The sequence below is a fragment of the Dendrobium catenatum genome, unplaced genomic scaffold (genome assembly GCF_001605985.2).
Source record: "Dendrobium catenatum unplaced genomic scaffold, ASM160598v2 fragScaff_scaffold_54, whole genome shotgun sequence".
Lineage (NCBI taxonomy): Eukaryota > Viridiplantae > Streptophyta > Magnoliopsida > Asparagales > Orchidaceae > Dendrobium > Dendrobium catenatum.
Window position 1 is genome coordinate 395,721 of NW_021318516.1, and position 72,089 is coordinate 467,809.

Genomic DNA, 72,089 nt, shown 5'->3' on the forward strand with positions numbered 1-72,089 from the left:
ATTATTTACGTAAAAAAAAAAGTCTACATTGCAAAATATTTTTGCTCCCCACAGTGGGATAAAGGCTTGCTGTTGTTGTTGTTGTTGTTGTCAATTTTTTTTGGCTGTCTTCTGCTATCATGAAATTTCTGGTTCTTCACAACGTTTCCCTAGTGTTTATAATTTATTGGATGTAAATAATGAAACTTTTTGAATCATTCAAAAAAAGAACATATTTTGATTTGCTTCCTCTGCTTCTTGCAATGCAATAAACCTCCCTTGTTTTTAGTGTTTCAACAATATTGCTTTGAACCTGATGTGGAGACAAACAGATTGTCACGCTATCGTCTGAGTTTTTCTGATTTCTATCGCTTCTGACATTGATAAAAAATGCAACTATAAACCCTAAATATTATGATAGCTTGTTGATGATTCTACATGTTATGATGCAATTGAACGAAATGGTGAACTGTTTGTAAACTTCTCTGCCATGAATCTTATCCCGTCGTACTCATGTTAGCTGTTTTCTTATTGCAATAACAAGAACGTTATATGCGTGGCACAATTATCTAGATACAAGAAAAATCTTTCAAATGAAAGCAGATACCTATTTTTCTTAAATTGTTCTTACGTGCTATTAGACAACTTAAAGTTCTTTGGATGTTAAAATATCGATTGTTTGATTTATCTTTATCTGCAGGCTGACATGGTTATCATCAATCCTTTTTCATGGTCCATGCTTCCTCTGCACGATAGGTATGAACTGCAAATAGTAAACCCTTACGTTCCAACTAATTCTTTCATATTTTAAATCTAAATCCCATGTAATTGCCACGCATTCAAGTTCCAAATTCGTGTGCAGTTAAGTAAAAAGGTAATGAATTATGCAGCTTACAGTACTTCAAAACCTATGCCTTTTTTTTCCAGCTTTCATTATGGGTGGTGACGCGTGGATTATCTACCATGAACAGAAATTAGATTGTAGTATTGGGTAGTTGCAATATTTGTTTGGAATATATACCAAAAAAAGTGTTGGTCATTGACATAAAAAGGGGGCCATGATAAATGATCTGTGGCTGCCCCAATTCCGGGAGAGATTATTATGTGCGGACACTGGACGGGAGAACCGTCCGGTGCCGAGCGTGGTACCAAGCGGTACAGCTCGGTACCGAGCGCGGTACACTTTTGGAGTGACGTGACGTATTTTAATTGGTCTCTAGATGACGTCTGGACTCCGCACAGAATAATTTGTCCAATTCCAGTGGCACCATTGTTTTGCCTTTAGATGATTCATTTTGGACCAAAATGGTCCCTGATCTTCTTTCTTGCATATGTCGGTTAATCGAGCCGCACATAATTTTTTGGCTATTCCATTGTATCCACATTTCCCGATGTGAAAAGAATTTGATCGTAACTTTAATAGCAATATTTAATCAAATAACCTGTTTGTGATATTACCTTTCACTAAAAAATGTCCTACGCATATATAACTTCTTACAGGCTTTCCAAGCTTAGTAGATGATATGAAATACTTGATTTCGAGTATTTCCTAATCACTTTGGCGACAAATCTCAAAATCTGTAGTTCTCTACTTGTAACGGCACATAAAAGGGTGTTTCTAAAATATCTATTAATTCCATGCGTAAAGACAAGTTTCTATAAGCCTAACTATATTAAGAAGAAAAAAAAGACGTGGACATTGGAGGTTCTCCAGGTCATGTTCTGGACATTCGGCCACTCAGTCACTGTAAAAGGGCCATGTTGGAGAACCAACTTGTGTCAACCTACTTTTCTTTTCTTTCTAAATATTTCCTTAGCTTTTGGAAACGTTTTTAGAGAAGATCTTTGGTACTTTGTGAACACATATTAGACATAACTACAGGTAAACTCTGCCACTCTACTTATCAAAATTATAATTTGTTATATTTAATTTAGAAGTTCCATGACATTGTTAAAACTATGATTTTAATCCTAGTAGTTATTGTGTTTGAACTATAACTTTATTATGATTATGAAACCATTTTTTTATAAAAAGCATATATTTTAAATGTCACATCAACTGGTGTTACTTTTTATATATTTTTCAAGACTTATTGCATCCTATGTATGTGTTCCGACGTTCATATCAGACCATCATCATAGAGAGTTTATAAGCAGCTGCAAATAGTTGCATCAAAAGGACTGTATATATGTATGTTTTATGGTAATATATCATGCATGAAGCTTAGGCTTTGTTTGAGATGGCTTTGTTACTGCTTCTTAAAGCAGCTTTCTAGTACAATTTTTTTTTATTAGAAAGCTGCTTTAAGAAGCAATAAGAAAACCGTCCCAAACGAAGCCTTAATGTAGCTGAACTAGAAGGCTCGTCTCAACTATATGATTTGGCCTTGTCTTTGTTTTTTAGTTGTTATCTTCGGCGATATACCTTTCCTGAGGCACTTGTTTGTGATTATTGCCTCGAATTCACAGCATTTCCAACCTGGTGTATTGCATGCGAACCGAGAATATTGAATCAGTAATGTGCAATGGCCAATGGATTTTGAAGGATAAGAAGATCACAAATCTTGATGAGGTTTGTGTTCCTTTTTTATTTCCTCATAAAATTTCAAATTATGATTATTTTTTCCCTCTGTTAATACATTATTTTAGCGCTTCGTCCTCTTGAACAGGAAGAAGTCTTTTCATTAGCAATGAAAGCTTCAAGCGACATTCTTAAAAGGGCAGGCATCAGCCTTCCTGATAGGTTCAACTGTTTATGATGTCTCTGAATTGAAGTGCAGTCTTATCGATTCTAGGTTCGTGTGAAAGGCCTTTTTCCTTTACTAGCGTCATCTTGGTGTCCCCTTCTTCATCGCCATGAAATAAGCAGATTTTTCACTTATTCTGAATATTTTGAGTTTTTTTGTTTTTATTTGAGATTTATTTAACTTGGGTGAATTCTAAATTTATCAAAATAAATATTTTGGGTATTTACCAAATAAAAAAATTTAAAATTTATATATATATATATCTTTTTTATTTTATATTAGTAATACTTATAATCAAACAAACTAGTCACTGTATTTCTCCGAGAAGAGAGAGATCCTGTTCTTTCTCTTACAATTGTGACATTATCACATGTGTCAGATATCGATAGGAAGATATTAGCTTGAGACTTTTTTTTTTTATGATTACTTCAAACTTTGGAGCTGTGATATTTAAGTTGCCTTAAACGATGCTGTAGTTCCAGATGGGTTGAAGTCTTCCTCCGGTCTTAAATTAAAGATAAAGAAATGACTAAACATTCTGAAAGCAGGAATTCTTCCAAAGAGTTGGTAACGTCTGGTGCATAATTTTGCCTAAGTGTTGAAATGGACTTACTTAATACTGCCATTGTCAAGTCCCAAATTTTGGGTGAGAAAAATGAAAGGTTGCATTAGTTAGTTGACAGCCAGCATAAAACTTATCGAATAATCATGATATGAATCATTTGATACATTATGTTAATGTTAGGGCATTTCTTGTAAGTGACATGTTATATTGCATGAATACAGTGAGAAATGCGCAAGGACCGCTGCATCGGCGCCTTGGTGCAGTATTAAATAGACAAAGGTTTACACATTATAGACAGATGTGGGCAAAGAAGCTAGTTCATGAAATTAGAATTCAGATAGGATCTTGGAATGTAGGGTTCTCTTATAGGCAAATTAATGATGTTAATTGATATTATGATTCATAGTGAGATAAATATTTTATGCATTCAAGAAATTAAATGGGTTGGGAGAAGACTGGAGATTGATAGTTTATGATTGAAATTTTGGTATTCTGGTAGAAGTCATACTAGAAATGGTGTAAGTGTGATTATAGATAAGAGTTTAAAGGATAATGTTATAAAAATTGATGAAATTGAAGACAAAATTATAGTTTTGAAGATTATTATTGATGCTAAGATTAGTAATATTATAAGTGCTTATGCTCCTCATGTAGGTTTAGAAATGTAGGGTTCTCTTATAGGCAAATTAATGAAGTTAATTGATATTATGATTCATAGTGAGATAAATATTTTATGCATTCAAGAAATTAAATGGGTTGGAAGAAGACTATGGAGATTGATAGTTTATGATTGAAATTTTGGTATTCTGGTAGAAGTCGTACTAGAAATGGTGTAGGTGTGATTATAGATAAGAGTTTAAAGGATAATATTATAAAAATTGATAAAATTGAAGACAAAATTATAGTTTTGAAGATTATTATTGATGCTAAGATTAGTAATATTATAAGTGCTTATGCTCCTCATGTAGGTTTAGATATATATGTTTAAAATTAAAATTTTGAAATGACTTAGAAAAATTATTTCAAAAGTTATTTCTTGAAGAAAGAGTTTTTATTGAAGGAGATTTAAATGAACATGTTGGTAGAGAAATAAAGGATTTTAAAAGCATTCATGGTGGCTATGAGTTTGGAGCGAGTAATGATGGTGGTAAGACTATATTAGATTTTGCTTTAGCTTATGATTTTATAATTGTTAATCTTATTTAAGAAAAGAGATGAGCATCTCATCACTTTTAAGAATAGCTATAGAAAAATTTAGATTGATTATTTTCTAAAATAAATCGTTTAAATTGTAAAGATTATAAAGTTATTTTGAGTGAAAGTTTATGTACCCAATATCGCTTATTAGTTTTGAACTTTAAGATGAAAGGACAGAATATGAAAAATATAGTAAAACATTGTTCTAATATTAGATGGGGGTATTTAAATAACACTAACAAAAATATTTTTGAAAGTAAGATTTGAGATCTTAAGATTTTGTATGTGCATTAGGAAGCGAATGTTATGTGAGAAAAAATATAATTTTGCAAAGGATGTGTTGGAGTTTCAAAAAGAAAAGTTTCTAATAATAAAAATAGTTGGAGATGGAATCGAAATATGTAAGAAAATATCAAAAATAAAAAAGCTTTGTTATAATAATTAGTTTAGATATAAAAATTTTGAAAATTGGGAAAAATATAAAGAAACTTGTAAGGTGTTTAAGAAAATAATTTGTGATGCAAAGATTTTAGCTTTTAACGATTTATATATTAGATTAGATTCTAAAGAGGACGAATGATATATGTATAAGTTAGCCAAATAAAAAGATAGGAGTAAGGATTTAGTTCAAGTGAAGTGCATTAAGGATGAAGACCAAAAAGTATTTTTTAAGAGGTTATTCAATAAAGATGGATGAGATATTTTGTTAAGATTTTCAATGAAGATTGTGAGAATATGATTAACTTTAGAAACACTAGCACTCTAAATAAAAATAGAAATTTTATTATTATCGGTGTATTAGTAAAATTGAAGTTAGAGAGGCTTTAAAGAAAATGGAGTGTGAAAAACTATTGGACCTGATGATATTTCAATAGAGGTATAGAAATGCATAGGAGATGAATAACTTTCTTGGCTTACTAAATTTTTTAATATTATTTTGAAGACTAAATAGATGGCAGATGAATGGAGAAAGAGTGTGTTGATTCATATTTTTAAGAATAATGGTGATTCACAAGATTGTGTGAATTATAGAGGAATTAAGTTGATGTGTCATACTTTAGAACTTTGGGAGAGAGTTATGAAGCATAAATTACAACATGATACTAACGTTTCTCAAAATCAATTTGGATTCATGTCGGGTAGGTCTACTATGGAAGCTATTCATTTATTGAGAGAGTTGATGGAAAAGTTTAGAGAGAATAAAGAGGATCTACATATGATATTTATCGATTTAGAGAAAGCATATGATAAAATTCCAAAAGAAGTGCTATGAAGAGTTCTAGAAATGAAAGGGGTTAATAATGCTTATATTCAAGTCATTAGGGATATGTATGCAGGAGCTGTTACTTGTGTTCGAACACAAGGTGGTTTGACAAAATATTTTCCTATTTCAGTTGGATAACATCAAGGATCAACCTTAAGCCCATATCTTTTTGCTTTAGTTATGGATGTTCTTGCTAGACATTTACAAGAGGATGTACCCTGGTGTATGTTTTTTGCTGATGATATTCTTTTTATTGATAAAACTAGATATGGAGTTGAAGGTAAACTCGAATTATGGGCGTCAACCTTAGAGTCTAACAGTTTTTGTTTGAGTAGATCTGAAATCGAGTACATAGAGTGTAATTTTAGTAGTAATAGATCTAGTGGGGTGTTTGTGATTTTAAGTGATCAAACCATTAATAAGTGTACTCATTTTAGATATATTGGGTCTATTGTTCAGAGTGATGGTGAAATAGATGAGGATATTATTAGTAGAATTCAAGTTGGATGGTTGAAGTAGAGGAATGATTCGGGTTTGTTGTGTGATAGAAAAGCACCACTCAAACTTAAGGGAAAATGTTATAAGATGGTGGTAAGACTTGCAATGCTTTAAGATGTAGAATGTTGGCCATTAAAAGAGAATACGTGGGGTTGGCTACATTAATCCTTTTTCTTCATTGTGTCCTGCTAGAAGTAAAATTCTCATTTAAATCTAATAAAGAAAAGTAATTTCTAATATTTTCTAATAAAGTCTTTTTAAGTCTACCTCTACATTTCTTAATATAGGCCAAATCTAATACATTTATTCTCCTAACAGGGTCATCGAAAGGCCGCCATTGTACATGACCAAACCATCTAACACAGCTCTCTCTAATCTTATCTGTCACTAGAGCTACTCCAACCTTTTCACGGATATGTTTGTTTCGTATCTTATCTCTAAGAGTAAATTTACTCATCCACCTGAGCATCCTTATTTATTGTTGTTGAAATGGACTTCCTCGTCGTTATTACCATTTGATGCTATTTCAGAGTACTTTTTTACTTGGTTGTTGGAGATATGCAGTGATCTTATAAACATTCGCATCAAAGATATTTTGCTGATTTATTGAGGCCCTGTTAAGAAATTTATTTCTGATATTACATGCTTTTTATTCATGATGGAATGAAACACAAAGTGCACCAAGTTCTGATTTAGTGAAGCACTTACAAGTAACCCTTAGGGATTCTAACGCTCAGCCCCTTGAAATAAAATAATTACATTTAAGCCCACTTGGTCATCCTACCAATCAAGGGATCGCACATAATACCACATTCATCAATCAATCCTTAATGAGTAGAATGATCAGTTGGCAGGTCATCCAGGGAACCCATTAATTAACCCGATTAATTTGCCCCATGGAGTCTCACTGTTGGTCCACATGTAAACAAGGCCTATCCACTAACCATTCTATCAAATTTACCCTTCAAATCTATGCCTCATGTTGGATTCAAATTTTTCAATGGGCTACATTTGACATTATTAATAGGTTTGGCTAGTTAGAGTTAGAAAATAGAATAAGGGAATCAATGAGCATGAAAAATAAATAAGAAGTTAACTGATATATTATATATATATATAACAATAAAAATGGCATTAAGTTTAAATTATTCATTTTCACCTCTTATTTATAAGGTTTAAAGGCTTATAGGAATGGTTAAACTCAAAAAAATAGAAAAAAAGATAGTACATGATTTGAATGGTGCATGTGCATTCGAATTTGACATGTGTAATGCTTATCATTTAATCATTGGTATCAATTCATGCTCATCACACATTAGAGAATATTTGATCCAAGTTTGTATGTGGTTGACACGTGACTTTACCAACAAGTTTGGTTAATTAGAGTGAATTAAAGAGTATGGATAGAGCATATATGTTGCTAAGTAATTTTTGTGAACATGAAAAATAGCATGAAGTATTAATTATGTCTCTTGATCCCATTTATAGGGTTTACAGAGCTATATAAAATATTACACCTAAAAAAAAAAGAAAAATAATATATATTATTTGGCAAGTAAAGACTAACAAAGACACGTTGATTAGAATGAAAGGTGCACACATGATCCTTTGCCTCTAACGTTGCTTTGGGATGCCCCTTACAAGTATCTTAAGCGAGTCATTGAGAGCGAGTGTCTTGGGTGAGTCTCCAGATACAAGCATCTTTTGCAAGTTTGTGAATGCAAGTCCTTTGGGGTTAAGGGTGAGTCTCGTGGATATGTTTAGTTGTGAGTTGGGGATGAACATAGTTGACATAGTCATAATTATAGGCTTTGTATGTGTATGCCTTTTGTAGCTTAGACTAGGACATCCACGAAAAGGGGACAATCTTAGGTAAGGAAAATTGCTAAGAGAGTCGAATCCTCCTGAGGCAAGTACCCCTTATGATAAAGGCTTGTTGAGGTAAGTCCTCTAGACGAACTCGCCATGAATAGTGCATCCTTAATCTAAACCTCCAAAGGTGAGCTTAGATGTTGTGAACTTCACTAAGACGATCACCTGCTTTCTTATAGACTAGCTTGTGTGATTGTTCTTAAAGCAAGGTTTTCTTTAGGTGAGTGTTCCCTCTGGTCATATCAATTGGGTTTGAACTTATTTGAGTATTTGCGAGTCTATATGTGCATGTGTGGACATACCCTTCCCTTGATATTCAAGATTGAAGTCTTTCAGAAATTGGATTCTTCTTCTCCCATCCTTATCTTCATCGTCATCTCATTACTTGTTAGAAAGTTCTACTCTTCAAAAATGGATGATTTATAGTTTAAAACACTCCATCCATTCTTGATACGTTTGACTACACTCATAAGTTTAAAATTGGTCTCAATCGAAATGTCTGATAGCTATTTATAATATAATGTCAAGAATACGATCAAATAGAAGGCATATGTTTGAAAGTTTATGGATCGAGTTAAGTTCTATCATGTCCTTTCTTCGAGGAAAATTCAGCAACACGGACAAGTAAAGGTTCTTAATCAGTCAAAAAGTGTATGATTAAGTTGGAAGATATTTGAATATCACTTAATTCCATCATTGACTCCTCTATGCAAAAATAATTTTCTTACTAATGATTCTCATAAGTAAAATCCCCATGTTAAACCCTTGGCTTTGTCTACTGAAGATCGTCTTATTCACATCAAATCTCAATTGAAAGGGGTCATTAATTACTCTTTTTTTACTACATTTTATGCTAGAGGATGACCTCAAAATATATTACCACAAAGCTTCATATCCTCCCTTTGATAACCCTAAATTCAACAAACTTTGGGATAATCTATCTCCTCCACGGGTGCGTTGCTTGCTTGAAGAGGCTATTTAGGGGAAGAATGAAGAAGGGTTGCTAACAGTGTCCATTGTCCTCTCCCATCCTAGCATGTTCTTCTCGAGAAAAACTATTTGGTGTGGAGTTCAGACCTATCTCTACGTCTGGACTAGAATTAAATTTTGACAAGTATAGTGAACACGTGGAGATTTAATTGGTTTTCATTTTTTTAGGCCATTTTATTTTTCAATGATGCATTTCACTACTCACAAAGCAAAAGGACAGCAGAAGCGCAACAAAAGAACAATTAAAATGCAGTGAATTACACATTGTAAATTTCTAGAATTTTTCCTTACAAAAGAGAACGGTGAATATCCACGTGTTCAAATTTAATTAGAGTCCGGACGTAGAGCTATGCTGGACTAGCGCCAAATAATTTCTCCCTCTTCGCACTCAACTATGGAATCAAAGCTCGAACTCAACACCTCTTAATTGATAATCAAAGCTCTCAACCAATAGATTAAAGTGAACAGGTGACCCTTCATTTTATAAATTTAGGTTATTTAGAGCAATCAATTAGGCACCATTGAGTTTCGTGATTTGAGCTAATTTACTGTTTGATTAGATGAAATTTTAAAGTCCCCATATTAAAAAAATTCTTAATCCCTAAATTTTGTGTAATTTTTTTTTTTTTAATTCTCTCCGATATTATATGATGTTAAATTCTTGGCTCGCACTATTGGTCACAGCGAACTGTTTCAAAAAAAAAAATTTAATTCTATTTTTGAGTCTTGAATCGGCTCTGAGGTTTTTTATGAAGCTCGGTCTCTCCATCCTTTGAATGAATAAAAAAATTAAAAAAAATCGATGAGATTATTTTCACTAAAATTCATTGTGATAAAACTATTAAATTATTAAGATTAATATAGCACATAAATAATTAATTAAAATTCATACAGCATTAATTACAGGCATGATAAAATATTTGTGACATGAGAGAGATATTAATGTCTTAGGGCATCTCCAACCTAAAATCTCATTTTTCACTCCAAAATGCAGGGAAATCAAGAAATGCCGTGTTTCATCTCCAATCCAACTTCATTTTGCCGCTAAAACCGTTCGTTTTCTTTCGCGCCTTTCTTCCCAACCTATTCGGTAGAGAGGAAAAAAATGGCGCACATGAACAGTGCGACGCCAATATTGGCGTCACACTGTTCATCCGCGATCAAATGGCGTCAAAAATGGCGATCGGTTGGAGCAAAGCAAGAACGACAAACAAGTGTTTGCCGTTTGGTTGGAGATGCCCTTAGTTTTATAAAAGGTTTCAGCGCAAACATAAAAAAAAGTTGTAAGAGATACAAATGAAAAATTAAAATAAAAAGAAAAAAAATTCTAATACAATTGAAATAAATTTATTAGCATTTTTCACCGTTGCAAATGCTGCCTTGGTTTTTTATTACGTCCTCTGACCGGACGTAGCTCTACGTTCGGTCAGAGGATTGTTACTCGGTATTGCTATGTATTGTTTGATAATAACGAGGAATACTGCTCTGTGAAGATCAATATCGAGTAATATCGAGCAATACTGAGTAATCCCAAAAAAATACCGAGTTTTTTCTAGGTATTGCTTAATATTACCTAAAAAATACCGAGTTTTTTTTAGGTATTGCTCGGTATTTTGCCTTCACATAATGATATTTCTCGTTATTATTGATATTGCTCGGTATTTCTCATTTTATGCCTGCAATCTTAGTGCCGGCCGAAGATAGCTCTAGATACGTTCACGGGACCAAATAAAAATTCCTTGGCCATGATTGAAGAATGTGTACAGATAATATAGTAGATATAACTATTTTAAAATTTTGACCCAGCAACTACTCTCCAGCAAGCGGGAGAAACATCGCGAGATTTCCCGAAGAAACTCCCAGCATCCAAGGAAAAGATACCGGAAACATCTCGAACCATCTATGCTGACGGTATAAATATCATTGCTATGATCAAACTCGCAGCAATCGACGATCGAAATCAATTTTCTGAATCTTCAAACAATTTCCATTTACTTCGTAAGGAAGAAGTCGGTGGCGGATGGCGAACCCCTTCTACCGCAGCCATTGGAATCCAATCCGCAATGGTTACTACCCTCAAGCCCAAATCCAGCCGGAATCCACCAAGCCAAAGGTCATTAGCATACCCGTCCAATTCGTCGGCTCTGACAACGCCACTAGAAAGAAGACGCCGGCACCGGCGACTAAAACTGACACAGCTACGCCGACGGGGGAGGCGAGGGTAGCGGCCGCCGTAACGATCCAGAGATCTGTGCGAGGTTTCCTGGTGAGGAAGAATGTACGTTTAGTACGCCAGATTGCCGGGGAAGTGGAGGAGATCGAGCGGAAGGTGAGAGAGGAAGAACGTAAAATTCGGCTGGACGCTAGGGAGCGCATTTTGGTGAGCGAGACGCTCATGGCGTTACTCCTACGTCTTGATACAGTCCGTGGGGTGAGGGATTTTCGAAAGAGGGTCATCCGACGGGTCATCAGTCTCCAGGAGAAGATCGATTTCCTCTCTGCTGCTGCTGTTGATGGTCCGATCACATTATCTGAGGAATCATCAATAGATCTGGAAAAGACTACAGATCAAACCCTTCATCTGGACGAGATGGAGGAGGAGAAGACGGAGTTTGACATGGAAATGTACGAGACAGTTGAATCGCCTAAGATAAGCAGTGATACTATCGCGACAGTGGATGGCACAATTTCTAGGAGTTGCGCAGATCAAAACCTCGATGCTGAAGAGGAGACCCACGAGGCCGATACAGTGTTGGAGATGGAAATTCTGGCGGAGGCTGAGTCATCGGAAAGGCAGAGTGATCTAACTGAAGCAGCTGATGGCCCGATTTCCTCAAGAAGCTTAGAGGATGATCAGAAGAGTTTCGTCAAATTAGCGGAGGAATCATTGATAGATCATGAAAAGATAGCAGATCAGACCCTCGATCTGGAACTGCTGAGGAGGAATGAGAATGATGCGGATTTGGAGGTGAATATTCCCGCCACTCTTGAATCACCAAAGAGAAAAAGTGATCTGATTGATATTGACCTTGTCCAAGATGGATCAAGGTCATCGGAGTTAGAGGAGGAAATCCACAAGGCTGATGAAGAAGAAGCATCATTGGTGGTGGAGTCACTGGAAGCAAAGAGGGAAGATGAGATGAGGATGAGGGAGATGGTGGAAAGGATGGCATTGGAGAACGATAGACTGAAGGAGATGGTGGCGCAGTTGTGCTCAACGAGCTCTAAACAGTTCCAAGTAATGGAGGGTTTGGCAGACCGGCTGGAGCATCTCGAGCGTCTCGTCCATCATCGGATGGATCGCCGCAAGAAGAGGAGGAGCATCGCTCCCTGCTCTGCGCTTTCCTCTGCTAATTAGCTTCTGCTATCAGTTGAGATCTATTAAATATTGTAGTTTCTTTCAATTTTTTATAACAAGGTTCTTTCTTCCCCCATTGGAGCCATGAAAGGAGTTGTTCCAATGTTATTTTGATATATGTTGCATTTTACTAGATGTTGCATTTTATAGCTCTAGCTTTCAACTTTCTAAACGTGCTATGTGTGGTAGCAATTTGATACACCTCAAAAAATCATCTTGGTCATTCATGAATCTCAAAGCAGCAAATTTATAATAAAATTGAATGTCATAATAAAATGATATCAAAATCAGTCTGATTCGAGCATAAATGAGTTCAAAATTGGACAATTGAAGTATGTTTGGAAGGCTCAATTCGATATGAGATGTTTGATAGAGTAATTTGAATTTGGCCTTGATCATCTCCATATTTATAGAGCATACCACTCATAAAAATCTATATATATGCAAATGCATTTTTCATAAATATTGAGCATTTTGGTTTGAAGATTGAAGAGAGATTTAAGACTTAGATCCTATTGTTATAACCAAGCACGATCGTTGGCAAATTTCTATTGACCATCATCGGACCACAATTTCTATTGATCACCATCAGGCCAACACTGCCTCGTCGTCGACCACTGGTGGATTAACTCTCATTTGCCAACTGCCATTAGATCGCCTCCAGTCTGCTGATCACGATCGGACCTTCGTTCGTCCATCGTATAATAACTGCCTGTCTAACCACCAACTGCCATTGATCTCAGTCATAGTTTTGCCCGGCCATCGTCAGACCACTTTCTAGCACCCAATCGCCACTAGGTCGCCGCCCAGCTGCCATTGACACGACACTACAACCATCGTCGTCATACTACAATCCTTCCAGCCTCTATCGCCCACTGACCACCATTGTCTATTGACTACAGTCCCTACGATCATCGTCGTCCGCCAATTGCAGTCTATTCAACCTCCGTCACTCGCCGATTACGATTCTTTCAACCTCCATCACCCGTCGAATGTCGACTAGAATCCCTCTTACTTCTAACGCCCACGGACTACGGTCCCTTCGACTTTTGTCGTCAGCCTATTACGGTCCCTTCGACCACCATCACCCGACTACGATCCCTCCGATTGCATGAATTTGCTAACACTCTGTTGGGAGTAAATCTTATATTACTATATTCTTCCAACTCCAATCATGTAACATGCTCTATAAGATGTATATGTGTTATATCGAGCCAAGGCACTCCCCCAAAGAAAGGGCCTCATTTATAATAAAAAATAAATATTAATATAATTATTTTAACTAGGTTAGACTCCGTTTTTTTTTTTTTTTCCTTTTTAGAGTTTTCCCTATAAAAATTTATGTGTCTCTTATAACTTTTGCACCCCTCTCTTTTATCTGTCTTTGTATTGGATCTTCGCCCAAAATTAAGATATTAAGCTCATTATCTCTCTATCATTGTGAATATCCAGCCCGCAACACAATTTATTCTAAAAAAGAAAATTAAATTTGAGGGTTTGTTTCGTCTCTAGTTAATCTATCTTGATTAGAAAATTTTCTCTAACGATTAAGTTATTGGGTGCATCATTTCATTAATAATTTATTGAGTATTGTATCATATCACAATAATCTATATTATTTTTATTGTATATATAATCATATTTTCATTAATTACTTTTATTAGTTTATGAAATTTTATTTAAATTTTATACGGTCTCTCTAAGACTAAGTAGTTTATTATATGTATATTCAATTCCAATGAGGAAATTCAATTTTTTTTCTTTTTTGAGTATTCATATCATTAACCTTTTCGTATTCATTTTTTTTTAAAAAAAAGTTTAATTAAATCACACTAATATCTATATTATGAAAAAAGACAATTTATAAATTTGACTTATAATAACTCATAAAAAATTATTTTATTAGATTAGAATATGGCTATTACATTATCACCCCTAATATTTGCATTCTCTGTAATAATTCTTTTGAAATTAATGCACATCTCTTTTTTTCAAATGATTTTTCATTCATTAGTATCTCTTATTTACTGCCATGGTTTGATAATTACTTACTTAGGCCTAACATTCATCAACTATTGGATTATATTTTGGTGATGCCACAAGTCAGCAGCTCTATAAAAAATTTATACTAATCAAATGAAGATTGGGAACTATTTTCTTATGGGCTTTTTTTTTAGTTCAAATAGCTTGTTGCAGATTAGAATATACGCGGCGATGGAGTTAGAAAATTTCCATCTTATCGTTGTGTGGATATCTAGCACATAAACAAAGGAGAAATAATAACACCAGGATTTTTACGTGAAAAACCCTGGAAAGGGAAAAAAACGATGGGGCCACGCCTAATTGAAATAATTCCACTAGTATTTGTTTGAGGTACAAGAAGCTGACTCGTCCTTAAAATTTAGGACTATCAGATTACAATGCTTCACTTCTAGATTAAAGTCCAATTACAAACAAGTTGTGTATTCGAGCTGAATTCATAGTCACTTAGAATTCCGACATTACTTGGGCGTCGAGCAGTGGGCAGAGTTCCGGCGTCACTTGGGCGTTGGACAGAATTCTGACATCACTTGGGCGTCGGGTAGAATCCCGGCGTCACCTGGGCAGAATTCCGACGTCACTCGGGCATCAGACAGAATTCCGACGTCACTCGGGCGTCGGGCAAAATTCCAGCTATATGCTGCTATTTTGTGGATTGGTGCTATTTCACTCTGATATTTCTCTATCAGAAGAAAATTTTGAAGGATAAAGATGAATGCGGGTGGTCTACCAACTCTGCCCCTTGGATGGGAAAAATTATTCAATGCAGATGTCGAACGCTATCTAGATATCAATCATAATGCATTATGTCACTCCTTAGCTCAGTACAACAGCTCGGTACCGCGACTTGGTATTGTTGATGTGGCTGCACTTGATTTGTCTCCAGATTTAGAGCTACGTCCAGCCTCCGCACAAAATAATTTCTCCCTTAGATGGGTCATTATGGTAACCAGGGGTTAATTGTCTACATGAAAAGTCTGTTGGCTCATGATCTCGTTATGTATGACATTCTGTGTCCTTGTGCCTAACGACACTTTTTTACTTATATTTCTTCACTTTTAGTACAAGCAAGTTTAGTTTTGTTGCTCATTTTGTTGGGAGCAATAGCTTTTCTTTATTTTTTTATTTTTTATTTGGACATTTAGGTCATTTAAGGCAAATTCACACACACAATGCATACACACAAAGACTCGAACCCAAGACCTCTTAATTGGAAGCATAAACCTCAACCAACAAACCAAGGTGAGCTGTGTGCTTTTCTTTATCTTCTATTGCTTATCTTTTGTCAATCGCTTGTAATCTTCTTACAATTTGGTTGTAATTATCTTTTATGTTAATGAAATAGGTTTTTGTCCCTAATTCTTCAAAAAAAGAAAAACAAAACTCTTATATTAATTTAAGAAATATTTATATTTGTGATGAGCATCATTATAAAAATATATTTATGCGCTTAGGTCATCTCCAACCCAATAACTCATTTTCCACTAAAAACTACATTAACACTCCAAAATATAGTAATTCATCTCCAATTTAACTTCATTTTTTAATACTAAAAAAAAATTCTGTGTATATTATCTCTTATTTTTTATTATTTTTTAAATCATAAATAATACATTTACATTTATTAAATTTTCAAATTAGGCTTACTTAAAATTTGTTTTAACAAAAATAAATCTTAATAAGATAAGTATTTATTAAATAAAATTGTTGCAGGCTAGAATATAAGCGGCGACACTGGCGGAGGCACACTGGGGGCCATGGGGGCACCGGCCCCCACTGGATTTGGGAAATCAAATCAATTAATAGCATTAATAACGTATTAATTACATACTCTAAGTTTTCTTATATCTTTTTTATCCTTTTTTATGTTATTTCTGCCGCAGCCGTTAATTTTTATTCTCTTTTGTTTGGAGTCGGAACGCTGCCGCCGGAGTTGGAAGCTGAACGCTTGAAAGCTGAACGCCGTCGTTCGTCCGCTTGAAAGCTGCGGCCGGTCGTCCTCTTGAAAGCTGCCGCCGGTCGTCCTCTTGAAAGCTGCCGCCGGTAGTCCTCTTCAGTGCCCGACGGCCGACGCCCTGTAACTGTAAGATCGCGTAGATCTTGTAACTTTTTTGCATATTACTTTGAGTTTGAAATTTTTTTGGGGCATGATGTGTTCAGATGAATCATTTTAAAACTTATATTTGATTCTTTTTTTTTTTTACTTCAACCGATTAAAAAAAAATCAGTTGTTTGCTACCAGATCATGATTTCCATTTTTTTTTAACAGCCAGCCGCCCATTCATGATTACTTATGTGTGTGACATGTTTGAATCCATGTCAATCATTTTCAACATTTGATAAATAACGATTACTACGTCTTGCAAAATTTTATCCGGCAGATTTTCAGAGATGGATCTTATCATACTAGACAATCAAATTGAAAATTTTATTATTGATATGAGATCAAATGATGCATTTATGAATTTAAAAGGACTTTGAGAACTTGCTCAAAAAATGATGGAGACTAGAAAAAATGATATTTTTCCTTTGGTGTTCTTGCTTATGAAGCTTGCTTTGATATTGCCAATCGCAACAGCAACAGTTGAACGACCATTTTCTGCAATGAAGATTATAAATAATCGTTTACGTAATCGTATGGGAGACTCTTGGATGAATGACTGTTTACTTACTTATATTGAAAAGGATATTTTCAATAGTATTGACAATGACTTAATTGTATAACGATTTCAAAAAATGAAGGCACGACGGGGGAAATTATAGAAGACATATAACAAGAATATCAAGATTAGTGTTCTCAATTGTAAGTTTTTTCCTTTATTATATATTTTCTATTTTAATTATGATTTTAATGATTTAAAAAAAATTTAAAACCGCCAATGCCGGTCCCAAGCCCGGAAGAAAAAGGTTGAGGGTTTTTTTTTTTTGACTTTAATATTTTGTGCCCCCACATGAACAAAATCCTGCCTCCGCCCCTAAGCGGCGATAAAGTTAAAAATTTTCATCTCAGTGTTGCACAGATATCCAGCACACAAATATGAACTTCTTAAACACAAGATTTTTTGCATGGAAAACCACGGAAAAAAGGAAAAAGGAAAAACCACATGGTCGCGTCCAGTTGAAATTAATTCACTAATATTTGAATAAATTACAAATGATTTATCCGTTCTATTAAGGATGAATAGATTACAACAATCAATAGTTTGGTTGAAATATGGAGACCAGCGGAGAGCAGGAAGAAATTCGGTGACGTTCAGTTAGCATCCGAGCAGAAGTCTGAAGTCAGTCGGTGGCCAGGCGGAAGTTCGATGTAAATCGGTGGCCAGGCTGAAGCCCAACGTTAGTCGGTGACCAGACGAAAGTCCAGCGTCAATTGGTGGTTGGGTATGTGAAACCCTTGAAGAAAAAAAAAGTTGTGCTGTTTTTTGTCTATACGAGTCTGGTTAGTACGGGACGAACCGTCAGTACGAACTGAAGAAAATTGTGAAGAAATCTGTCATTTTCGTCTGTACGAACCTGGATGGGTCGGTACGAACCGTCGGTACGAACCGAGACAGAGAGTTTCGTCCAGGGATGAAAATTTTGAATTTAATTTTCGTCTTGACGATTTAATACAGAGAAGATTGTCCCGGGACGATTGGGACATCGTCCGGGACGAACCTGCTTAATAAATATCCAGATAATGTCGTTTTTTGAAGAGAGATAAAGCCCAAGAGAGAGAAAAACGAAGGGAAAAGAGGAAAAGTGGATTTTTGGGCGACTTCGACTCGTTTTTGTCCGTCGTCGTAATTGGGAAAGTTGACCAACTCGAGGTAAGGCACATTCCGCCTTTCTCAATTTTCAGAAATGAGATTTTTGACGCGTTTTCTATTCCGAATTTTGTTTCCGTTAGTGAATTTCTGGTATTATTTTCTTCTGACAAAGGTTTTACTGCGTAACTTTTGGTATGTTTCTGAGCTGATAATCCTGCACGTTTTGAGTAATTTATGGAAGATTTTTACCGGATATTTTGGATTCTACGGTGTTTTAATTGAACTGCAAATTATCAGAATGTTGAAAAATGTTTTGTCAGTACAATGAAAGTCTTACAATGTTGTTGTGAATATTCTGTGATAATTTGGTAAATTTCTAAATCTGTGAATTTTGTGTAAATTCCGTATACTGCCGTTATGCCGCTGATTTTTCGTACGAATTATGCTTTTGTCATGAATTGTACATTGAATGAATTGATTAATTTTATGCTATCAGAAGGGAGTTATAAGGGGTCGGAATCCTATGTGATTCCGTTGTCTGGGTCCGGGAAGGGAGACATAAGGGGAAGTTCTGAAATCTGAAATTATGTATATCTGTTCTGTTCTTGTGTTATAAGCACAAAAGGGAGCCATAAGGAGAAGTTCTGACATCTGGAAGGAAGTTATATTCTGAAATTATCTGTTCTATAAAGCTGTAATGTGATTATTTCTGCTATGACTTCTGTACGTTGTTGGTTATTCTGTACGATCATATCTGATCTGTGGTTTGAAGCTTGATGATCTCTGATTTAAACTTAGATTTTGATATGACTTCAGTTTTCCGTATCCGATGTTTGATTTCTGATTGAGCTGTTATCTATTCTATCTGTTATATGATTTCTGTGCGATTGTTCGAATTCTGTACGGATACTTTTCTGATATGTTTTCTGATGTGAGTTTCTAATTATTCTGATTGGTGATTGATGACTTGCTGAGCTGTTAGCTCATCCTTATTTTCTGCGTGGTTTTCAGGTTCTGGGAAAGGGAAGGAGGTCTTGGACTAGACGTTCTGAGTCTGATCTGAGATTAGGTATTTTGTACTTTTGATTTTTGTACAGTCATGACTTTTCTGTCTATTCTGTTCTTTCTGTCCGTAAGCCATGTACTGTATCTGTATATGATTGTTTTGATGAAAGAAAAGATAGATGAACTTTTCTATATTTGGATGTTTATAGTAGCTCTGTGTTTTTCTGTCCATACGATATTTGAAAGAAAGTTCTGAAGCAAATTCCAAAACTAGATCCTGGATTTCAAGTTTAAGTTCCGTCGCGGCCCGTTGCGAGCGGGATCCGTCCCGATCGGGTTGGGTCGTGACAGGGTAGAGGTTTGGTATTAGTTGGTGCACAGGGGGGAAGCTCAGCTTTAGTTGGCGACCGGGCATAAGTCCAGTGTCAGTCGGTGATCGGGCATAAGTCTGACGACAATCGATGGCCGAGCGGAAGTCCGATGATGGTCGATGAGGAGTCTAATGGCAAAAAAACTCTAGTTTCTCTCTCTTCCTTGCTTGAGTTCATCTTTTATGAGTAATGAGGGTTTATTTGTAGTATTGTGAGAGTGACGTGACCAATAAATAGGAGGGAGATAAGAGTAAGTTAAGAATTGTTTGAATGGAAGGCTGTTGTTGATCCCCTTGATCATGGACCGTTTAATAAGCATTTGAATGTCTTAATGATATCATAATTCGGCGATCTTGGACTCGTTGGATTCGTCTCGTCAAGCCGCCCGATTAGATTATAAGCATGTTACTTTTTGAATATGTTTGGTCATCCAATTTATGATTTGAACTTTCTAAATACCATCTGGGTTTTCGATTTGGACCCATTTGGGCTCGGATTGAGTCGAATTTAGTGTCGTTTGGTTCATATTTTAAAGACATTCAGTTCGACTATAAGTTTGTTGAAATCAGATTTCATGTGATATCAGATTTAATTTTAAAAGTTTCCAACTTAGTTTTGCCTTAAGATTCCTGCCCGATCAAGAATTTTTTATGATATATCAAAAATAAAAACTACATTATAATGCATAAAGAGGAACAAAAATAAAATACACATGGAACTCTTCATAATGTATGACTCATATATACATCTTGAACGATCTCTTCTTTCTCCTCATCTTATAAATTCCATAGCTAATCTCTGCAATCGACATAACGACGATCACAGCAATCTTACAAAATTCCAGTAAGTTTAATTTTGTTCCGAAGAGGAAGAAAAATACCCCCAGATGGCGAACTCGTTTAACCGTTACAATTGGAATCCAATCCGCCACGGCTACTATCATCAACCCCAGGTCCAACCCCAATCAATCAAACCAAAGGTCATCAATATACCCGTCCAGTTCATCGGCACTGACGAAAGAACAACCAAGATGTCACCGGCGACGCCAGCATTGGTGCCGTCTGAGGAGGCTAGGATATCTGCAGCTGTCACTATCCAAAGAGCCGTGCGAGGGTTCGTGGTGAGGAAGAATGCTCGAGTTGTCCGCCAGATCGCAGCGGAGGTGGATGAGATGGAGCGAATGTTGAAAGAGGAGGAAGCCAAGATTCGCATGGATGCAAGGGAGCGGCTTAGGGTGAACGAGGCACTTATGGCGTTGCTCCTCCGCCTCGACACTGTTCGTGGGGTGAGGGAATTTCGGAAGAAGGTCATCCGACGGGTCATAACTCTCCAGGAGACGATCGATTCCATCTCCGCGGCCGCCGATGGCACTACACCCGCGATCGGCGTAGCAGAGGACAGGGAGTATTCGAGCAGCGAAGCAGCTGATGAATCATTAATTGATAATGAAAAGGAAGCAGATCAAACCCTTGATCAGGACGAGGAGACGATGGAAATACCCCCGTCCGTTGAATCACCGAATGGAAAAAGTGATCTCATCGCAGCAGGCGATGATGGCACAATCTCCATGAGCGCCATAGCAGATAATCGGAAGGATTTGATGTTCGAAGCCGCTGAGGAGACAAACGAGGCCGCCGCAGAAATGGAGATGAAGATCCAAGAACTAGACGAATCGGCGAATACGCAAAATAATTTGATCGGTTTAGGGATCGGAAGTGGAGTCGATTCACTCGATACAGAAGAGATTCCGAAGGGTGATGACCTAGTATCGTCGCAGTGCTCTTCTTTGATGGTAGATTCGCCGACGGAGGAGAAAGGTCATGAAGGGATTGAGATGAGGGAGATAATGCAGAATATGGCTGCTGAGAACGAGAGACTAAAGCAGATGGTGGAGCAGCTATGCGCGACGAGCGCGGAGCAGTGCACCCTTATGGAGGGTCTCGCTGGCCGAATCGAGCGCCTTGAACGCTTCGTCGTCAATCGCATGGATCGCCGGAGGAAGAAGCGTGGACCTGTTTCCTCCGCCAAGTAGATGCTAAAATACGCAAAAGGAACAATCTCTTGTGGTATGTAAATCATTGAACGTTAAAGTGGCAAAGCCCACGAGAAGAAGAAATGTGCCGCAGGAAGTGTATTTTTGCAACAATTTCTGCAATATGGCTTTGTTTTTGCTAGAATTCATTGTTTTTTTTTTTTTTTTTCTTCTTTTTTGAATTCTGCTGAACAAGAACATGGTACAATCGGCTTCATTATGACATCTATGGACATTGCCGTCTTCAGATAATTGTAAGCTTGATGGGTATAAAGGATTCATGATGCTCTTCTTAGAAATACAGTGCAATTTTGATCTCTTTTTATAATAACGTGTATTTTCAACAATACTGTATTGAGTCGGTCCTACCAATAAGCCTAATATGATCTAATATGCTATTGCATCTCGGAACAATTATTACGTCCTCCGACCGGACGCAGAGGAACGTCCGGTCGGAGGCCAATTCCCGTCAAAAAACGAGTTGTACCGAGCAAATACTGAGCAATACCAAATAATAACGATGAATATCATCATTTGAAGACCCAATACCGAGTTATACCGAGCTAAATCGAGAAATACCGAGTTAAACAAAAGTTGTTCCTAGAAAAACTCGGTACAACTCGGTATAACTCGGTATTGGACTTCAAAGAGCGGTATTTCTCATTAATGTCAAATAATACCTAGTTGTACCAAGTAAATACCGAATTTTTTGGCAGGATTTTGCCTCCAACCGGACGTTCCTCTACGTCCTTACACCGGACGTAATAAAAGTTCTGCATCTCGGCCGTGCAATACTACTAAATTTTGAAGGCTAAGGACTGATCAAAGAGAGCGAGTAATGGATAGGAGTTTAGGAGAGCAATTTAATTGGAGAGCAAGGGGATATCAAAATGACCAGAGTAGGTTAAGTAAGGGAAATAATTATTGTGCGGAGTTCGGACGTCGTCCGGACTCCAATCACAGGTTATGTATAAGAGAAAAAAATTTCATGTGCATTCACACGATTAGAATCTATATGAAAAATTATGTTTGAATATCGCACATAATAAGAGAAACTTTTAAAGTTATCAATATTTAGGGCCTATTTGTATGTAGTAAGAATTAAATTTATGTCTTCTTAAATGTGAATTATAGTGGGAATTCTAAATATGAAAATTTTTTCCTCATTTTTAAAATTATTTGCGTCAAAATTGTTATTGCTGCCCTATTCTCTAATCTAAACTCTATACAGATAACAAAATAAATAATAACTTGCATTCATAGTTATATTATATTTTAACTAAACTTTAGGACTATCAAATCATGTATATTTATAAAACTTATATCTAAGCTGTATGTGTGGGAATTCATGATCACATGATTGATACAGTCCTTTCAACAAGTAATGTCTCAAACATTATCTATCTTGTTAGAATGATAATCCAATTTTTTTTTCTCAATTCGAGATCGACAGGAATATCCTCAAAATTTGCTTCTATACAACTTTGTTTTATTTATGTATTATTTTTTTCACATAAAATTTTCCCCTCATCTCCCTCAACTTTTTTATTGAAATATCTTTTCATACTAATTGAATAAAAACAAGATTAACAATTTGATTATAAGATATAAAACAAAAAAACATGTATGAAACAAAAGAGCTAAAGGAGATCTCTAATGTGGCTAGTACAATAATGCTTATTGGAACATAAATTTTAACTAAATGTGCAAACTAAGAGCATAAGAGCTTCAATGGGTTCAAGTATTAAGGGAATAAGAAAAATTTTGTATTTCAAAATCGAAGCATCATATACCTACAGAGCCGAGCACCGATTGCCGACTCGTTGCATGTTCGAACGAGATTAGAAGTGTGGGCGCATTGGGAGTGTTCGAATGAGATTAGAAGCAAGAAGGGCGTTTGGCGTTCCGACTTCCTGGCTTCCGGCCTTTGGCGTCAATCCGTGTGTTGTAAGAAGCCTTTCATGAAGAGTGTAAATATTAGAAAAAAAATAGAAAATTTTGTATTAAAAAATTACTTTAAAAAATAATAAAAGAACGATTCCAAACGAAATATTAAACAAGCATCTAATTGTTACCACCTACAATTGCCCCACCACATCATCGCTGTTGTTGTTACTTCATGGGCGTCATCTTTGTCAACATGTCTGTGTCCCATTGTAGACATTGCTATTCGTAGATACCATCATTATCACTGTTTAGTAAAATTAATAATGATTTATTCTTAAGACATTAAATATAATTCAATTTGTTTTAAATTATAAATAAGAATAATAAAAAATAAGAAATGTGCTCCAAAGTGGGCCAAAATATTTCCCCATCAAAATAATTTCCCCATCAAAATAATTTCCAGGCCAGAGAAAATCTCCGAGCTGAACCACCGACATCATCCGTAATTAGTCCGGAAAACAATAGCAAAATTGAAAATTACGAAGCTACCACGCTTGGGCTGCCCATGGCGGCGTCATCCGCTGCTTTGGTGTCTTATCTCTTCGCACCCAAACCCCTCTTTCCCTCTCCTGGGAGAAAGCTGCTTCTTCGTTCTTCCGGGCGAAGACGTGCTTCTACCATAGGCATGGAATTGGAGCCTGGAAAGCCAGTTTCCCAGTTCAAGGCTGTGGATTCCCATGTCCATGTCTGGGCTTCACGAGAAGAGGTGACGCAGTTTGCTTCTCAAAACCAAGGTTTAAAGCGAAAAGATGTAAAAGATCTCTAATTTATCTTAATGGCCCCTGCTCTATGCAGGCTTCGGAAAGATACCCATATTTTCCAGGGCATGAACCCTCGCTTCCTGGTGATTCCGAGATCTTGCTCAAGGTAATGTTGCAGCCCTTTTTCTGATTTCAGCGATCGTTATATTTTTCTTGCGTGTATTTTAATTATTATTTTAGCAAAAAGAAATGCTCCATCTCTACTACTGGTAATCTGATAAACATTATAAAATTAGGGACGATGCAGGCTAAAAATTGATTTTTTTGTTGTTTCTGAATATCTGCATGTCTTAATACATCAAGATTTTCTTGAAGTCTGTGTCTTTGCAAAGTGCAAACTGTTTATTGTAGGTTCTGAAAATTTTTTTTTCCTGGCTGATGATCTGTTTGCAAGGAAGGATAAAGAAAATTGAGAAATTGGCACGTAGTTACATTTTTTGATAATCTATGTTGTCCCCGTTGATATGTCTTGATGTATTTTGTGATGAACTACAAATAGGCTGTTTAAGTTATATGAATATGAGTTTTGGGCAGTATACTAGTCATTGATATACAAATTGATTTTGCCAAAAATTAGAATATTAAGATGAATGTGTGTAAAAAATAGAAATGGTGGATTGAAAAATGATTAGCTAAGATGGATGATGAGAGTTAAGGGTAATATGAAATATATTTTAAGTGATTTGGGTATGTATGATGATGGGTGAAAGAGATTCTCTAGAAAGAAAGTTAGGTAAAATCAGTATTCAAGGATTTTGAAGGAACATATGGAGATCTTAGGTGAAATATTGGTCCAAGTCATGCAAAAAAATTTTAGCATAATCTTGAGGATAATAAATTTAACACCTAATACAACACTCAATGGGGAAAATGGAGAATGTTGATTCATAAAGTTAAACTCAAAGTATTTGAGTTAATGCCATGATGATGATGATGATGAGGCTTGATGTAGAATGTTCTAGGATTTATGGATTCTAATTTGAATCTAGCATGCACTATAAGTTATATGCAATTAATTTGTACAAACATGTTAATTTTAATAGAAAGCATGCTATGGATTTCAAACAACTATTTACTAATAATGAGAGTATAAGTAAAATTAAATCCAATAACAATCTTAAGATCTTGGCCTTTTAATATAAATTAATTAATAAAAAAATTAAAGATCATGAAAGTCAGGAACAAATTGAGCTTTTGTGCATGGAAAAAATTAGATTGTAAAAGAGTTGGAAGATGCCAATGTTTGAATAGGGTGATCTCTTTTGGAAGAAGTCTCACATTTTAAGTCTTGGAAGAAGAGGAATGGTTTAAACGTCAAAATGATAGATTTAGAGAACCTATAGAAGTGATTTTCTACGTGGCTCATATCTCATTATTCCTCATGAAAATAAAATTTGATAAATTCGTTAGAATTGAACTGCAATATTAGAAGTTGGAGTAGGAATAATGAACAACTTCCAAGAACAACCAGAGCTGAATTGAAGGAATCAAATCTAGGAATAAAGCAAAAATTGTGTAGCTGCAAGAGATAATCCCATGAAGAATCGTAGAATCTGCAGGTCAGCGGAAATTGAATGCCATAATCCCCTTTGAATACGAATAGAGCTGCAAGAATAGGATAAGCAAGGCAGTACACATGAATTACAATCTCGTAAAAGGTTACTAAGGATAATGAACTTAGGAAGTTTTCCATGAATTTCTTTTATTTTGCAATATGTACTTGAAGTAATCTATGAAGTTTCATACCAATATTTTGATACTATTTTTCGAAGTTTCTGTTTTATTAGCATTGATCCATATGTAGCTTTTTTTGTTTGGAAAAATCTCCTCAATTTTATCCTATTTCGTCGTGGCAGTTTTACAGGTTCTTTTCGGCAATTTGACATGTTACAGTTATTTAGTATTAGTATTATAATCACGACTGCTCCTATTTTTAGAAACCCACTTTATCATTTGTTCTTTGCCATTCATGCTTTCTACATGTTATTTTGCCTCTGCTTAGGAAGCTTTTTTTTTTTTTTTCCATTCATTTCTTTGAAGAGCAGTGTTACCAGTAGTGGCGCACTATTAGGAAATTTATACCTTAATATTACTTCCTTGCAAGACAAACAAATTTAAAATGTTTTTCTTTTAGTCTTTATGATGTGAAATTTGCTGCTATTCATGCTAAAGAAATTGGGGCTAGAAGGCTCTATTTGGGAACTAGAACATCAATTTTGTCATATTCTAGTTATTCTGAACTTGTTTTTATGTGGCATCATTTTCATTCATTTCTCTTCCATCATTCCTACAGTGTATGGGAGAAGCGAATGTTGATGGAGCGCTTATTGTACAACCAATAAATCATATGTTTGACCATGACCTTGTCACAAGGTAATCTCTTTCACACAGTCACACTTAAATTTTCTTTCATCTTCTTATGGTATGCGTACCAACAATTGTCAAATTAGTGTTCATTTCATGTATTTTGACATGAGTTTCATCATAGATTGCAAAATTAACATCAATATTAACCATTGTCCTGTAGACCTGAAGTCAAAATAATGAGTTTCTAGGGGAATCCAACTTACGAGTCAGTAAGTCAATCTATGAAGTTATGAGAGGATGGTGGAATACAGACCCAGAGATATTATATTTAACTTGAAGAATCAATTTAATTTAAGCCACAAAGATATATTATGTAGATGATTTTGATAAAACAATTAGTTTATAAGTATAAAGAGCGATGAAATGATGTTCATTTGACTTTAATTGATTTTGACAAGGCATGCTATTATGTACCGTATTAATTTGATGACCATTAAGGAAAAAAATTATAGAAGGCATATTAAAGTTACTTAATATAATTATGATAGAGCAATTACTAGTAATAAACATTGTTATGAGGTGAGTTAAATGCTTACACTAGTAGCAATTTTTAAGCCACATATGAGAAGGTACCTTAGTGTATGTTAGTTAAATACAATTTAGATAGGTGAGACCTTGCATGGGGCCAATACAAACGTTTGAACATCATCATCTATTAGCATTGATACCTAAAAAATTCCCCCAATCAAGCACAAATCTCGATGCATTATTTGAATTTAAAAGTTTTGAGAGTAAATCTTGGACAATCCGATTGTCAATTTTAGCAAAGATTTTTTAGTACATGGTTCTAACCTTTAAATCGATCCCCTCATGGCCTTTAGATTGCAATCCATGTGCCTTCTATTTCCTAGCTGGGAACTTTTTTTTTAAATAGTTAAATTTATTTTCCTTAAAAGTTTTTTAGAGAACTCTGTATATACATTTATGCTTTGTACATAATCAAAAATAATAGTTAATGAAGCTTTTTTTTTTTTTTCCCTTTTTACAATGAATAAGTAATATTCTTCTTCTTTTAATCATTGTTTTCACTTATTCTCTTGTCTTTCTTATTAAAATTCTCAAATCCCATTTAACAAATCGAATATTATTTTTGACTTTTTACTATAATTATATAAAGTTATCTGCTACTTAATGGTGACATCCTAGCAAGTTTTTCTCTTTCTTTGCACAATTTGTTTAAGTGGCGACACATTAAGTTAGGGTGATGCCCATTCCCTAGTAATCCTTTACTTCTAAGCACAATGAGGTTAGATTATGACGTATCAGTTTTGTGGAACACCCTAACGAGAGGAAAAAAATCAATTTTGGATTCATTTTGTTAGTTTTGAATAAATTTTATGATTGATTGTTGGCGAAACAATTATGCTGAAGCTTTCTCACATGAGTTTCCTGATGGTAATGGTGGTTTTAGAAAAGTTTTTCAAATCACGGAAAATTATGGAAGATAATAGGTTTTAATAAATTTAGATGTTGTGAAATTAATAATGAAAAATTAATAAAGCTTTTCTTTTTTATTATAGGTTTAAAAGGGTTGATTTATTATGCTTGAATTGAGCATATAAATAGGGGCATAATTCTTAAGAGTTAGAGCTATGTGGTTAAAATAGCGAACTACATAAAGGATATTATGTGATAAGAGAATGTTGGAATATATTGGAAACTATAAAGTGCGAAACTTTAATTAGATTATCTTATATTATGTGCAAGGATGCTAATGAAAACGAAGTTGAGCATGCCAAAGATTAAACTCTTAAGATGAATGTGCAAATAAAGATCGCAAGATAGAAGGATAAATGATTTATTAGAGACAATAAATGTAGCACCTATTTAAAACAAGTTAGGTAGAAAATAAAGATACATAAAAGAATATGAATGTATCGATTTAATTGGAAATAATAGGAGGTAAAGTGAGGCGATCAAAGTGAATATTGCAGTGCAAAAAGATGATGATGCTATGCATAGAATCATGTAAATGTTTGATCGAGTCCCTCCTGGACCAGTCCCGCTTGTCCTTTGTGGACCGGCTTTTGGGGGCTGATTTGGAGGGGATTAATTAAGAAATGTTTCCTGATTGAAGAAGACATATTTGGTGGCTGATTTGGAAACTCGTTTGGAGGGGATTAATTAGGAAATGTTTCCTAATTGAATAGGGAAGATTTTGGGCTGGTTTGGGAGCTGATTTGGATGGGAGTAATTAGGAAATATTTTCTAATTGAAGAGGGTATGTTTTGGGGCTGATTTGGAAGGGATTAATTAGGAAATATTTTCTAATTAAAGAGGGCAGATTTGAGGGCTGATTTGGGAGGGAAATAATTTAGGAAATATGACAGATTTGGGAGGGAATTGGGGAGGGCTGTTTGGGTATTTGTCGTTTATTGTGTGCTTTAAGTAGGGAATTTTTCCTAGGGTTAGGGGTATCTATTATTTGTTGAAATTAGATTGTTCTTAGGGTGTTTGGGCTATAGCCGACAGCTAGAGATTTGGGAGAGCCAGATCTTCCTCTCCAATTGAAGATCCACTTGTATCATGTCTTTTCTTTCATAAACTTTCAATAAAAAAAATGTTCCTGTGTTCTATTCATGTTTTTATTGTAATTGGCTTTTTGAAATTACTGAAATCAGATTTCAGCCAAGACTTTTCCTAAATTTCTGCAAGCACTTCTTATCAGCAAAAATTAATATTCTAAAACATTTTTGATAGAAGTTACAATTTTTTACATAACCACTAAGCATTTTCTAGATAGAACTTGCAGAAAAATAAAGCTTGAATACCGCATGATTTGTCATGTTGCAAAACCATTATCATGAATAAAGCAGACAAGTCACTGTAATGAGATTACTCATCTGGATTATACTCAGATTCTTGAGTAAACTTTTCAGTTTGTTAATATTTTTTATCAAGATAAACCTTATATTTGATATATACATCAATTATTGTATGTTATAGATTGTGACATTTTATTCCTTGATTTAACATTTACCTACACTGCTTTTATGTCATAGAGCTTTGAAGAAGCATCCATCCAAATTCATTGGATGCTGTCTTGCAAATCCCGCAGAAGATGGAAGCGGTATTTTGCAATTTGAGCATCTTGTCTTGAAGGTTTTTTTTTTAACCTCAGAAAAAAAAGCTCCTTAACAAATATGAGAAAAGATTGCATTGGGGTAATGCAAGTGCCTCTTTCTTATATTAGGAAGGATACCGTGGAGTTCGGTTCAACCCAAACATATGGCCCTCTGGTCAAAAGGTATCCAAGGAGATTTTAAAGACTCTTTAATTTCTATTTGATTAGTTCTAGGTCTATAGAAAATATTCAATTTCATTCTGTAAATCAAGCAGATAACTAATGAAATTGGGAAAGCATTTTTTAGCAGAGCAGGAGAACTTGGAGTGCCAGTAGGCCTTATGTGTGCTAAGGTACTAAACTGTGACCCTGCAGTAAGATATCATAAATCTTTGTAATGTAATCATGATACAAATATCATTACATGTTCGGTACTTAGTGTAATATTGTACTTGCTAAGTTGCTTGTGAATTGTTGTGTTCTTCTAGTAAAACATGTTCTTTTTGTTCTGTCTCCATGAATTTTTACTCTCTAGCAGTTTATACTTTATAGACTCGTATATTTCTACCCCACTTTACCTTGCATCCTTCAGCATCATAATAGATATGATCTGATGTTCAAATTTAGTTGGCATACGATACATAGGTTACTGGTAAAAATACTAGATTAAAAATTTTCTGTATTGCAGATGCAATGTTATCTTAGGTTGCAGCTAATAGGGCTGTCTTGGACAAATTTATTTCAACTGCATGGTTGGCGTGATAGTGACCAATAAAAGTTCATTCATGGCTGATGCCAGAAGCTATAGCACGTTGTGCAGTATTTTTTTTTCCAGGGAAACTTAGGCTTCGTTTGGGGCGGCTTTTTTACTGCTTCTTAAAGCAGTTTTTTAGTATAAAAATTTAAATTTTTAAACTAGAATGTTGTTTTAAGAAACAATAAAAAAGTTGTCCCAAATGAAGCCTTAGTTTTTCTGAAAATTTCTTATAGTTTTATATCAGTTGCTATTTGAAGTGATAAATTTGTTGTTCATGCTTCAATTAATGCACAAAGAGACGGATAAGCTTAAAAAAAAAGTAGGATTTGTTAATCTTTGTTGATAATTTCTGTAGAAGATGTTAAAAACTAGTAACATTTTAGATTAGCTAATCCAAATTATGTCGGTATATGATGAACTTTCTTTTATAGGGTATTAGTTTCCATTTATCAGAAATTGAGGAGTTATGCTCAAAATTTCCGTCGACTTCTGTCATCCTTGATCACATGGGTTTCTGCAAGCCACCAATGTGAGTTAACTTGACTAATGCCAAATGCAAGGAATTCAGTCACTTGTTCAACAAAAAATGATCATCGTTATTTTATGTCTTGAGCATAGAAATGATGAGGAAAGAAAGACTTTTTCTGGGCTGCTTAGGCTTTCAAAATTCCCACAGGTTTGATTCTTGGCCTTATATACAAATATTTGTTAAAATTGACGAAAAAGGATTCATGTAGCCGACTCCACATAGCGGGACAAAGGCTTAATGTTGTTGTTGTTGTGATTACCTCAATCAATTTCCTTCAGTTGCACTTACACTCAGATTCCTTCATTCTTCTCCGAATGTTTTTTTATCCCACCACTTCTATTGTCTTCAAATGATGGTTACATCATTTATATAATCATGATGTGAGAACTGCTTAAAGATTTAGCTTCTTCATTTTTCATGATGATGTAATTTTCATTTGCGCATGTGTTAAAAATGATAATTTCTCATATAAAAGCTCGTCAAGTTACATATATCACTTTTATCACTTTAAATTTCATGATAGTTATTTAAGTTATTTTGAAGTGGAAGATTTTTCTTGATCTTGTATTTGAAGCTCACAAACTAGACAATGACAATTGTTTTTTGAGAGAGAAAAACTCATCTCATTCTTTTTCTATGTGTGAGTGTGTGAGGGATGGAGAGAAAGTTAGAGAGAGAGAAAAAGGAAACATGATGATTGTGCTCATGTTAGACATATTTGAGATGAAAAGTCTTCTTTTCAAATAAAAATATATCTCTGGAAGAACTATATAGGGGTGTCAATAATTGATCCGACCCGCCAACCCAACCTGGAAAATTCGGATTTGAGTTGACATGTTTAATAAATGAGTTGGATTCGGGGGTTTTTCAACCTTTTTTTTAAACAGGTCGGGTTCGGGTTGAATAGCGAACCTGTTTTTAATTAGTTTAATTTTTTTTACTTAATTTTTTTAACATATGGGTTTAATCTTATTATTTTTATCAAATATTCTAAATTTTATAGTTAATAGGTTATCATTTTTTTTTAATCAAAATAGGTTAACGGGTTGAGTTTGCCTCATTCAGGTTGCTAGTCGGTTGAGTTCTGGTTGGTGTTTTTGATCTGCAGATTCAATGGGTTGGGTTTAGGTTGATTGAATTCGGGTTGGGTCGATTTTAGGTCGGACCCGTTAGACTATTTTGACACCCCTAGAACCATATTACACATTTCCATGGCAGCCTATAGTACATCCATCTACCACTTTGTTTTACAAATAAAAGTATCTAGATAAACATGCATCTGACAAATACAAAGAGAAATAAAGAGAGGGAGGGCGGTCATCCTTAGTAACTCAAACACTATTTTTTTTCAATCAATTATTTCTTAAGTATAGAAGGGTCATCCTTATAGACTAAATAATTCTCATATCCATTTTATGTTCCATAACGATTGGCAGGGGTCATCCTTACCAACTAAAATATCATTATCATTCCTATCATATCTTTTGTCGTGGTTTACCTTGCAAAAACAGCCATCAGGATATGGGTGAACTCTTCTTTGACATATACTCATATGATGAAGGATTTATATGCAATATGTTATTTTTGGTCTGTTAATGGGGCTTCAGTAGTTATGAATTGGCGTGTTTTAAAAATAATGTGAAAGAAAAATGCTTAGAAATGTATAATATTGACTACTCTTGGGACAACACATCGAGCAGTGATACATGATTTTAATAATTTTGGAGCTTTGGTAAGTAGCGAGTAGGCATCAACTTCCAGTTGGAATACTTTGAGAAGGCTACTAAAGTGATGTCAATGTTAACCTCGATATGACTTTGAAAATCGAACCAACTAATCATGACGAAAGTGGTGAACGATGATCGTGACATTGTGCAAAATTGCTCAAACATTTGTTCGCTCGCAAAACCAACTGCGCATTTGCATTAAGAACATCGAAATTGCTATAGAAGGATCCCTCACAGAGTCACAGTTGACTCAAGTGAGTGCAAGTGAAAGCGACAAAGTTTGATTCAACATTATGCAAAATTGCTTGAATATTGTACATTCGCAAAATGAATTGCCTTGTTACATCCAGAATATTGAAATTACTATGTAATTGCACCCATATTGCCCATGTTATAGCACGGGAGAAAGGACAAAAAACTACCTACGCATTTGAAATGGGAACAGAGATTCAATGTGCACAAGTCATGAAATTTGGTAGGGTGCATCGATACACAATTAAAATAAATGTTTTTTAAATTTCTCTAAAAAATTATTATTATTACTATAAAATTCTTATTTAAAATTATCATTTTAATTTTACAAAAAGATTAAAAAATGTTATATATATATATATCATATTTAAAATTTGGAATCTTACAACGTGCACTTTTTTTAGTGCTGCAGGCAAAAAGATAAAAGTTAACTAATTAAGGCTAATTAGAAAATATCCTACTTATAATTAAAAACCCTCATTGCACTCTCTTGCTACTAGTCCTAATATGTTCTTCTTCCCCATTTTCCACGCGGCAAGTCCCCAGTAAGGGTGTCAATTTTTTACCTGCCCGATTTCGGGTCGACCCATTTTACAAACGGGTTGAGTTCCAATATATGACATGTTTTAAAAATCTTGTCGCGTGCTACGCTCTCGCACAAGCTTATTACGTGTTAGGTCGGATCAACCCGATAACTCGGCGAGTCGGGTCCGGGTCTGAATTTTTGGCCGTCTAAATTTCTAATCGGTTTACAAACTCGGGTGTGGTTCAAGTCAGTTGAATTGGACTCAAGTCAATTTTGGGTTTGACTTAAATACCCATTTTGACACCCTAGTCTTGAGCCCCTCCCTTTGAGCGGTACTGGCTCGGTACCGGCTCGGTACCGAGCATGTACCGCTCGAAAGATAAAGAATTTGTTCTTTGTTGTGAGCTCCGTCGAATCCTAATGAGGCGTCGCCTCACACTGCCTCGAGGCGTTATGCCTCGACGCGTACGCCTCGCTGAAAAAAATCGTACGCCTCGTCAAATACATTGAGGCTTAAGCCTCAAGGCGCCAGGTTAGCGCCTCGAACTGAGTCATGCCTCTGTTCGGATGCCTCGACTGCTTTTTTAATCGATGGCCTGGTGGCAAGGGTTCGCCAGTGATGGTGCCAGGGTGGCGCTCCGGGATACTTCAGGCCTTAGAGCTCTCTTGAGTCGCTAGCCTAATGTCAAAGCCTCCAAAAGTTCAAACTCCCCTTGATGTGGGATGTGTTGATTTATTTATAGATTTTGAGAGTGATATGCTCTATAAATATGGAGAAAATTCGGGGCAAATTTAGAGTGCTCCATTGAACAACCCATATTGATTCCCTTGACCATGGAGCATTTGTAAAGCATTTAAGTTTCTTAATAATGTCAGAATTAAGCAACCTTGGGCTCGTTGGATTCATCTCCCCAAGTCGCTCGATTCAACTATAAGCATGCAAGATTTGTGGGGGTGTCAATATCTTACCCGATTTGAAACCCGACTTGACCTGACCTAAAAAAATTTTTGTTCGGGTCAACCCGTTTTGCAAACGGGTCAGGTTCTGGTTTTGTTTTCTAACCCATTTCCTATTTTGGCTCGGGTTTGGGTCAACTTGAAAATTTGAAATCAAACCGAGATTGACCATTTGACCTGGTTCACCCTCTTACCTGCAACGTCAGCGCTCGCATCCACACCCACTCCCTCATATGCTCCCGTGCCGGTGTCCGCACCCATGGTTGCCCGCAGGTGCTCACCCCCTTCGCCCGCTTGCACTGGTACCTGCACTCGCTCGAGCCTCGTTGCCTTGGGGGTTAGCAGGTTGGTCGGATCAACCTGAGTTAGGGGTGGGTCAGGTCCTTGTCTTGATTTCTGATCCGCCTAATCGGATTGGGTTCAGGTCGGTTCAATTGAAGGCGGGTAAGTTTCGTTTTGCACTCAAACTTGACCCGAAAACTCATTTTGAGACCCCTATATATTTGGATATCATTTGGTCATTCAATTAATACACTAAAGCTTTCAAATTTGCTTTGGTCTCTTGATTTTGGGCACATTTGGGCTCAGATTGGACCGATTTTGTTGTTGTTGGGTTCATCTCATCGAGACATTTGAGTTGAGTATAAGTTTGCTGAAATTGGAGTTTGGATGGTCCTAATTTAATTTTGAAAATTTCCAATTCGGATATGCATCAAGAATCATGCCTAATCAAGACGATTTTTGGTGACGTATCAGACTTCTCTATCTAAAAGGTGAGAATTCTCACTTCTTTTTTCCTCTCTAAACATTGAGGGAAATATCTTGTTCCCTCTCTTCCTCTCTCTAGATTGAGAAAATCCCTCTTTATTTTCTCCCTCTCTCTATATATATTCATATAAAAAAGAAAGAAAAACTAATAAATTTTTGTGTTGTAGTTGCTATCTGCTAGTGATATTAAGAATATTGCAAAAGATGTCCTTGGAGTAAAAAGAAAGAAAAACTAATAAATTTTTGTGTTGTAGTTGCTATCTGCTTGCAAATTCTTCTTTGACTTCACCATGGAATGACCTTTAGAAAAAATCCTAAATCCCATGGGCAATGTATTTGACATGATGAGTAAAATATGTATGTACTTTTCCTAGTGTGATAGAGAAACTCGTAGGTGATGCTTGCTACATAGCGAAATTTATGTACTGTTGCAAATTCTCTAGTATAGGTATTTCATGCATGCCTTTCTTGGCACCATGTATTCTTAGAATTCTGGTTGTGTCTTTGTTCATCGACTATGTATGCTTTTTTAGTGTGGTGGTTAAACCCAGACTTCACGTATATTCCCCTTATGTGGGAGAGACATTGGGAGGATGTAGAATTTGGATTAAAAGGACTCTAAAGGATAATACTTAAGGGGCTTAATAAAAACTAAATATAGTTAAATAAAATGATGAACAATTAATGCTACAACAACAACAACATCAAGCCTTTATCCCACTACATATGATCGGCTACATGAATTCTTTTTCTCCATTTTATCCTGTTAAGAGTCAAATTCTCATTTAAATCTAACAAAGAAAGGTCATTTCTAATATTTTATAATCAAATCACCTCTAGCTTTCTTAACCAGATCGAAACATCGAATGATAAACTGAAAATTCAGGACTTACAATGAAATATGAAAGACTTGAAAACTCACTAAAAATGTGAACATAATCTCACTACCACACCCTCTAAACCCTCAAGAACCCACTACAAAGAACTAAAGTGGACCCAGAATGTGTGAAATGAATTAGTTCCCCATATTTATAGATGGAGAGGTGAACTCTCATGGGACCTGCTACATTAAAAATAATTATTTCAAAATGTTAAGAAGAATAGCATGAAAAGGTTGCCAATATTTAAACTCGTCATAAATTCACGTTCTTTGCAATCAGATTAACTACATTTTTTTGTAGGCAGACAGAAGGTGATCATTAAAAAACTCAAAATAAAAAAATTGCAAGCATCCAAGTGACAAAATATAAGTGCAAATATCAAATTTCAGATAATTTCAAGACTAATGCGAGTTACAAAAAATGATCTCCAACTCCAATATAATGTCTCAAAATTCATGCAAGTATTAGAGAGGCATGCAAAATGGCCGAATTTGAATATATTCAAGTCATAAATATGAATCATGGGACTTTCAAATTTTGCTAAAGCATCTCAAGAAGAGTGTAAATGCAATAAGCGCATAAAAAACTGTATACCTGCGTCATATATGTATACTGAAACTATACAAGTATATGACATACTAGCATCAAAAAATTGTAGAAGTACATCAAATCTTTTAAAATTAAAATATTTGTATGTGATCTAACCAAGTGCATTAACTTCTTAAATTTGAGGTTTGAAATTATTGCACGAGTTAAAATAAAAGTGAATTAAATTTCAATCTGCTCTAGAAATCATACAACTTGTATCTAGAAAGCAAACAATTATTTTAAAAAACTTACAAGCTTCCTTTCAGGCATAGATTGAAGCTTTCATTTTATACAATATCCTTGAGTGGTCTGCTCTGCCTATAGGGTAGAGTCGTAAGTCCCACTCTTCAAATCTGATCCTCCTCCTTGTGAGTATTGGAGTTGACAAGTCTCGAAAGATATCATAACAACAATTTTTAAATGGTTCACCATTATTCTCATGATTGAACGCAATTATAGAAGTCCAAGAAAATATTTGGTTTTACATTCATATTAGACCTTCAATTTATTTTATGAAGAAAATTCATTAAAAAATATACTCTCTAGTTCGTTTATATGGTAGCTAACAAAATTACCACTTGAACCCGATTCTTTGCTAGTAAGTGGGCAAAATTGATAAAGTTCAAATAATAAAGTAAAATTTTCAACAACCCCAATGATAGCCATGTTGGAGGGGTGCCTATTTTCAAAATGCTCTCAAATTCTAAAGTTAATTATTTAGGGTTTAAATTCTAATGAAATTTAAAATTTTAATATTTATCAAAATTTAAAAATATTCAAGTGAAATCTATCGCTTATAATTTAAGATAAAATCAATCTACTCTTCCCAACTATTTCTCTAGAGTATTAAATTTGAGAATAACTTAAGTTCATGAAGAGCAAATTTCTTGTTGACAATATGACTATAATTCATCCTAAAATGACCATTCACCAATAAGGATATGACGCATGTCTTCTTAATAATAATTTTGCCATCAAATGATATCACATGTAAACAATTATGATCGAGGCCCTCTGACTTGCTAAATTTGTCATAAAATGACCCATAAAATTATGGTCATGCCAAAGCCTGCAAATTTCTCAATGACTAAAGACCATTGAGTAATGAATCATAGGTTGCACTTTGATAAGACACAAATCTTTCTGTCAACTAAGGTCAATATAAGTTTGCCCCCTTAAAACAATCACCATAAATCTATAAGATTTCCTTAGGCAAAACAAGTCATGACTAGCGACAATGATCCTTCGATCAGATTGTATTGACTACTTCCTCTGTCGTAGAACAGGGTTCATGATAATGAAATCATGAGATCTTGGCCGGGTTCATCACCATTCCCCCAACTTAGTTGAAGTTGGAGGTGTATCTTATCAAAATTCCTCACGAATCTCTAGGTAGTATCTTATCTTCAGTTAATTTACTTTCTGAAAATTTGACTCAGAACTACCTATACTCTCTCTACAGAGTCAACGTGCAAATTTTCGGAGCCCACATTCAACAAACATTAAAGGCAACAAGTGAGCAGTTTTGGAGGTAGCTGGAAGTGTTTTATTGAATTTGATTACAGGAAATTAACTTATTTATAAGTAGTTATAAAAGTAAAAAATTTATACTATCCTTGTCTCTTCCTATAGTGACTCCCCAAAAGAAGGAAACAAACTTAAGAATAAGAATTTAAGAACGCCTTATATTGAATTTAAAGTCAAAATACAAATTTATCCTAGGCATGAAACATTTAAAAATCTTCCCTACCTATGATTGGTCGATTGGATAAGTTGGCTGAACTTGCTTGTCCCATGGTCATTATTATCTAATGGTCCAGATTTTTTTACCTTCCGATCTTGATCATTAGCTATTCGATTGAGCACCCGCTTTTACCCATAAATATCTCTTGATTTGATCTTCAATGGTGTTATTCAAAAATCAACACCATCAAAGATGTTATATTCAAGAGAGAATTTTTGAAACTATAATGAACGTCTTTTTTATCTTTCTATGATTGGATGCATAAATCATGATTGTAAATGATGTGACTGATCATCTACTAGATCCAATCCCTAAATCAAACAATCTATCCTTTATGCCATGAGTAATAGAGAAAGCTTCACAACACACTCACTTATCAATGAGAGAGTGCAACCCAAATCATTTTACATTAAAGTAACTACTAAGTGGTCCATGACTTATCTAACAAAATACAAAACAGTTTACATGAAAAATGCATCACTAAGATGGGTCTATTAAGATTAATGTTGAAGAATTAAGAAGGGAAAAGAGGTAGACAAAAAATAATATAGACAGAAGTTGTGCAGAAATTGTGCAAAATAAGTTCATCAACACATACAACACAATAAAAATAATTGAGAATGAGGATTCATAAAACCTTATAGTTGAAATTTTGTTAAAGTTGATGATTGTGATGTGCGGTGCTATTTGGTCTTTCAGGTGTATCTGAAATTTAGTGCATTGTTTCGGTTGTCAAGAAATTCATTCCCTTATGATGATACGGGTGAACTTCTTTCCCAAGCAATCTCCAGCTATGGATCCAACCGCATCATGTGGGGAAGGTACTTAATTGCTCACTTAATATTTTCTGATTCCTTTTACTACGATTAGATTTATGTTCATGAAATGGCTAGATTAAGCTGCATATAAAAGCTTCCGTAATGTTGATACTCTCCAACTTTCCATTAATTCTGATCTCATGATCTTGCAGTGACTTCCATTAATCGTGCCTAAATACTAGCTTGAAATTGCTTATCATAATATTTCTTCAATGGAAAATGCTTGAATCTTAATTTGCGAAAGGCCTAATCTTACTTGAGTAAACTTTGTGAATCTTAATGAATTTCATGTGCAATTCTTGAATGTTTCACATCATAGTCAGATTGCACTGTCATCATTGGATTTGGAGTGGATAATGGGCAGAACTGCGGCACATCTTTTTCAGCATTCATGGTATGCTTCCTAGATTAATGTACATCTGAATACTGTTGTTTTCAGAGAAGTTTTGTGTGTGCGTAGATTTTTTTATTTTTTTTTGTAACAGAAATGCTTGAAAACTTACTTATATATGATTTAAGTTTTCCTTCCACTACAGAGATGTTGTTTGGTTTGTATCTTAATGTGGGATGTTGATGTGATGGCAAAACATCTGTGTTTGTGCTTCTGGTTTGCTCGAGTAGTTACAGGAAGTGATATTTCAAGTACATGGAGGAGGTTACTCTGCTTCAGATGAATTTGATCCAAGTTTCAGCTGGCGCAATTAATACTTGCAACATGTATCAATTCTTAACATTCGATCCCTCCATTAGTGAGATTTCAACTCATCTTATGGCGACAATGCACCACTATAAATATTGTAGTTAGGACACTAAGGAGGGGCACAACCAAATTCCAGTGATAAAAGTTTAGAATCTACATAGAAATATACATTTTATACTGGATCCTATTTTATTCAATTTGTTACATAGTGCTTTTACTCCCATTCTTCTCGGATATTGAATACTTGTTCTTGCTCGTCGGCCCACATTATAGGGGGTGTAGGTTAAAAGACCAAATACCTAACATACTCATGCCTCTCCCCATATCTTCTTCCTATCTCCTCCCTATGAATAGGCTCTAGAGGTCTTCTTTCTTTTCCCTCCAAGATCTCCACGTCGTGATAATCACTTCGGCGGGTGGAATTTGTATTTCCTCCTATCGACACTCTTGCCTCCAATGTTGTTGTTTGGTTGTGAAGATCCAACACCTTCACCAGCTTTTCTAGGTTGGAGAACTTATGCTCCATGGAGGAAATTCTATCCTTCGCCGTTCCTTTGATTTGGCTCATCTCTCATCCAAGTCGTTCTTTCAAGGTATCAACCTTCTTGGCCGACATAAGTACCCGGAGCTTGGCCAAACACCAAAAAACAATAATTCTGGTCCTCAAACAGCATAAATCTGCACTTTGGAGGGGAAAACTCCGCAAAAATCAGCAAGGTAATACCTCAATTTCAGTGCAGGGTACCGTTATGATACCAATTTGATAAGAAGTGCTTGTAAAAATCCTATTTGCCTTGGCTGAAATTAAATTACAGCAATCCTATACACAATCTCCAAGAGGAATTAAAAGCAATAATAAGAGAAAACTCTTTTTAATTGATAATATACGGAAGAAAACAACAAGATACGATGGATCTTCTATTAGAGAGGAATATCCAACTCTCCCAAATCGGTAGCCGCCGGCTAGAACCCAAAACTCCCTATGAACAATCTAAATTCAACAAATATCATCATAACCCTAACCCTAGGAAAATCGCCTACTTAAAGCATCCAATAATAATGTAAATCCCAACTTTTGAATTTTCCCTTCTAATCCCCCTTAATTTCCTCTCCAATCAGCTGCTGGACCCGCTAATTAGAAGAGGCGGGAGTTCCTAGAGTTCCGCCTTTTGTGTACATGAGCCGGTCCAGGATGGACCAGTTGGACCAGTCCAAGAGGGACCGGTTTAACACTGCCATCATCTGATAAAAAATTGATCATGGGAGGTTGTGATCTTCATTATTGTTGTGGATAATTACAATGATTATTCTTGTAAAAAACTATAATAACCCTCAAACAATCTGTGACTAGTACTATTTTAAGTTCACAACAAGTTTTCTTTATGATCGAAAAAGCATTGATGAAATTTCTCTTCTAGCATCCATTAATTGGATAGTACTTTTCAACATTATGTGAGTTTTTTCAGGTGACCATTGTGCGAGCCTTTGGGGACCAAATATTTGTCTTTAGCATTTCTTAAGTCTTGGTTTTTTGTACACATCAATGGACCCGGCTTTGCTTTTTAGCATCATCCATGCCTCATATTCTATACGCTTTGCACTCCCATTGGTCATCCAAAGACACCATAATAATCTCATCACATGAGTTTGCCACATTAGCTACTGACAGTTTTTCTTTTTTTATCTCATCTATCAAAAGTTATATTGTATTTTCCTTGTATTGAAATCCCTATAACTATCTGTAGAGGAATCATCTTTATATTAACTTTTGTAGGCACTATAATTTTACTGCTTAGAGACTTCTTCACAGCCATTTTGACTGTACGTATGCAGATTTTTGAATTGAAATTGTATTATCTTGTTTTAAGTACTCGGCATATGTTTTCTGCTTGTATAATAAAAATCCTTACCAGCTAAAAAACTACTTATTATTTGTACAAATTATCTATTCATTGGATTGTTAGAGGCCAAAGATTCATAACCAGCTTTTTACCCACATCGATCATATAAATTTCTTATGGTTGGATGAGTTCGACTAGATTGTCAGCAATTTTATGACCAATATTATGATCTGTCTAATTTGAAGGAATTGATAAAATAAGATATAATTTTATTTATAAAAGAGTGCTAGGTGTATGGTTTCAACATTATTAATAAAAAATGAGATTTATCTAAAACTATAAGAGCAAATATATTTTTTATTCAATTATAATGAAAAAAAAAAAAGATTCATCCTTGTAACTATACTCTTTTTATTATAAATAAGCAATAAAAAAATTTGCTAAATTTCTCTTCAACCAATACGGTAAAATAATTTTTGATTTAAATATTCAGGGGATCTACATATATAACACTCAAGATCATCCTATTTATATATTTAATATTTAAATCTTACTAACATAACACTGCATTAATTTATTTAATGAAACTCTCGATGATAAAGTGGAAATCCCGTTCTGGTGTGATGGGATCTCATCGGACAATGAGGTAAAAATTAATATTTTTTGTGAGATTTATACATATAGCACTTAAAATCATACTTGTTATATGTTTAGCACCTAAATTTTACTATTCATATATTATAATACTATATTATCTACCTTAATAAAACCCTTAACGATGAAGAGGAAATCATGATGGGTTGTAATGGATCTCACCAGACAATGAGGAAAAAATGAGGAAGTTATGATGGGATGTCATTGGTGTTATGTGTGGAATTTGATTATGTTGATCAATCAGAATGTTTTGTTGCCTCGAACCTCAAGTTTCTTTTGCTCGTTGCAAGGTGCGGGGGTTTACCCCCTACTTGGGTTCGGGTGCTTGTACACAAATTTTTTTTTTTTTCGTACAATGCCCTGGCGCTGTGTACCCGAGCGCCCTGGCTCTATGTACCCAAGCTCCCCAACATTGAGTACCCGAGCCCCCCGGTGATGTGTTCCCGAGTTGCCCAGCACTGAACGATAGAGAGCAGAGCGCCGAAGCAGCATAGATACGACACTGCAGCGGATCAAGATAGAGGGTCAAGCTCCGCAGCGCTGCGGGATGAATTGGACAATTTTCTTTCTTGTTTTTTCTGAAGGGTTGCGTCCCTTGGGGTTATTTACTTCGTTTTCTCTAGTATTTTGAGTGTTAGATATTGAAGAACGTGCATATGAGAAGAGAAGAAAAGGATAGAGTGAGAGAGAAGAGAGATCTATACTTATTTTTCTTAATTTTTATAATGGATTTCTGGTTGTAAAGTGGCTTAGGGATTTTTTTACGTTAAATCCTGATGTCCTTTATTTTTTCGCTGCTTTTACTTTCTTGCTTGTTTTGTCATTATGTACTTTACTCCTCATCTCCCCAACAATTGGGAAAGGCATTAATGGGACCAATGGCTTGGCTTGTGAAGGACAAAGAAGATATGAAAAAATTGCTATGGGTTCTTGTTGGGGTAGGAGATCCATGGAATCTGCGACATATGGAGGAAGAAGAGGTGAATGAAGTGGTGACGGGATTTTGCCAGTGAATGGCATAGGACCAGCATCATGAAAGAGAAGGAATTTGGTGACGGGATTGTAACGGAGAGGGTGAAGAGGATGTTATTTTTTTGTGTTATTTAAAATTTTGAGTGTTAAGTGAGTAAACAGAGTTTAAATATATAAATAGAATAGTTTTGAGTATTATGTATATCCCCTAATTTTTTAATCATATTCATAATCATTTATTTATAATTAAACATTTTGACAATTCTCCAAACCAAACAGTGCACAATTGGTGGCTTTATACGGTAAAATAGTTTGGTATAAATTAGTTTAAGCACCTCATAGAAACCGGCCATCGATTAAATTTGGTCAAATGCATTTACTGGGGGCTGTAAGAGAATTTTCAACAGTTTTTTATTCTCTCTATTATCAAAGGAAAAAGGCAAGGATAGATATGAATCTGAAGAATAGTCTCTTGAATGTTGGAACATTATTAAACAGCATATTGGCTCGAAGTGTACTTACATAAAAAAGGAAATTCTGAGCCCTTTTATTACATCTATTTTTTTTTTTTTCCCCCAAACTGCTGTTCTTCTATAATTTCGGCACTTGTAGTTATTGCAAACAAATTCACAATATAAATGCATTGCAGGAGCTTACATATTTCCTAGGCATAGACAATCTGTAACCTTAATACAATATATCGCATTCTACATGGTACATTTATAGAATATGAAGCTCATGGTTGCTGATTTTGCTTTTGAGGGTCGCTCAAAGAAAAAACTGGTATAGGTGGAGATGGCGGGCGAGGGAAAGCGAAGAAGGGAGGCAGAGGTGGAAAAGGAAAGGGAAAAGTTAGCGGCGGAGGAGAAGAAGGTGGTGATGGCGGCGGTGGAAAAAAACCTGGAATTGGGTTGAATGGTGGTAGCGATGGAAAGGGGAATGGGAAAGGAAAGGTTAACTGAGGTGGAGGTGGTGGAGCAAAAAATGGCAGTGGTGGAAATGGAAAGGGAAAAGCAGGTGGCGGTGGAGCAAAAAACGGAATTGTAGGGAAAGGAAAAGGAAGAGAAGGTGGGCTAGGGAAAGGAAGAGGAATAGGAAAAGGGAAAGGGAAAGGAGGGTTAGGGAAAGGGAAAGGGAAAGGAAAAGGACAATTTGGCCATGGGAAGAAGGGTGGCCAAAAGAAAAGTGCAGAATTTGAATTTTTTGGCTTAACGGTAACTAAACTCGCCACATCTTCACTTTTAGTACCGCATAAGGAAGAATCCCTTTGAGCTGGTTTATAACTGAGTGCGTTCAAGTCATAAACACACGAATTGAATTCCCCAGCCTTGAAAGCCAAATGCTCGTTGGAAGAGCTTAAGCTGGGTACGTTGCAGAGAGGCGAAGGGCTCTGTAGAAGGCTTGCTTTGCAGAAGGACTCCAATGCTTGGCCTTCTCTGCACTCAAAGCCATCAACCGGGGGAATGTCAAGCTTGTAAACACCAAATTTATCTGTGATGCGCTCTGTGTTGATGGAGATTTCCTCTCCCGATGTTGTCTCTGCGGAGAACTTGCAGACTATCTGCACCTTGGCACCTGAAAGCGGTGAAAGATAAGTTGGTGATCACATTGAAAGCGAGAGGAGAAAGATTGGGTTTTTCACTTGATTTGCACCTTGGAGGAAGTAACTGTGCTTGGAGAAGGTGTTGTTGGAGCAGGCGTCGCAGAAGACGGTACCCACTACAGTGACGTTAGCAAGGGAGCTGCAATGGATGACTGGAACTGAGAAGCTGAGAAGGAGAAGAGAGAATAGGATAAGCCTTGCGGCCATGACTTAATTCCAGAAGGTTAGTTTGGTGAAGACTGTAATATGCTGAGCTTTTTATTGGATGAGGGTAGCCCGTGAGTGGGTATATTTGTGATGGAGAGAGAGAAGTGGGGAAGAGAGGGGATGCGAAAAGAAGCATCCATTCACATGGAACAAGAACATGTGAAGAGCTGCCTTTGGAATTATGTGAAGTGTTTTAGAGAGGGAGTTTGTTGGGCCTGTGCTTCACGGGTGGTGTCAATGACTCTGATGACAGGAAGTTCTGCGAGTGCAGCCAGAAGAAGAAAAAAGAATTTTTTTTTTTAATTGTGTGATTATTGTATTGATTGGTTCTATCATCTCTCTGATGATCAGCAGGACATGGAGAGAAGCCAGAATAGAAGATTTGGCTTGTGGTTTCAGTGGAGAGTGTCACTTCAAATTCGGATTGCAGTCTATTTTAGTGGATTTTGTGCTAAAAAGTTGTGTGGTGAAGCTGCAATTTTGTTAAAATATGATTATAAAATTATAAGAAAAGTTGTTTTTTTAGAAGTTATTATTGGCATTGTATAAGTTGGAAGTGAAGCATCAATGTTGTTATATAACACAGCTTTTTTAAATGCTTTTTAAAAGCTTTTTACTGTTTGACAGTAAAAAAGTTGTCACAGAGAAGTCTTAGACTTCGTTTGAGATGACTTTCTTATTGCTTCTTAAAACAGCTTTATAGTATAAGTTTTTTTATATATATACTTGAAAGCTGCTTTAAGAAGCATAAAGAAAGCCGTCCCAAACGATGCCTTAGTCTTTGTTTGGAACAGTTTTTTTACTGGTTTTTAAAGCGGCTTTTTAGTATAAAGATTTTAATTTTTGTACTAGAAATCGATTTTAAGAAGCAGTAAGAAAGCCGTTTCAAATGAAGCATTAGGTTTCGTTTGGGATTGTTTTTTTTTTTACTAAAAGCATATAAAATTTTTAATTTTTGTACTAAAAATTACTTTAAGAAGTAATAAGAAAGTCTTTCCAGATGAATCCTTAATCTCAACTCATGGCATTGACATAAAGAGTCGTGTAAATAAGTAATTTTGTATTTGATAGAAAAAAATTTATATATCAATGTATGTAAGCAAAAATATTTAGTTATAAATATATAAAATAAATTTAACTGAATCAGAAGATTCTTTAATAGTTTTCATCATGTAAGATTGGATTATAAACTAATAGAAGGAAATGAAGCAATGAAATAACTCGAAACCCAATAAAATTATTTAAAGAAAAAAATAGTTCTGAATCAGTGAAATGGTTATTATTGTAAGGTTTGCTATTGTAGTGCCGGTCCAACAATAGATGAAATAAGCTGATAGTTCAAAATCAATAATCTCCACATGAGGCATGAAGATTTTATATGGAGACTCGAATAACGGAAAAATAAGTTTTTTTTTTTTTCCTTTAATATATGAATATAATATAGTAGACATAAATTATGGATGGTAAGTTTCAAAGTGAAAATTAGAGGAGCCTCTAGATGTTGGTGTTGCCTTCAAGTGATTGTTGGTGGTTTATTCGATCATTCTTTCTAGAGGGGAGATCAAATTAGGAAAGCCAACATGAGTTTTGATTCGATGTCAAGGCGTTTTTTAGCATTAGCATGCTTTGAAATTGGTGTTGACATTATTTATTAATCTTATTATCGATGTTGGGTGTAAGATTGATGGTGCTGGTGGGCATCAATCTTATCAACAATGACGTACATCGCTGAAGGTGTTAATAACATGCATCATCCTCATTGGCGATAATGGGCATCAGGGTTAGTGTTGAATATCAGCAGTTTGGGCAATGACTTGTGTTGGTGTTGGTGTTGATGGCATGAATCAACTTTGTTGGTATTGTTATTGATGGCATGGTTCAATCTTATTGGAGATGATGTACATCAGCATTTATGTTGACGGTGTGAACATGTGTATTAGCTTTGTTGGTGATTATGTGGATTGACAAAATGCATCAATCTTGTTCAACATGCCTTGTGTTGACATTAATGTCAACGTCATGCAACTGCCTTGTTGGGAATGGCAGGCTTTCGAGTCGATGTTGATGATGTGAGATGGGCTTCTGATGATGGAGGGCATTAATGTAGGTGTGGAAAGTTTGTGTTGGCCTCATGTTGATGGCATGCATCGATGATTTTGACGTCATGCATTGGACTTATTGGTGATGACATGCATTGACATTATTTTGCAAAAGGGTGATGTTAGTCAAGAGTGGTAATCAGACGACGGTGGTTAGATGATGATAATCAGGTGATGGTAGTCGGGTGATGATTGAATAGTAATGATGGTTGTATGATGATAGTCAAGCAATGATGGTTGATATGATAATTAGGTGATGGTGCTCGAGTGATGATAGAATAGTAATGATGGTAGTCAAGCGATGATGGTTGGTAGTTGATGGCTGTGATTTTTGGCATTAATCATTGAACATAGTTCTATTCAACTCCAAGTTCGAGCCCAGCCCTTCATGTGAAAAATGATGGGCTATTTATAAATTTTTGGATCAATAATTTTAGGTATTTCAGCTAAAATCTCCAAACAATCTAGCAGACGGTTCATATTGATCGAGTGAATCATAAATTATTCTTTAGGCATTATGATGTCATTGAGTTATCATGATGTCATTGAGCCCAATTTGAGTGCCTTGATTCTATCTAAATTGAGCTATCGTGATGTCATCGAGTTCTTCTCATCGAGACATGCACTTATTTTGACTATAATAATGTAGTACTTACAGATCATTTGGTCCCTCAAATAGTATGTGATATTTTTACCTATACTTACAGTAAGCTCATTTCAACTTGGATTAAGACATTTTTTGTCGCTGGGTTCATCTCACTCAAATGTTTGTTTCGTCTTTTAAGTTTGTGGACATCGAAGTTTAAATGATTCCAAATTTAATTTTAAAATTTTCTAATTTAAATTTTAAGTCAACTTTTGCTTGGTCGAGTGGAATTCCTTGTTATGTATCACTTATGATGGTCCGTATGCCTTTTTAACTTGAACTATTGATCCACAAGCTTTTCATGTCTCCAACGGTTCCTTTTTTTGTTGAAAAGCTAACTATTAAAGCTTCCCATTCTGTTCTTTGAAGTTAGAACCAATCAAGTGTAGATGGGTCTCAGTAAAGGTTAATAGTTTCTTCCATCACAAGCTGCATATAGCTCATAGCTCATGTGCTTGTATACTGCTTTCTTACCCTATAAATACCTAATATATCATTAACAAATCATTAGCCACACTAATAAAAAATTATGTATCATTAATAAATCTTAAATCTTTGATTTAGGATTCATTTAGGATGACTTTCTTACTGCTTCTTAAAGCAGCTTTTTAGTTTAAAATTTTTAATTTGTGTACTAAAAAATTGCTTTAAGAAAAAGTAATAAAGCCGTCTTAAAGGAAGTCTTAGTAAATCATGAAAACTGTAGAATCTAAGAATTTGAGGGGTTTGAGAATTTGATAGCTTAGTTTGTCATGAGTGAAATGGGGCTCATGCCAATCCCAATACACTAATAGATGATATACATAAACTCAAAAGCATGAGCTAAGAGTGGCGGTCTTTAGTACAATATTAAAAATTTCATGCATATTCTATTAATAATATTTAGATGTTTTTATATTCATGTCAACATTCTAAATCTTATCATTTTATGGGAGCTCACTGTGTGTCTATCATTCTCTACTGAGTATAAATTTTCGCTATTAACATGTTTGATTCATCGAGATATCACTCTACTACTAGTGGTTTTTCCCAATTATCTCTTATTAGGATAGATGGAATATCGGGGACCTGAATTAAGTTTAATATGCCGAGGAAAACTTAATAATAATAAGGAATGGGACTATCTAAAAGATAAGCAAGTCTAATTTCATTTTATAATGAGATAAAATATCTTTTTCGTAAGTTCTTTATAATGATTAATCATATAGTAATGATGTATAATGGATTTAATCAGTATTTAGTATAACAAATTTTCAACAATAAGTACAGATTTCAAAGAATTTTTTCTTGACAATAGCATAGTAACTATCATTCATTCCAACATAGAATATTGAATTGAGAAAAATCAAAATGATCAATTGAAACATTACCCAAAAGTCATGAAAAACATCAAAGAACATTCAAGGAGGCTAAGTAATGGTAAGCTTTCCTATGAGTGAGAGTAAACAACAGGAAGCCCACTAAGGTGGCCACATAATTTTCAATCATGGGTATGATCCTTGAATTTATTTTCGGCTGTGGAGGCCCAAAGACTAGCAGCCCAACAACAAAGATTAGGCTTGGTAGAAAATTTTTGGTGTTCGACTATAGTAGATGGCTCTGGTCTGGTGTATGCAGCCTCTAATTACCTTCAAATTATTAGTATTAATCATAATTATAAGTTTAATGTCTGAATGCTCTTTATAAAATTTCTCAATATAAATAGTAACAGTATATCAATTTATTTAATATAATACTTGGACATGATCATAAGATATTATTATATTCAATAGCCACCATGCAGTATGGCTTAGCCAATGATGATATCTCAGATTTGAATCTTATATATATGATGTATGTGAGTTTACGAGCTAATTTACCCGATCTCCTAAAATATGCTACCACCAATGATGTGGCATGAGTCATTTTATTAAATGGAAGGTAATCATATGTGACATAGATAATCTTAGTGTTTTAATTTGATCATGATAGTAAAATATTTATAAACAAATTAGTTGTTTCATGTAATCATTGGATTTTTTTATACATATAGTTTTAATTTGATCGACTTTATAAAATTGGTTAGTTAGAGCTTGAATCTTAGGCTTCATTTGGGATGGCTTTTTTACTATTTTTTTAAATAGTTTTAATTTGATTGACTTTATAAAATCGGTTAGTTAGAGCTTGAGCTTTAAGTTTCATTTGGGACGGGTTTTTTTATTGATTTTTAAAGTAGTTTTTTTTTTTTACAAAATACTTTTTAATTAAAAATTTTTTTACTAGAAAGCAGCTTCAGAAACAATAAAAAAGTTGTTCCAAATAAAACCTTATCCTTTTTTTTTTGCAAGGCTACAACTTACTCCCTAAGAAACTCTAATAACCTCATCTTGATCATGTAAATGCATCCTCGATCACCCTTAATTGTTAGATATGCATCAAAATTTACCCAATTTAGCTAATTAATCTCATTCTCTTTTGAATTATACTACCAACTTACACTTCATTTTGTTATATATTTTACTACTGCTTGCTTCCTCCACAACCACAACACCTCCAAGATGCTCATAAGCCTCACCATCTTGACAAGTTATCTATCAACTTATTATTAAATAGGCATTAACAATGGTATCTTCTACTCTTAGTAAGCAAAGTAATTGTAAAAACCTCTCCAAATTTCATTTTTTTTTAGTGTAGTTAGTCTGTACGAACTAACCTTAGTATGGGACGAACTGAAGAAAATTATGAAAATCTGTATGGTTAGTACGTACGAACTGCCCGTACAAACCTGAGTTCGTCCGTACGAATCTGAGTTCGTCCGGGACGAATTTTTGCCCGAGAGCATCGTCCAGGGACGAAATTCATCATCATCTGTACGATCTGTGTCCAGAGAGTTTCATCCCGGGATGAATGGAAAATATCGTGTGGACGAATGTACAGATATTTTCTCTATTTATGGACCGTTTGAGATATTTTGAAGAGAGAGAAATTTGGAGAGAGAAAGAGAAGGAAAGAGAAGAGGAAAGCTTAGTTTTGGAGGCCGCAGAACGATTTTCGTCCGACGCCGCTGTTGGAAGATTTGTTTGTCTCGCAGTAAGGAATTCGAATTCTATTTCTGATTTTAAAGATTTCGTGTTTTGATATTTTTCTGCTCAGTTTTGTGTTTCTATTACCGAAAAACATGCATTTCTTTGAATTGACGAAACTTTTATCACATAACTTTTGGTATGTTATTGAAATAATGATTTTGCACGACTTGAGTATTTTTTGGAAAGCTTTCATCGGGTATTTTGAATTCTGTGTGATTTTTATCGAATAAAAAATTATCTTGATGTTGAAAAATATTGTTTCAGTACAAGTAAAGCTTTGAAATGACGTTTTATCTGATTTTTGGTAATTTGGTAGTTTTCTAAAACTGTGTATTTTGACTTTGTTTGGGATTTCTGTCGACTGTACGATATTTTAAGGATTTTCTTCAATTGAGTTAAATTGTGTTTGTTGATTGCAATGTATTAATGAGATGTATATGAATGTGGATATATGATTGAAATATTATTATATTACTAAAAGATAAGTAAAGACTAGTTGAACCGTTGGTTGACGATTGACCTGTACATGATGGTGGGCCGACGGGCTTTCCTTTAAAAAGGGTTTAGTGTTATCCTCTACTGATCACGTGATTAATTAAGGGAGTTATGAGGAGATTATTGTGCCGACGGGCAAGAGTGACGACTCTATTTACTGAGCCAACGGATTACTAACACTGATACTAACCTTAAAAAATGTCTTAATAGCTAGTAATTGTACTTGTTAAGTAAGACTATTGTACTGGAATGCATGTGTACAGTATTGTTCTTATGATTACTTTATGATTTATCGATATTGAACTGATTTGTCGATATTGAACAGATTTATTGATTTATGTATAAATTTATTTATATCGACGGATTTATTGATATTGAATAGATTTATTGACGGATTTATGAGTTTACTGTCACTGCACGATTTTATTTATATTGCATATTGTTTATCAATTCTATTACTGATTCACATATGCTACTGATTCACTGATACTATTGATCTTATAGCACGTGATACACCGAATATTGACTGATATATGTGATACATGTGATATACTGATACATGTGATACACCGAGCACGTGATATAGATTATGTTTTTACTATATTGATGTGATTTTAACTGTTCTTCATGATGTATTGATTTGATTATTTTATGTGATTCCATACCGATTGATATTATTGACCAAAATTGATTTCTCTTGATACTGATTGATATGATTGATCCGATGATTTCTTTATTGATTTGACGTACATACTGATTCATTGAGCTTTACGGACTTTTATACTGTTTACAGATTCTTCTACTATCGATTGAGGATTTTACTATTTTTGTACTGATTATTGTTTATGCATTGATTATTGTTTATGTACTAATTTTCGTATCTGCATCGATTCAATGATCATGTGTAAGTGATTGATATTGATTTGATTGATTGACATGCATATTGCTTTCGTACCGTGTTTTGATTTAAGTTGTAGATTTTTGGTGACCTACGGGGCTATTTAAGCTCATTATATGTAGTTAATGATTTCAGGTGCAGAGCCTCCCGCGTGAAACTTCTTTCAGATACTAGTGTAGTTTCGTAATTTTTTGTTCATGCATTGTTTTGTAGCCCGAGCGGCTATTGTATATGTTCTTTTGGACGCCACTTTTGGATTGTAATTATGAAATATCGTAATGTGAAATTATAGTTTTATGATGTATTCGTTTTCTTTAATGCAATTATCATTTCTGGATGTCTGTATTGATCTGAGAAAGAAGAAGAGAAGTATGTCGATGGATCATTTCACTATAGATGTCTGGGATGTCACAGTAATATATTTATCATCTCATTGGCTCTTTGGTTTGGCACCCTCCCCAAAAAATCTTCAAAATAAATAAATAAACAGCGTTTTATTTTATTTCAAAATAATAATAAAAATAGAAGATATTATAATATATTTTTTGTTTGGAAAGTATATATATGTGATGTGGCTCTTTGACAACTCTAGTAGGTACTGCTAGTGTGTGCCTTCAACTAGTACCTCTAGTGAGTAAATAACCTCTTAGGAAAAGATGTAAGCTATATATGTGTAGTTGCTACTGCAAAGTTGTAATAGTCAAATATGTCTTGTTGATTGGGTTAGTGGTCTTTTGATAGAGGTGATCGCCCTTACTAGAGTGAGTCCTTTCAAAGTCCACCTTTCCTAGAACAACAGACTTCTTTGAGGCAAGCGCCTCTCTTTATCGAGCTCCTCTATGATGAATTAGCATGACCTTCAATTATTCAATGAGTTTTTATTTATTTCTCGTAAGGAGCTCACATATAAGAGTATACAATTTTAAATACTGAAAATAAAATAATGAATCATAATTAAAGGATATATTTATATGAGATTATTTTCAAATTTATTTATTTTTTTATATCCAACAAGGTTTGGCCAGTGGGATCCTCCTTCGAAGGATTTTTATTTATTATTTATATTTATCGGCAATGAGGGAAATGGAAAATAATAATTTATCGACCAGGTGAAAATGGGAGCACGTTAATACCACCGGACCCATCTGACTCAGCAATCGTGGACGTATCAGACACGCGTGTACAGCCACCACGTGACTCGAACATGTGCGCCATCTAGCACTTTTGCCAATGAACAGTTTTACTGTCATCAAAACCAATCAAAACCGTCCACGTGTACGTGCAGCCATTTAGCTAAATGCGATTCTCGGTACTTAACTTTACCTCCCTGGCGGTTATCATTACCATCAAGAATTCACCAGATGTATTGTTAAATCCGCCGTTTCAGACCAAATAGCAAACAGTGAAGAATAACCACAAGGATAGCGCCAGCATCGTTCTGTTAAGTTCATTTTACACGTGGCATCCATTGGAGAAGTTCTTAGAAAGGAAATTTTTATCGGGGCGTAATTTTAGCAATGGGTCCGTACGATCCTCGACTTTATGGCCGAGATCCAGTCGTATCTCCGATGGACCCACCACCGGCGGAAGCCGCCATGAGCGCTGCGACATGGTGGCGCCACCCACAGCCGGCTCGGTGACGGAACATGGTCTCGAGTTTCGTGAGCCGGACCCGCCGGTGAAGGTGCGGGTACCACCGTCTCTTCATCGGTACTTGAAGCACCGACCTTAGCAGTTAACAGATCGTGTGCGGTATTTTTATTTTTTATTTTTGAAAATTTTTAAGAGCAAATACAGGATATAGAATAAAATTGAAATAGCTACTATCAACAATAATAGCAACAACAAAAAGAAAACTATGAAATTACAATTGCAAGTATGAAAAGGCCGAAAGAAATTAAATGGAAGAAAATCCAACTAAAAGCTGAACTCATAATGTTAAAGGTGCATATGAAAATAGAACAAAATAGTACATCATAAAAAGAATTTCTCAAGTTGTCGAATTTGTCATCCATGGAAAGTGAGATTGCTTAAATTTTCATCATAGGGAAGGAATCATGAATAAATATCATTCATCATTGCCCAGCCAAAAGTCTACAAAAACGAGCCAAAGAAGATCAGGTACAATAGAAACCAATTCAGTATACCCCCAGTAATAAAAAAATGAGCTAAAATAGAAATGTATCATTATGAAATTAGAAGAAGTAGATATGATACCCGCAAAATATCAGAAATTATCAATCAGTTGAACCACCACAGCCCATCAAGAACCTTAGCACAACAACTGCTATAATAGCAGCTTAAGTTTGCAGCCATTAGGCTTAGCACGCACAGTCGACTTTATGTTATAACATACAACAGATAATGAACAAAAATGATGCTCAAACCTCCTAGCATTCCTCTATTTCCAAGGAAAGTATAATGAGCAACAAAAAACCAGATAATAGAACCTCTTATGCACCTTATGATCAAAATTCAACCATTTAATGAACTCAAATAACTAGATAATATTAGGCTTGAGTAGATCTAGAAAAACAATAGGTGAAGGAATGAGAGCAGAAATAATAGCAAAAGAAGAATCTCATTCAAAAAATAAATGAGACACGCTCTTATTACCATGATAGCATAAGCCACAAATTAACTCCACCTGCAAATCTCTTCTAATTAGCACATCAGAAGTTTTTAAACCTCCAGCCACTCGTTTGAACCCGGGTCAGTTCCGGGTTCGACCCGAACCCGACCCGTGACCCGAAATTGACACCCCTAGTCCCACCTGAGGCAATTATGAAAAAAAATATATATATTTTTTCATTTTTTTATTATTTTGGTAAAATTAGAAAAAAAAGAGAGAGATTAAAACATAAAAATATGTTATTTAAAATAGAAATTCTAAAATACTAAGATATTTTATTTATTTTTTAAATAACTTGTGGCAAAATCAAAATCAATAAAATATACTAAAATAAAAAATAAGAGTGAAATAGGGGTAGATATATTAGGAGATTAGAGCTAAAGCTCATGTCATTTTCTTACTAATGGAAGATAAATGATAAAATTATCACTAATGATCATGCGTCCCCTATTGGCATTGCAGCCAATGTGGGCTCCTTGCAAGTCCTTAATTTGTTTGTTATACCATGGATTAATTCTACATTTTTCTCATTGCTACAGTTGGTGGCATGTGAGCTTCTTTGGCTGAGTTTTATTGGAAGATTTCTTTTGTTGTTCAGATCTCATTGATGCTTATGTTGTTATTTGTTCATATTAAATAGTTCTTAAAAGTTTATGATATGCAATATATTTAATATACACAAATATGATTGTATATTTTTCATTAAAATTAGAAAAAAAAAATTTATAATAGTGAATGTCATGTATAAAGCTCTAAAAGATTATTTATAATATATATCTTTATAATAGATTGGTTTGAGCATGTATGCGATCAAGATATAAGAGTGCATAAATAATATAAAATTACTGAGATAAACAATATGATCCTTTTTTTTTTTTTGCATGGAAGATATTTCGTAAGAAATATTTCGTCTGGAATCCACTGGAAAATCCGTCGGAATTTCTGATGAATTTCTTTTTGTCGGAAATGAGTTGCTTTCCTGTAGTGCTTCTAGTATGTCATGCCAACTATCATGGAATACTAAGAGACAATCTTAATTAGTTTATAGTTATTAAGATTAAACTTAGAGGTATAATTAATGATTACTTAGTTTTAGGGTTGCTCATTATATAAAAGAGATGTTATAATTCTTGTAGTCTATTACTGATATAGATCAAACACCTAATTTTTTAATGTTGATGGTGATTTTGAAGAGATTGATTGATTTGTTGAAGAAAATATAAAGAAATAACAATAACAGCAATATCAAGACTTTATCTCTCTAAGCAAAGCCATTCAGATGAATCATTTTTTCCATTGTGTATTATTAAAAGTCAAATTCTCACTTAAGTTTACTAAAAAAATTTCATTTATGATACTTTCTAACTAAGCCTTTTTTATATCTACCTTTATCTTCTTAACATAGTTCAAATCTACTACATCTACTCTTCTAATCTGGTCATCGAAAGGCTGGTATTTTGTGTGACCAAACCAATAAGGCGACTCTCTCTAATCTTATCTGCCACTAGAACTATTCCAATCTTATCACATAAAAACTCATTTTGCATTCTATCTATAGGAGTGAAGCCGCTCATCCATCTCGGCATGGTCAACTTTGTAACACTTAATTTTGTCAACTTTCTGCACAAGAAGAAGATTTAGAGAATACTAAAGATAAAGAATAAGTAGAAATTACTATTGATCGTGAGTTAGAGTAAAATAATTATTGTATACTCTTAAAATTTTTGAGTTTTTTATATTGCTAGCCATATGTACTCTTTTACTTTTATTTTCAATGTGAATAGTTTCATTATATCAATTTATTTATTTAAATATTATTTATCTATAACCTTTTAATGTATATTTATTAATAATTTTTATGCATGCCATCTAATAGAGAAAAAAAAAAACATTTAAATTATTTATCTGAATTTTACAATTATCTCCAAAAAAAAAAAAAATAATAATTCATTCTAATTAAAATTTAATCAGAATTTATCCTTTTGGTTCTTCTACCCTCTTGAAATTAAAAAAAAAAACATTTCTTCTATTTTTTTTATAGATTCATAATGTTTTATGGTCAGAATGCTAGTCATTAAAAGATTAGCATAAAATTAAGTGTTAAAAAGATGAGGATGCACACATGGATGAGTGGCTTTACACTGGGAGTCATAATGATAAAAGATCACGTAGGTGAAAATTTGGGAGTAGCTCCAGTGGCAGATAAAATTAGTGGGAGTAGCTCCAATGGCAGATAAAATTAAAGAGAGTTGCCTTAGATTGTTTGGTCACATAAAGCATCTTCCTTTGGATGACCTAATTAGGAGAATAGATATGTTAGAATGGGTCTATGTTAAGAAAGATAGAGTTAGGCTTAAAAATGTATGATTAGAAAGTATTAGAAATGACATTCTTTTATTGGTGATACATCACCAAGAAAAAGTCTTGATCATGCACAAAAGTAGAGCTAGGCAAGTTGAAAACTTCGGAAATTAAATTTGGGATCATTTGAACTTTGATTTTAGCAAAAGTATTGTCAAATTGAACATCTCAAGGAGATGAACCCAATGGCAACAATTTGGTCCGATCCAAGTCTAAATGAGATCAAATTAAGAGACTAAAGTGTATTCAGAAGATTCAAACCATTAATTGGGTGACTAAATGGTATCCAAATATGACATGCTTATAGTCAAATCGAGCAGGTGAATGAGACGAATCCAACAAGCCTAAGATCTCTCAATTCTGGCATTATTGCGACACTTAAATGGCTAAAAAATGCTCTATAATTTGTGGAATCAGTACAGGCCGTTTGATGGAATAGTCCGAACATGGTATGGATCTTCTCTATAATTACGGAGTCTGCCCCTCACAAAAATATATATAAACAGGCTCTCACTCTTTACATGAAAAATATCTTTGGCTAGAGGTTAAATAGGCTCTAAAGCTTCACGAGCTTTAGCACCACCACTAGCAAACCGTATCAACTGTCGCCTAACCACCGACAGTTGTCTGACTATCGCTTAGCCATCGACCACTGTCGGACTTCCACCTAACATCCGCTACTGTCGGTCTTCCACATATCCATTGTCTGACCACTATGCGGCCATTGACAACTACCAAACTTTCACCAGACTGTCGACCACCTCTTGTCTTCCGCCCGACCATTGTCAGACCACTACGCGGCCATTGACTACTACCAAACTTCCACCAGACTGTCGACCACCTCTTGTCTTCCGCCCGACCATTGTCAGACCACCTCCCTGTCATTGACAATCGCTAGACTTCCATCTAGCCGCCAATCGTAGCCAAATTTTTGCCCAACCATTGGTCGCGATTGCCGCCAGACTTCTACCTAACCTAGTTGGAGCACACCATTCGACCACCAACAACCGTCAGACTTTTGCCCGGCTAGTAACCGCCACTCGCGCTGGTGTCGTTTGATTGAAAGTATTATTAATATGAAGTGCTCATGTTGATCTTTTAATTAACATAGAACATAGCTTTTATATAATGATTCAGGGGTTATTTGATTGAAAATATTATTAATATGAAGTAAATCAAATGTATAACTTTTAAACTTAAAATTGGAGTAAATTTTCAATTTATTCCAATTATCTATTTAGTTCATCATCAACATATTTAAAATTCATCTTATTTAAATAATTTCCAATAACCCGCTTATATGAAACACCAACCACATCTTCATCGCCTACCACTATAAGGCTTTATCGACCACATTCTATCCTCCAATATCGCCATTCTACTATTGACCATTCCAAACTGCTGCCATAGTTAGCCACCATCAGAACTTTCACCACCACCACCCCGTTAACTATCTTGCCATATCGACCGGCGTCACATGCAATCAAATTTATGCTAAATATATTTTATTTCAAATTTAACTTTAAAAAATAATATATAATGTAAAAAATATTTTCAATAAATAGCATTTTAATGAATTCTGAATTTTGACCACTTAAATTTTTCTAAATATATATAAAAAAAATCCAGTTTTGTAAGGACATTTTGGGCTATCTGATAGGCCCCCACCACTAAAATGTCCTTCCACCCTCTCATCCAACCGCATTAAAATTATGGGTACAGAGAATAAGTGGGTCTGATATGTTCCTTCAAATTATTTCTTTTTGGCAGAATGATAGCGAGCACTCAGCCAACGCAATTATCACGCTTTAGCTGGAAATCATCGGCCGGCGAGCTCAGTTGAATGCACAATCATACGCTATAACTTTTACAGGATCCGAATCTGCTGCAGCGTTTGCTTTGTGTAAGACAGAAAATAAAAGTTTATATTTAAGTTTCATTTATGATAATTTTTTTAGTATAAAAATTTTTTTTTAATTAAAAAATTATTTTAAAAAGCAACAAAAAAATCCTCCCAAATGAAATTTTAATCATAGTTTCTCTCTTCAGTTTTTTGCTCACTCTATAGGAAAAAAAAATGTATTCATCATATGTAAATTTAAGATTATTAAATTTATTTTAGAATTAGTAGATAATTTTTGTAGGCCTTGATAAATTCCATTAGGATTTGGATAATAGCTTCTCTACTTTTATCGCCAACAGTGACACATGTGTTGACTATTATCCTGCTATCTTTTTAAAAAAAAATCCTATCACCTGAGATTTAGGCCTTTTATTTTTCTGCATGCTTTATAACGCCGAATGTAGATAAGAATAGGGAAAGTCGTCTTAAGATAGTTTGGTCAAATAAAATGTTGACTTTATGATGATCAAGTTAGGGATTAAGTATTCTTTTCAAAAGTCGAACATCGTCCCAAGACTAACCAGAACAGTGACACATGTGTTGACTATTATCCTGCTATCTTTTTAAAAAAAAATCCTATCACCTGAGATTTAGGCCTTTTATTTTTCTACAGTGCTTTATAGCGCCGAATTATCAGTGGTAGATAAAAATAGAGAAAGTCATCTTAAGATAGTTTGGTCAGATAAAATGTTGACCTTCTGATGATCAAATTAGGGTTAAGTATTCTTTGCGGAAGTTGAACGTCGTCCCGAGACCAACCAGAATGTCTCATGTCACCCCTGTGCTCAGTATCACAGCTCAGTAGTGCTCGATATTGCAGTTCGGTACCGCTGATGTGGCGCATTCTTGTTGGTCTCCTGATGGCGTTCTACGCTTGATCTCCGCACAGAATAATTTCTCCTGATTATGAGAGTAGATGTCTTAAATCTGACCTATGTTAAGAGATGTAGAGATAGGCCTAAAAATAATTGGTTAGAAAGTGTTATAATTGATTTTGTTATTAAATTTAAATGATATTTTAATGAAAAAAATTGATTCGTATTGCCGACCTTGCATAATTAGATAATGACTTGATGGTGTTGTTATTGTCATCATCTTTTATTTTATTTAATATCTTTTTAAGTCAAAATAAATTTATTTGAAAATTTTTGTTATTGACTCATCCATACAGTGATAGACAACTTTTATTTCTTAATTAAAAAAAAAAACCACTCTTCTCAAATTTTTTTCAAAGCTACATATAGAAGTAATTAGTACAATTTAAATAAGTTTTAAGACCTACATAATCTAAGATTTTATTTGGAACAACTTTTTCACTATTTAGCTTTTCAAATCACAATTATAATTATTATTTGATCACTATTTTTTTATTCCTTAAAAAAAACTATATTAAGAAATTACTTTCTATTACATCTTTAAAAAACTATTGTTTTCTATAATAAAATAATAAGAAAATCGTCCCAAAGGAAATCTAATGCTTCATTTAAGACAGTTTTTATATTACTTTATAAAATAACTTTTTAGTATAATTTACACGAAAATTTATTTTAGAATGCAATAAAAAAGTGGTTTCAAATGAAGTATATGATTTCGTCGGAACAGCTTTTTTACTGTTTCTTAAAATATAATTTTAATATAAAAAAAAACTGTTTTTAAAAATAATAAAAAAATCATCGCAAACAAATCCTAAGTAAAATTTTAAAACTCATTTGTTCCCATGTAATAAATATTTCTCAATGGAAACCATTGAGCTCTGCTAGGGTTTACTTCTTCCTTCATTGAGCTCCTTCTTCTTCTCTCCCGCCGCCCCTCCGGTGGGTAGGAGGCTCTCTCTCCATGGAGACGCCTCTTCTACCAACCAATTTTCCCCCTCTCTCCGCTTCTGGTACTGTGGTTCCTCATGCTGATCCGTTACGCAACTGGAACCAAATTTTTGCTCCAGATGTTTCTGCTTCCCCCAAAGTTTTCAGTTTTACTCATCACCCGACTGAGCCAGATATTATTCCTTTTTCTAGTGAGTCGCTAGCTAAAGGAGGTGATGACTGGAGCTTGTGCCTCGTGGGGTACTCCATTGGTCGGAGGCCGTTCTATGAAGCTCTTCTGGGAGCGTTAAACAAGACCTGGTCACTAAAAGGTTCTCTCAAACTCCTCTCCCTCAGTGATGGTTTCTTTTTGTTGCGTTTCTCTTGTGTTGAAGACTTTGATATGGCCTGGTCCAAAGGGGTTTGGTTTATGCTTGGTAAGCCTTTTGTTTTGCAAAAGTGGCATCCCAAATTTAAACCGAAGAGGGAGAATTTCTCTTCGGTTCCGATTTGGGTCAAAATCCACGACCTTCCTCTGGCTTGTTGGAACTCTGAGGGGATTTCTAGAATCGCTAGTAAAATTGGTATCCCTATGGCAGCTGACCAACTCACTGAGCAAAGAACTCGTCTTATTTTTGCTCGAGTTTGCGTTCTTGTTGACTGTAACGCCACTTATCCAGATGAAATCAAGGTCTCATTAGATGGGGATGTTGTGGCTCTAAAAGTTCAATATGAATGGAGGCCGATTCCGTGTGAGCATTGCAAATCGTTAGTTCACTATTCTTCTTCTTGCCCCCAAAATCCAAATCCGGTTGCTAATGACCCTGCAGCCAAAAAACCATTCTCTCGTGGAAGGAGTACCAGCAAAAAACCGTCTTATCGGTTTAATTCTAAACCTCCTAGGGGTAATTCCAAACCTTAGGTTGCTTCCTCTTCTGCTCATGCAATTCCTATTGCAGATTCTAGTGTTGTCACGACTCCGTTGCACACTAATAGCATTGGGCAGCCCCTTCATTATCAAGCTCACTCACCCCCACCGCAACCCTCCAGTAGAATCCACCAAGAGACTGATACTGTTATTGTGCTGCCACCCAATGTTGCAACCCAGAATGCAAATTCCACCTCCGATTCCATTGTTGCCAGCATTCCTAATCTTAATATCCCTACTGAAGAACAATCTGCTTCTTCGTCTTCCTTTATGGGTTTTGATCACAAACCGTCCACAAGTATCACTTCTCCAAATAAATTTGAAATTCTCAATTCTCATACTGAGACAGAGCCGCAAGAGGAAATTTACACTGCTAGTGATGTGATTGATAATTTGATTAAACAACCAGGCAAAGGGAAGAAGGCTAATTCGTCTGAAATATCCAAAAAATCTGCAAAGGGTAAGCAGAGCAAAAAATCCCAATCATCCTCAAAATCCTAATGTCCATCCCTCCTATTGGTGTGTGGAACGTTAGGGGGTTCAATTGTCCGGAAAAAGTCCTTAGCTGCAAACGTCTCATTAAGTCTTTTAAGCTGGATATGCTATGCTTGTTGGAAACTAGGGTGCACGCTCCTTCTCTTTGTGACCCATTTTTTGCCTCTTCCCACTCTCTCTTTCCGAATGAAGATAGCCTTCACAATTTTAATCTCTCATCCTCGGGCAGGATTTGGATTAAATGGAATGTCAATAAGCTTGGTTTTGTTCCTTCTGTGATTACTTCTCAAATGATTAGTGGAAAGGTCATGGTTGGGAATTTTTCTCCTTTTCAGATAACTTTTATTTATGCCTCTAACAATGCTATAGAAAGGAGAGATCTTTGGAATTCTATCAATTTGGCTGCTCCCCCCACTGGTACTCCATGGATTGTTGCTGGGGATTTTAATTGCTGCAGGTTTGCTACTGAAAAATGTGGTGGTACTGTTCTTCATCATTCTAATCTGGTGGATATCAACAAAATGATTTTTGACAACAAACTGATGGACTCTCATTCGGTTGGGAGTTTTTACACTTGGTATAATCAACAAGCTGTTAACCCTATCTTCATTAAGTTGGATAGGGGGCTGGTGAATGAGGATTGGGTGAAGTCTTTCCCTAATGCCTATTGCTCCTTTCAAAGTCCGTCATGCTCGGATCACTCTCCAATCATTCTCCATCCGGGTATGGATTCCTCTTCTAATCATAGATTTCTTTTCAAGAATTTTTGGACTAGAGAGGATAGATTTTGGATGCATCTTTTAAATGCCTTTTCTAAGCCTTTTTCTGGGAATCCTTTGTCCCATTTGTGCAACACTCTTAAGCTGTTAAAAGGTGATATTAAGAAGCAGAATTGGGCCAATGCAAACTCTTTCAATTCACAACTTCATGCTCTTCAAATCCAGCAACTTGACCTTATAGCCCGCATTGACGCCTCTCCTTTGGATGCGTCCCTTGCTGGCTCCCTTAAAGAGGTGAATTCTAAAATTTCTGAGGTTTCATCATTGCATGCTAGTTGGGTGATTCAACGAGCTAAGGCCAACTGGCTTCATCATGGGGAGGATGATCTTAAATTTCTTTATGGGAAAATCAGAAGCAGATGTGGCAGTTCTAAATCTGTTGTAAATCTTTTTGCCTGTCACCCAAATGTTCCAAGAGGAGAGGTTCTTCAATCTATTATTAAGTATTTCCAGGATTTGTATAATCCTACTCCCTCCTATTTTACTAATCTGGATGTTTTTCCTATTGGTAATTCTGTTACTGATCTTCATTCTAATCTTCTTATTTCTCCTATTTTGGAGGATGATATTAAAAAGGCTGTTTTCAAGGGCTCTTCTAATTCCTCTCCTGGTCCCGATGGGTACAATTATCACTTCTACAAATCTGCCTGGCACATCATTGGCCCCCAGGTATGTAATGCCATCAGGTTTTTCTTTCTGAAAGGGTATATTCCTAGTGGGATTAAGGCTACTGCTTTAGCTATTATCCCTAAACACCGGAATGCTACATCTATTACGGATTATAGGCCCATCTCTTTGTGCAACACTTTATATAAAATCATTGCAAAGATCATTGCGAGCAGACTAAATCCAATTATGCCTTTCATTGTTAAAAACACGCAAGCTGGTTTTGTGAAATCTAGAGTTTCAACGGATAGCATTCTTCTTGCTAAAGATATCCTCTCATTGGTTAATAAGAAAGGAGCCGGGAATTTGTTTTGTGCTAAAATTGATATAAAAAAAGCTTTCGATTCGGTATCCAGGGAATTTTTAATTGCTCGCATGACACAAAAAGGTTTCCCTTTGCCTTTTATCAATTGGATTAAAGCTTGCATTTCCAATGTGAATTTCTCTGTTATCATAGATGGGGCATTGGAGGGGTTTTTTCCCTCTTCTTCTGGACTGAGGCAAGGTTGTCCTCTTATTCCTTACCTGTTCTGTATTGTGATGGATGCTTTCTCTAATATTCTTGATGCTAGTGGTTTTAAAGGGTTTAATGCTGATAACTTTCAGCTTTCTCACCTTCTATATGCTGATGATGTGCTCATTTTTGGAGAGGCAACGGTTGAAAATTGTACCATCCTTGCTAACACCCTTAAAGAGTTTGCTGCTGCATCTGGTTTATATGTCAACTATGACAAATGCTCGGTTATGTTCACCAAAAATCAAAGGAATAAGGACAACTTATGCCAGGCTCTCTCAATCTTCAATACCACCAACAAAATCACTTACCTTGGTATTCCTATTGCTTTCAATAGACTGAAAGTTGAAGACTTTCTACCTTTGATGGATAATTTGCACAGGAAATTTACTGGTTGGAAAGCTAACATTTTATCTTTTGCGGGACGTTTGCAGTATTTGAAGTTCACTATTCACAATACCATTGCGTATTGGATCCGAGGTTCTATATTACCTCTCGGTTTCTGTTTTTTGGTGATATTGGTAGCTCTCATAAACTTCATTTGGTCTCTTGGAAAACTGTTTGCAAGCCGAAAAGTAAAGGCGGTTTGGGTATTCCTTCTCTAAATGCATTACAGTTTGCCTTTAACTGTTCTGTTATTTACAGAATGTATAACTCCCCCTCCCCGCTATCTTCTTGGTTATCTGCTCATTACTCTTCTCCTTGGCGACCTCCCAGACCTAAGGATAGTAAGTTTTGGTTCTCTGTTTGTGGTACTGCTGCTGCGGTTAAACTTAAATTTAAGTTCATTATTACACCTAATGCTCCTATTTCCTTATTGTGGGATCATTGGTGTGATAATTACACTATTTCTGAGCATTTACCTGGAACGCCTCTGGATACTCTTTCCTATCCTTTCATTAAGAATTATATTAGCTCTGGGAGCTGGACCTTCCCTGATGCTGTCCCGTTATATCTGAGAACCGTTGTTTCCAATTTTCCTATTGTTGACACTGATGGGCCTTGTCTTGTTTGGAATGGCTGTGATAAAGTGTTTTTTAGGGACTTCATTGAAGAATTTTATAACAATTTACCGGATTGCTCTTGGTATAATCTTGTCTGGCACAACAAGTGTGTTTTGAAATTCTCTGTTTATGTTTGGTTGGCCCTTGTGGGTGGCTTAAAAACCCAAGATGCTCTGAGAGCCAGGAATATTATGGTGCCTTCGATTTGTTCGTTATGCAATACAAACACTGAAACTGTTAGTCACCTTTATTTTGAATGTTCTTACTCTTTCCAAATTCTCAACAATCTTATCCCTGGTACAAGAAGTTTTCTCTTAAGGCCCACTATTCTGCAAGTTCTTTATTGGTTGGAGGCGGATTTTGCTACTCCTGCATCTCTTGTGATTAAAAATTTTTACATGTTGATGGTTTGCTGTTCCATTTACCACATTTGGAGGGAAAGAAATAATAGAAGGTTTGGGGAAGACATTCGCAGCTCTTCTGCGTTGTTGTTTACTATTAAACGACTTGTCTATGCTAAGGTGGCAAAATGGAGAAATGCTGATGCTCTGCGTGAAATTCCTGATGATTAACTCTTCTCCGGTGTTGGGATTTTGGTTCTTGCTGGTGAGGTTGCTTTTAACCAGGACTATGATGAAGCTCCATTATACTTTCCGAGAACTATTTTCCCCTTGGATGGCCCACGGGCAACCAGGGGTTATCGCCCATTCTATTATTTCTGAGTCCTGGTTATTTTCTGCTGGAGCTCCTGTTGGTGATCTCGGTATTCTGTTGTTGCTGTTGCTGTTTCTTTTTCCCTGCTCTTTTTCAGGTGAAACAGGTTCTTCCTTTAGGATCTGCATGAGATGGGAGTGTTGGCTGCTGCTTCTATGGCTAAAATCATTCTCTAGGTTCCTTATTGATCTTCTGCTGGCAGCGGTTTTTGCTGGTTTTTGTTGACTAACCACTAATGTAACTTTTTGTTTTTTTGGGTGGTATAGTTGGGGTTTTTATTTATCCTTATTCTGCACAAGTTTTTGTTTTTTTGGCTTGTGCTGAATATTTTTCTTTCATATAGTCAACTTTTTATTGTATCTTTTTGATATTAATAGATGGGCTTAGGCCCCAAAATTTCCCAAAAAAAAAAAAAATTTTGTTTTAAAAAACAGTAAAACAGTTGTCCCAAATAAAATCTTAATGATGTTAAATCATGTATATATAAATTCAACGCACTATAACCCGCGTGCTCATCATTGCATACCAAAAAAAAATTGAAGAGGACAATGCTAATTAAGAACTAGACTCTTTTGCTTCCGCAGACACTTTGTCTCCAATGTATTGAGGCTTTCTTTTCCTCCATAGATATCCCCTCTCAGAGCTAAGCCTCCTTCCTCTCTCTCTCTCTCTCTCTCTCTCTATTGAGTCAATCTCTCTCTTTCTCTCTCTACAACTTTTTTTTTATTTCTCTCTCATAGTAGATTACAAGTTGACTTCAACTCAAGTCTTCTGTTTGTTTTCCTGGGTTCTATGATTGCTGAGGCCTTTTGCTATTTCTGTGAGAAGAATTTCATTGTCAGCCACCGAAAGTGTAAGCACCAACTGTCATGTGGCAGTCCACAATTATAATAAGTTAAAAAAAATATCAAACTTTAATTTATTGTGACATTATTACTTTGTATGAAAACCATTAAATAATACATATGTAAAAGATGTTTAGATTATTCGCGAATAATAAAAGCATTTTTATATTTGATAAAAAATAATTTTTTTCTTGAAAATTGGTTTTTAACAAAATAAAAATTAAACCATTTTATATTTAAATATAATAAAATCAGTTTTTTTATATTTAAAGCCATTATTTATATTTGATATGTTATCAAAAAATTATCTTGATCTAGCACGAATCTCGAAGCAAAATCAAGTTGGAAACTTCTGAAATTAAAATTGGGACTATCCGAACTCTGATTTCAGTAAACTTACATTTGAATTGAGCGCCTCAAAAATATGAACCCAACGACACCAAAATCGACTCAATCCGAGTCCAAATGGATCCAAATCAAGGACCCGAAGCGCTGTTGGAAGGTTCGAACCACAATTTCGATTACCAAACGATTTCAAACATTACATTCTTATAATCAAATCAAGCGGCTCGACGAGACGAATCCAACGAGTCCAAGATCGCCGAATTCCACCATCACTAAGTTCTTCAAATGTCTAATGAACGGTCTACGGTCAAGGGATTTAATATCAATCATCCATCCAACCACTTCCCATTTACCCTTGATCTATCATCTATTTACGGGTCATGCCACTCCAGAAATCTATAAATAGATCCCTTCTTTCTCTTGAAAAGGGGGCTCCAAGCAAGAGAGCAAGAGAGAGAGATCGAAGATCACTCTTGCCTCCTCACTCCTCCTCGACCATTACCTGAGTTTCGCAGGACCACTACCTGACGTCGTTGCTTCGCCGGACCACCACGTGAAGCCCTCATCTCCGTCGAACCACCACTGGAGGCCCTCATCTCCGCCGGACCACCGCCTGACATTGTTGCTCGCCAAACCACCATGTGAGGCCCTCACCTCCGCCAGACAACCGCTTGACATCCTTGCTCTGCCGGACCACCACGTGAGGCCCTCACCTTAGTCAGACCATCACTGAAGGCCCTCACCTCTGTCAGACTATCGCCTGACGTCTTTGCTTTGCCGGACCACCACTTGAGGCCCTGAGTTCCGCCAGACCACCACTTGAGGCCCTAAGCTCCGTCGAAACATCACTTGAGGCCAAGCTCCACCGAACCACCACTTGAGGCCCTCACCTCTATCGTACCACCGCCTAATGTCGTTGCTCCGCCGGACCACCACATGAGGCCCTCAGCTTCCTTGGACCACTACTTGAGGCCCTGGGTTCTATCGGACCACCTCCTGAGACCCAGACTTCTCCCAAACCACCACGTGACGCCCAGACTTCTGTTGGACCACCACCTGAGGCCTGGACTTATGTTGGATCACCACCTAAGGCCCGAACTTTTACCGGACCACTACCTGATGCCTGTAGTTCTATCGAAGTATCGCCCTACTACTATGGTCTTTCAGACCCTTGTCTCCTACCGACTACGGTCCTTCCGACCTCAGTCGCCTATTATGGTCCTTTCGACCTCCATCACCTGACAACGATCTTTCTGCCTCCGGTCTCCTGCCAACTACGGTCTTTCGGACCTCTATCTCCTGCCGACTATGGTACTTCCGACCTCTATCACCTACTATGATCCTTCCGACCTCCATCACCAGACAATGATCTTTCTGACCTCTATCCTATCGACTATGGTCGTGCCGACCAAACAAACATGTCTATATTATAACTCCCACCATGTAATGCACTTTATATGATGTACATTTGTACCATCAAACCAAAGCCTTCTCCCAAGGAAGGGCCTCATTTATAATCGACTGTAAATACTAGTGGATTCATTCAAACTAGGCCATGACTCGTGGTTTTTCCCCCTTTTCAGGGGTTTCCATGTAAAAACTCTCGTGTCTCTTATGAACGCTATACCCTCTCTCTTATCTGATTGTGTGCTGGATCTTCGTACAACATTAAGATGTTAAACTCTATATTTCTCTACCGCCACGAATACTCCAAGACGCAACAATACTTAATATATTGTTTGTTAGATTTTATTCACCGCTAATTCCACTAAGATATTTTACAAATTTCTATATTTAATTGATTGTGATCTAATATAAATATAAATTTAAGGCTTCGTTTGGGAAGGATTTCAATTTTTGTACTAGAAATATTCTTTAAAAAGCAATAAGAAAATCGTCCCAAACAAAGCTTAAATCAAATCAAGCTTGATGCTTAATTACCAAACATTCATATTTTAATTAAATTATATAATTGCTACTTATTATATATCATAGCAAGATAGTGGAATTTAACTTAATAGCACTAGCGGTGTCAATTTCAGGTCACGAGTCAGGCTCGGGTCAAACCCGGAACTAAACCGACATTATTCGACCCAACACGAATCCAACCCGTTTTTGCAAATGAGTCAATTTCTTGGACCCAAACCCAACCCACTTCGGGTTCGTGTTGACCCGAACCCATCAACCCAAACCTGACCCGCTTTTCAACTTCGCTCCTTCATTATTGTTCGACTTTACTATTTCCTGGCAGATCGGAAGCAATCAAAAGTTTGCTCGGTATGGTGTGAAGGTAACTTTCTCCCTTTCGTGTCACTTGGTCTGTTGGTTGGCTCCTTCGTTGCTTTTTAACTTCGCTCATTGGACGACGTTCCCTAGCCTTGAGATATGATCGGAAGTTACAACATTTTGATCGGAAGCAACGACGGGAGTTCGCTCAGTGGAAGGACCGAAGTAGGCGGGAGACAGACGTTAAAAAGATCGTTGTCTAGTGATGGAGGTCAGAAGGACCATAGTAGACAACAGAGGTCGAAAGAACCGTAGACGACAGAATATAGGGGTTAGAAAGACCGTTGTCTTGCGATATATGTCGGAAGGACCGTAGTTGATACATCATCAAAAAATTATCTTGATCGGGCACGATCTCGAGGCAAAATCAAGGTGGAAATTTTTGAAATTAAAATTGGGACCATCTGAACTTCGATTTCAGTAAACTTATAGTCAAACTGAATGTCTCTGAAATACAAACCCAACGACACCAAATTTGACTCAAATTGAACCTAAATGGGTTCAAATCAAGGACCTGAAGCACTGTTGGAAGGTTCAAACCATAATTTGGATTACCAAATGGTTTCTAAACGTGATGATGCGTATAATGCATGCTAATGTCCAATATTTTCAATAATAGACGTGTCTCATGTTCGTATCACATCATATCTATATACCTGTATTCGTATTAGCACATCATATATTGTAGGGGTGTTAATATGTGACCCGACCCGAACCCGACTAAAAAAATCCGAGTTCATGTTGAACCATTTAATAAATTGGTAGGGTTCAAGTTGACTTATATAAGAACCCATTTTTGATCGGAAAATAACCCATTTAATATATTTCTCTTTAAATTTGTTTACTTGTGAGTATAATCTTCTTATTTTTTATCAAATATTATAAATTTTATAGTTAACAAGCTATTATTTTTTTAATCAAAACTGGTTAATAGATCGGGTTGAAATCATTCTAGTTGCTAATAGGTCAGGTTTGTGTAATTGTATTAGTGTTTTTGACCTATTTATTAAATAGGTCATTTTCAGGTTGACTAAATTCAATTCAGCTTAATTTTGGATTGAACCGAAATCTGATCTGTCCACCCATTTTGACACATTATCATTGCTGAATGAATTACATCGTATTTTGGCACAACTCTCTTTGGCCTATTAGTTGAGAGCTTAGGCTTCCAATTAAGAGGTCAAGGGTTCTAGTCTATGTGTATGCGTTGTGTGTGTGAGTTTGACTTAAATAGCCTAAATGTCCCAAAAAAATTACATCGTATTTTGTTTATGTTTTAATTTATTTGGGATATATTATTTGTTGCAAGAAGTCCGTGCAATAAGCTGTCAAATAATTGTGAAGGTCGGAGGAAATGGTCGCCGGCGAATGGGAGAATATCGCTGTGCACGGAGAGCATTCAAGCATGGGAGGTAATGAATGCCCGCATATTCTCTTTCCTGTTTCTCTAACCCTCTTCATTCCTCCAGGAGAGCTCGCCAGAACGAGGGCTTCATCCTTCTTACCATGACCATTCCGTTCCCTTTCCCTAAAGATCAGAAAACCTAGCATATTCAAAATAAATTATTGAGATAGGAAATGTTCTTAATTTCGATTGATAAAAGGCTTATTAATTGGATCCAAACCCTAAAATAGGGATAAGATTCTTGCTTGGAATAATTTTATGGAGGAAAATACCAAATTTGCTGCTTTTAGAACTCCTTTCACTAATGTTCGTATGTCATTGCTTTCAAAATTTGCAATTTATAGGTAATGTGAGCTCTTGGATTACGATAGGTGTGACAAAATGCTTAAAATGATATAGATAATTAGTCATGATAATTTTTTTTAATTATTATTTAATTAATATGATGCCTTGTAGTGGGATTTAATCTGCACTGTTATACCGGTTTTCTCAGTATCTAAAGGAGAGAGAGCTGAAGATGATGAAGAAGTTCATAATTAAAATCGCTGAGATGTGGTTTCAACTCCCAACTTGGCTATATCATGGGCTGCTTTGTGTATGTACTATTGCAAGTGCGTGAGCTTCATCGAATTGGATGAACTATTGTGTAGGTATGTTGAATACCTTGACATTCTTATTGACATCTTGTTAGTAGTGCACCTGACCATGTTTATTATTACATGTTTGCTTAGGACAATAAGATTTTTATTCAGCATTTTGGAAGCATTCATACTTAATTTTGATGTGTTGCATTCTTGAATTGTGCTATTAATGAGATAAACATGCTATTATACTAGATAAGGCCCCGCACAATTTCATGAGCAATATTTGTAGT

At 35.5% G+C, this 72,089-nt stretch overlaps 5 protein-coding genes and 1 long non-coding RNA gene across 9 annotated transcripts in view; 5 read left to right on the forward strand and 1 right to left on the reverse strand.

The window, feature by feature from the left end:
* The window catches only part of LOC110103880 (5-methylthioadenosine/S-adenosylhomocysteine deaminase), a 45,612-nt gene extending 42,555 nt beyond the window's left edge, over positions 1-3,057 (forward strand). Inside the window, exons 11-13 of one of the 4 annotated variants that reach the window (XM_028694577.1) lie at positions 680-735; positions 2,449-2,551; positions 2,649-3,057. In XM_028694577.1, the coding sequence (XP_028550410.1) occupies positions 680-735; positions 2,449-2,551; positions 2,649-2,738 (249 nt within the window). In that variant the 3' untranslated portion in view covers positions 2,739-3,057. The remainder of the gene's footprint in view (positions 1-679; positions 736-2,448; positions 2,552-2,648) is intronic. The other 3 variants (XM_028694582.1, XM_028694583.1, XM_020832749.2) reach the window with 3 other exon arrangements.
* A 7,879-nt stretch (positions 3,058-10,936) lies between these two features.
* On the forward strand, positions 10,937-12,692 carry LOC110103874 (golgin subfamily A member 6-like protein 1). Its single transcript, XM_020832737.2, has one exon. The coding sequence runs from the start codon at positions 11,133-11,135 to the stop codon at positions 12,468-12,470; it is 1,338 nt and encodes a 445-aa protein (XP_020688396.1). The 5' UTR covers positions 10,937-11,132; the 3' UTR covers positions 12,471-12,692.
* Positions 12,693-20,388: 7,696 nt separating this feature from the next.
* Positions 20,389-21,978, forward strand: LOC110103873. Its single transcript, XM_020832736.2, has one exon. The coding sequence runs from the start codon at positions 20,525-20,527 to the stop codon at positions 21,668-21,670; it is 1,146 nt and encodes a 381-aa protein (XP_020688395.1). The 5' UTR covers positions 20,389-20,524; the 3' UTR covers positions 21,671-21,978.
* Positions 21,979-24,083: 2,105 nt separating this feature from the next.
* LOC110103871 lies at positions 24,084-43,315 on the forward strand. Its single transcript, XM_028694930.1, has 12 exons — positions 24,084-24,323; positions 24,413-24,484; positions 26,672-26,751; positions 29,748-29,847; positions 29,939-29,992; positions 30,085-30,162; positions 30,998-31,095; positions 31,185-31,242; positions 39,238-39,359; positions 39,509-39,513; positions 39,618-39,750; positions 42,842-43,315. The coding sequence occupies exons 1-12, from the start codon at positions 24,123-24,125 to the stop codon at positions 43,011-43,013; spliced, it is 1,173 nt and encodes a 390-aa protein (XP_028550763.1). The 5' UTR covers positions 24,084-24,122; the 3' UTR covers positions 43,014-43,315.
* Positions 43,316-44,259: 944 nt separating this feature from the next.
* Positions 44,260-45,916, reverse strand: LOC110103876 (leucine-rich repeat extensin-like protein 3). The gene is made up of 2 exons (XM_020832738.2): positions 45,177-45,916; positions 44,260-45,098 (listed from the first exon to the last, which is right to left on the reverse strand). The coding sequence occupies exons 1-2, from the start codon at positions 45,331-45,333 to the stop codon at positions 44,260-44,262; spliced, it is 996 nt and encodes a 331-aa protein (XP_020688397.1). The 5' UTR covers positions 45,334-45,916.
* Positions 45,917-71,084: 25,168 nt separating this feature from the next.
* Positions 71,085-72,089, forward strand: part of LOC110103875 — a 40,391-nt gene continuing 39,386 nt past the window's right edge. The window contains exons 1-2 of the long non-coding RNA XR_002304006.2: positions 71,085-71,222; positions 71,709-71,865. This is a non-coding gene — a long non-coding RNA (uncharacterized LOC110103875). The remainder of the gene's footprint in view (positions 71,223-71,708; positions 71,866-72,089) is intronic.

Bases quoted from the DNA above. Each gene is read 5' to 3' on its own strand.
- LOC110103874 (XM_020832737.2), top strand. From the start codon at position 11,133: ATGGCGAACCCCTTCTACCGCAGCCATTGGAATCCAATCCGCAATGGT.
- LOC110103876 (XM_020832738.2), bottom strand. From the start codon at position 45,333: ATGGCCGCAAGGCTTATCCTATTCTCTCTTCTCCTTCTCAGCTTCTCA. The intron at 45,099-45,176 runs GTGCAAATCAAG...CACCGCTTTCAG, and splicing joins GCACAGTTACTTCCTCCAAG to GTGCCAAGGTGCAGATAGTC.
- LOC110103871 (XM_028694930.1), top strand. From the start codon at position 24,123: ATGGCGGCGTCATCCGCTGCTTTGGTGTCTTATCTCTTCGCACCCAAA. The intron at 24,324-24,412 runs GTGACGCAGTTT...TGCTCTATGCAG, and splicing joins TCTGGGCTTCACGAGAAGAG to GCTTCGGAAAGATACCCATA. The intron at 26,752-29,747 runs GTAATCTCTTTC...TTTATGTCATAG, and splicing joins GACCATGACCTTGTCACAAG to AGCTTTGAAGAAGCATCCAT.
- LOC110103873 (XM_020832736.2), top strand. From the start codon at position 20,525: ATGGCGAACTCGTTTAACCGTTACAATTGGAATCCAATCCGCCACGGC.